At 45.1% G+C, this 72,089-nt stretch overlaps 1 pseudogene; it reads left to right on the top strand.

The window, feature by feature from the left end:
- Window positions 1-25,222: 25,222 nt before the first annotated feature.
- On the top strand, window positions 25,223-66,078 carry LOC144496103 (delta-type opioid receptor-like; annotated as a pseudogene).
- Window positions 66,079-72,089: the final 6,011 nt, after the last annotated feature.

Genomic DNA, 72,089 nt, shown 5'->3' with positions numbered 1-72,089 from the left:
AGGGAGAATGTGCAAACTCCACACAGACAGTGACCCAAGCCGGGAATCGAACCCAGATCCCTGGAGCTGTGAAGCAGCAGTGCTAACCACTGTGCTACCGTGCCGCCCCAAATAAATAGGAGCTGACCATGGAAAGGCATGTGACCTGATCCACCAGTGCTGTACCACCAACTTCATTTTTCATTCTGAACTTCCCATTATGATTTCAACATTCTTTCGGTCCTGCCGATGGTGACCCTTGTGGCGGGTTCCCCAGTCGTAGAGGGTGTAAACAGCAGGAAACCCTATTCACAGTGGCAGGACCAGAAGGTCCCACTGCCAGCCAATGTCGGGTTGCCTGCACAGCCACAAAACACATTGCAGAGATGGCTGGTGGCGGGGGGGGGGGGGGGGGGGGTGCGGAATCCTGTTGTATGGTTCCCACCTGATGAACTTACTCCAACCATTACATTGCTGCTCCCAGAATCTTTGTTAAGTTCCACCCTATGACTCTATAAATGAATTACTGATTACTACTGTCTGATAAAGCTAATGTTTATAAATGGTGATGAGACTTCGGTCGGGCTCACTCAGTGGAGCCTTTGGCCTAATCTCTCCTCCATTTCCTTGCTGTCACCCTGCCTCAAGCCCTCTCTGTTCCAGATTTTGACTTTTGTTCCAGATCCTAAGCACTAAGATAGAAATGAAACTGGAACATTCAGTGCTGATTTAAGCCAGCAGAGCAGAGCAGAGCAAAGCTGTGGTTCCTCACTCTGCCCAGCAACCTTTCTTATTTCTAAATTCCAGCTCCTGCAAATTCCAACTTTGTCTTGGCCCTTTAAATATGGAACTTGAAATCCTGCGGTGCAAGTTTTCATCTTGGAATCAAAAACAATATGGAAGTAAAATAGAGAGGCTGATCTTGGATTAATGTGGTATAGAGAGCATCTATAGGTTGAGGAGCTGGACAGTACAGTGTTAAAGCAGAAATGATGTGGAGATGCCGGTGTTGGACTGGGGTGAACACAGTAAGAGTTTTAACAACACCAGGTTAAAGTCCAACAGGTTTATTTGGTAGCAAATGCCATTAGCTTTCGGAGCGCTGCTCCTTCATCAGATGGAGTGGATATCTGCCCTCAAACAGGGCACAGAGACACAAAATCAAGTTACAGAATACTGATTAGAATGCGAATCTCTACAGCCAACCAGGTCTTAAAGGTACAGACAATGTGAGTGGAGGGAGCATTAAGCACAGGTTAAAGAGATGTGTATTGTCTCCAGACAGGACAGCCAGTGAGATTCTGCAAGTCCAGGAGACAAGCTGTGGGCGTTACTGATAGTGTGACATAAACCCAAGATCCCGGTTTAGGCCGTCCTCATGTGTGCGGAACTTGGCTATCAGTTTCTGCTCAGCGACTCTGCGCTGTCGTGTGTCGTGAAGGCCGCCTTGGAGAACGCTTATCCGAAGATCAGAGGCTGAATCAGCTTGAAACGAGTTTTCACTCCCATTCTTATGCACCCAGCCCTTGAAAATATGGGCTAGACCATTTCTAGCCACTAGAGGCAGTGGGCGGGACAGCACCTGCAAGCGCTGACTTGGCTTCCCCTCCATGGTAACAGGGTAAACTGCATTAAACTCACTGCAATGCTCTAATGGGCGTGTGACTCACCCAAACTTCCTGCAGCTGATCTGCCCTAAGAAGGGAGAGCTCCATAAAAATCCCAAGGATGGACAGACAGGCAGGCAGTGTAGAAAGAAATGACCTCGAGTAAGACAGCGCCCAGATTTCCTGATGCTCATCTGGCCAGGTTGCTGGAGACAGTGGAGGCAAGGCGGGACACCTTCTATCCCCCAGCAGAACACCGCCCCCGGGGAAGGGATGGAAATGGAGCCTGGGAGGCAGTGGCAGCATGTGTCAGTGCCAGGGTACTGGCCAGGAGGACCGGAAAGTCATGCCGCAAGAAACTAAATAACCTAATCCAGTCAGCAAGGATGAGTGTTAAACCTGATCTTGTATCTTTCCCCTAAATCACACCCAGATTCTCCCACCCCCAGCACCCTGCATGCTTCCAACCTCTGATGCCCAAGCACCTCCCTCCTCCCCACAAGAATATCACAACCCTTGCCCTCTGAGTGCCACCTCCTGATATCCCCCAGGACTCGTGCCTTCAGATTTTACATGGCTGCTTCTGCCCCAAAGGTGAAGAATAGCCATAATCACCAGGAGAGGGCGAAGACATGGGATGGTGTGCCTGAGATCCGAGTCCTCACCCTCTTTGAGAAGCGGGCACTGAAGCTTGCAGGAGTGGGGGGCATCTGCACCATCAGTGACAGCAGGGTTGGGCTGGAGCATAGAAGTGAGTGTGGAAGTTGGAACCAGCCGTTAGCAGGCGAAGGGTCTGTTTTGCAGCATGAGTGGGTCATTGAAAGACCACGGAATGTTCCGAGTGCTGATTGTGGTTAAAGAAAATAAGGGTGTTTACTGAACATTATCTGCTAGAAATGTCAATGATTCTGTACAGCTGTGTGTAGAAGTGATAATGATTCAAATAAAGGATTGAAATGACGCTGAGTCCTATTGGTTGAAAGTACACACCAAACTCTAAGGCTATTGGTGCTTTAACTGGTGTGTTCTCTCCCATTGGCCACAAAGTGCTACAAATGACACTGTTTTGCAGAACTTTGTTGGAACATCATAGTGAGATTCACTGTTTGTTCCCCTTGTGCACAAACAATAAAGACGTAGTTTTTGAATACTCACCATGCATCGTCTGGTTAATTCTCAACACCTGCCAGTACTCCACTCTTTGGCAATAGCTGAAGCAAGTTGCATGCAGCCCAGATTCCTCTCCCTCCCTTAAGGGACCCCAATGCGTCGGGGCCATCTGGCATCATAGCCCCCACTGCTGCTCCCACCCATCTTGCTCCTGACAGCTCAGAAGACTCCTCAGTGGAAGCTGATGAAGGGATCTCCGAGGCCAGCACCAGTTTTGCGTCAGCTCCCATGTCACAACTCACCATAGTAAGAAGTTTAACAACACCAGGTTAAAGTCCAACAGATTCATTTGGTAGCAAAAGCCACAAGCTTTCGGAGCCTTAAGCCCCTTCTTCAGGTGAGTGGCTCACTCACCTGAAGAAGGGGCTTAAGGCTCCGAAAGCTTGTGGCTTTTGCTACCAAATAAACCTGTTGGACTTTAACCTGGTGTTGTTAAACTTCTTACTGTGTTTACCCCAGTCCAACGCCGGCATCTCCACATCACAACTCACCATCCCAGAGACTCTCACATCGGTGGGTCAAGTTAGTGGCGAGGCTTCTGGGTCACTCTCTGGTGAGCACGATACATCTGCTGATGTACATTGGGTGGAGGAGGGAACGTCCAAGGCCTTTGGCACATGGGGGCCAGCCGGTGGCAAGGACTCACCAGGCCCCAGGTTACATGCTGGGCCTCTGAGATCACTTCTCCCTCAGCTGCTGGAGATGCAGCAACAGAGCCAGGGAATTCAGGAGGGGCTGATGGCCACACTGGACCAACTGCGAGGCTGTTGGGAGGAGTCCCAAAGCTCTCAGGTGGACCAGCTTTTGCTTGTCCAGCGTGGTTCCCAGGCCAACACTGCAAGGGTGACATCTGTGGTGGAAAGCCTAGGATAGGAAATCATCGCCATGAGTAGCAGGCTCCAAGCAATGAGTGGCTGAGAGGCTCGAGAACTTGCAGGAGACCTAGCGGGACAGTGCTGAGACACAGTGGGCTATGACTACAGCCCTTGAGAATGTGGCCCAGTCACAGAGGGTCATGGCTGAGAGGCTGCACAGCTTGCAGGAGACCCAGCAGGACAGTGCTGAGACACAGCAGGCTATGGCAGCAGCCTTTGAGAACAAGGCCCAGTCACAGAGGGTCATGACTGAGAAGCTGCAGAATGTGGCCCAGTCTCAAAGGGCACTTGCTGCTGCCATTGACAGGTGGCCTCTGACTCAGAGAGCCATCACTGAGGGCTCGCCAACCATGGTGGTCCTCCAGGACTGGCATGGCCAGGTGACGCTGGAGCTTCTGGAGTTCACTGCAGAAGCACCGCTGCCCCATGGAGTGACTGAGGGGCCCACAGGAACCCCAAGGGAGGAGGAAAGGTTCGAGCCCATGCCGGGGCCTTCCACCCAGAAGACTGCAGCTGTGACTACACCTTCTGACTCTCCCCTTCCTGACACTGGGGCATCTCAGGGGCAGCGGGATGAAGAGGGTGTCATGGATACATCTCTGACACATAGAAACCGGCCAGGGTCCTCAAGGTCCAGGCCCTCCAGAGGACGATTGCCAAGGGCATTCCAGGCCACTGGGCGCGGTAGGCAGCTGGCCACCTCCACCTCCGATGTACATCTTGGGGAGACACCAAGTCATAGTGGTAGGCTATATAAAGTTAAGAAGTTGTGGCAGCACTAAGCTCGCACAGGTGAAGGACAACACTAGGTAGATAGAATTTTTAGGCACTTTAAAATCTCACTTTTTCATGTTTTTATATTACCACTTATTTTGAAGGCACTATTATTGGCATCAATAAATGTTATTTCAACCCACACCTATGACTAATTTGTCTCCGATTAGCCTCCAACAAGAATGTACTTACCCCGACGGTCACCAGAGGGAACCTGCACATTGATGTCAGTGGGGGAGGCCGTTCAACACACTGTGCAAATCAAGGTGCTCAAATAATTCACTGGCTACAGTGGGTGGCATGCATTGGCAGCGACTTACAACACCTGCCATGGCATCCCCAGAACCTAGGAGAGATTCCCTCCTCCCCCCACCCCACCCGCCCGAGGGCCCTGACTGGATGTTTAGTGCTCCCTTACCCACAACCCAGATGAGGGCCCAGGTGCCAGTGTGCATGCGGAGCTCAGGTAGGAGTCAGATTAGTTTGCACCAGGGCATCATCACAATGGCACATAGCGCGTCGTCATCACCCTCCTGCCTGCCACAGAAGCTCAGAAGAATCCTGGCGAATCGTATAACTAGGGCTGTTGCTTTAAACTAAATAGTGAGGGTGAGGGTTCAGTTGTATGGAGAGTTAGAAAATCAAAGTTAAAGGAGAGGGTAGAAGTGCAGGTTAATAGAGCTGAGAGCTCAGATGAGGTTAGTAAAGTTTCCGGACCACGTAATAGAACAAGAGTATAGAAGGTGGCAGGAATCTAATCTCAGGCAGAGCAAAAGAGGTGACAAGTATGAGAAGGGAGGTGGTCAATGCAGGATTGAGGGTGTTATACCTAAATGCGCGCAGTATAGGGAACAACGTAAATGAGCTTGTTGTGCACATTGAAATTGGCCGGTATGATGTTGTGGGCATCACAGAGATGTGGCTGTAAGGGGATCAGGGCTGGGATCTAAATATCCAAGGATATGTGTCCTATCAGAAGGACAGGCAGATAGGCAAAGGGGGCGGGGTTGCATTGTTAGTAAGGAATGAAGTTAAATCGATAACAAGAAGCGATATAGGATCAGAATGCATAGAATCTCTGTGGGTAGAGTTGAGGAACCGCAAAGGTAAAAAGACTCTGATGGGAGTTGTATACAGGCCCCCTAGCAGTAGTCAGGATGTGGGGCACAAAATAAATAAGGAGATAGAAAAGGCATATAAAAAAGGCAATATTACAATAATCATGGGGGATTTCAATATGCAGGTGGACTGGGACAGGTAGGTAGTGGATCCCAAGAAAATAAATTTGTGGAATGTCTAAGAGATGGCTTTTTTGGAGCAGCTTGTGACAGAGCCTACTAGGGAACAGGCAATTCTGGATTTGGTGATATGTAATGAGGCAGACTTGATTAGGGAACTTAAGGTGAAGGAACCCTTAGGGAGCAGTGACCACAACATGATAGAATTTACCCTGCAGTTTGAGAGGGAGAAGCTGGAATCAGATATAACGGTATTACAATTAAATAAAGGTAACTACAAAGACATGAGGGAGGAGCTGGTCAGAGTTGATTGGAAAGGGAGCCTAGCAGGGAAGACAGTGGAACAGCAATGGCAGGAGTTTTTGGGAGTTATTCGGGAGGCACAACAGAAATTCATCCCAAGGCGGAGGAAACATGTTAAGGGGAGGACGAGACGAGGGAAGTCAAGGACAGCATAAAAGCAAAAGAAAAAGCATACAAAGTGGCAAGGATTAGTGGGACGCCAGAGGATTGGGAAGCCTTTAAAAGCGAGCAGAGGACAACTAAAAAAGCAATAAGGGGGGGAGAAGATGGAATATGAGTTTAAGCTAGCTAGTAATATAAAAGAAGACAGGAAGAGTTCTTTTCAATATATAAAAGGTAAGAGAGGCAAAAAAAAGCCATTGGACCACTGGAAAATGAGTCTGGAGAAGTAATAATAGGAAACAAAGCAACGGCAGAGGAACTGAATAGTTACTTTGCATCAGTCTTTACAGTGGAAGACACCAGTGGGATGCCAGAGCTCCAGGAGAGTCAGGGAGCGTAGGTGAGTGTAGTGGCCATCACTAAGGAGAAGGTTCTGGGGAAACTAAAAAGTCTGAAGGTGGATAGATCACTTGGACCAGATGGACTAAACCCCAGGGTTCTAAACGAGATAGCTGAGGAAATTGTGGAGGCATTGGTGGTGATCTTTCAAGAATCACTGGAGGCAGGGAGGGTACCAGAGGACTGGAAAATAGCTAATGTAACACCACTGTTTAAGAAGGGAGGGAGGGAGGCAGCAGATGGGAAATTACAGGCCGATTAGCCTGACTTCAGTCATTGGCAAGATTTTAGAGTCCATTATTAAAGATGAGATCGCAGAGTACTTGGAAGTGCATGATAAAGTAGGACTAAGTCAGCATGGCTTTGTCAAGGGGAGGTCATGTCTGACAAATCTGTTAGAGTTCTTTGAGGAGGTAACAAGGAAGTTAGATAAAGGAGAACCAGTGGACGTGATTTATTTAGATTTCCAGAAGGCCTTTGACAAGTGCCGCATAGGAGACTGTTAAATAAGTTAAGTGCCCATGGTGTTAAGGGTAAGATCCTGGCATGGATAGAGGATTGACTGACTGGCAGAAGGCAGAGAGTGGGGATAAAAGGGTCTTTTTCAGGGTGGCAGCCGGTGACTAGTGGCGTGCCACAGGGGTCAGTGATGGGGCCACAACTTTTCGCAATATACATTAGCGATTTGGAGGACTGACGGCACTGTTGCTAAGTTTGCAGATGATACAAAGATATGTAGAGGGACAGGTAGTATTGAGGAAGCCGGGGGGCTGCAGAGGACTTGGACAAGTTAGGAGAGTGGGCAAAGAAGTGGAAGATGGAATACAATGTGGAAACGTGTGAGGTTTTGCACTTTGGAAGGAGGAATGGAGGCATAGACTATTTTCTAAATGGGAAAATGCTTAGGAAATCAGAAACACAAAGGGACTTGAGAGTCATTGTTCAAGATTCTCTTAAGGTTAAAGTGCAGGTTCAGTTGGCAGTGAGGAAGGCAAATGCAATGTTAGCATTCATGTCGAGATGGCTAGAATACAAGAGCAGGGATGTACTTCTGAGGCTGGAAAAGGCTCTGGTCAGACCGCATTTGGAGTATTGTGAGCAGTTTTGGGCCCCATATTTAAAGAAGGATGTGCTGGCCTTGGAAAGGATCCAGAGGAGGTTCACCGGGATGATCCCTGGAATTTAGAAGGCTGAGGGGGGATCTTATAGAGACCTATAAGATAATGAAGGGGCTGGATAGGGTAGAGATGGAGAGATTCTTTCCACTTAGAAAGGAAACTAGAACTAGAGGGCACAGCCTCAAAATAAAGGGGGGTCAGTTTAGGACAGAGTTGAGGAGGAACTTCTTCTCTCAGAGGGTGGTGAATCTCTGGAATTCTCTGCCCACTGAAGTGGTGGAGGCTACCCCGTTGAATATGTTTAAATCACGGATAGGTGGATTCCTGATCGGCAAGGGAATTAGGGGTTATGGGGATCAGGCGGGTAAATGGAACTGATCCACTTCAGATCAGCCATGATCTTATTGAATGGCGGGGCAGGCTCGAGGGGCTAGATGGCCTACTCCTGCTCCTATTTCTTATGTTCTTATGTTCTTATGAAGAGCTTGCCCTATGAGCAATGGTTGAGGACTCTGGGTCTGTACTCATTGGAGTTTAGAACGATGAGGGGGGATCTTATTGAAACTTACAGGATACTGCAAGGCCTGGACAGATGGGTCATGTTTCCTCTAGTAGGAAAAACTAGAACCAAAGGGCACAACCTCAGGCTAAAGGGACGATCCTTTAAAACAGAGATGAGGAGGAATTTCTTCAGCCAGAGAGTGGTGAATCTGTGGAACTCTTTGCCGCAGAAGGCTGTGGAGGCCAGGTCATTGAGTGTCTTCAAGACAGAGATAGATATATTCTTGATTAATAAGGGGATCAGGAGTTATAGGGAAAAGGCAGGAGAATGGGGATGAGAAAAATATCAGCCATGATTGAATGGTGGAGCAGACACGATGGGCCGAGTGGCCTAATTCTGCTCCTATGTCTTGTGGTCTTATGGTCTCACTAACACAGTGTACCCAGGCCCACCAGTCTGGTGTTACAATGTTGCAGGAGATTGTAGGACTGCACAGAGGAGGGAATGGAACCCTCTTGTGACAACACAGGCCCCGAGTGTCCAAAGCTTGTGGTGAAAAGGGCCTCCCCCACTGCCCTTCCATGCCTGATCCTTGCTGCCACCAGCCCTCCAGGTGAAATTGATCGTTGTTGCCGTTCCCCCCCTCCTCTTCCTCCTCCTGCTGAGTGGCCTCCTCCCCAGCGACACACAGCTGCTCGGCCTCCATATCCTCCTCCTCCAAAAGGTCACCTCTCTGCTGCGCCAGGTTGTGTAGGGCACAGCACACTACCACAATGCGGGACAATATCAGGGGGCTATATTGGAGGGTCTCTCCAGAGGGTCCAGGCACCTGAACCACATTTTGAGGAGCCCTATGCACCGCTCCACTATTGAATGTGTGGCAACGTGGGCCTCATTATATCGGGTCTCTGCTTCAGTCTCAGGCCACCGCACAGGCTCCATCAGCCAAGTCCGAAATGGGTACCCCATGTCCTCCACAAACCATCCCTACATCCTGAGCTCCTCCGCAAAGACCTCCGGGACATCGGAGCTCCTCAATATGAAGCTGTCATGCACATTGCCGGGATGTCTGGTGCAGACGTGCATCATGTGTAGCTGATGGTTACACACCAACTGCACATTGATGGAATGGAAGTCCTTTCTGTTCATGAATCTTCCTGAATTCTTCCCCGGGGCCTTGAGGGCGACATGGGTGCAGTCTATAGCCCTGCACAATTGCTATCCCCGCGATGGCTGTGAATCCTGCAGCCCGGGCTTCCTGCTTGCCTGATCCAGATCAAATTTAATATACTGGCCAGTCCAGGCATACGGGGCATCAGTGACCTCCTTGGCACACTTGAGGAAAGATGATTGGGAAATGCCACAAAGGTCTCCACAGGTGGTCTGGAGGAACCCGATGGCGTAAAGGTTTAAGGCGGTTGTTACACTCACAGCCAGTGGGAGTGGGTACCCCCTGTGCCTCGTGTTGCCAAGTCCTGCAACAAATGGCACAAGTGTCACACTGTCTCATTTTGGAGCCGGAGCCATCGGTGGCACGTGATGTCCGATAGTTGCTCAAGGGACACTCACGTGTGGAACTGCCAATGTCTCTGCTCCCTCCTTTTCCTTATTCCCCTCTTTCCTCCCCCCCCTCCGTCCCCTTCGGGTGAATGGCAGCCAGTAGTGCCTCCGGCAGCCATCTCCCTCTACTCCTGTGCCTGGGTCTCCTCTGCCACAATTCATCCTCCTGCTCCTCCTCCTCAGTTCCAGCAGCAACCAAAAGAACAGCAAGATTAATAGGTTCCATTGCAAAAGCCATCTCTCAATGTGTTGGGGAAGGGCACAGACTGATGGAGAGGTTAAATAACTCTGCTCACCCCCAGCCCAGCAACACACACTCCCCACATTCCCCTCCACAGCCCCCAGAATGGCAACAGAGCCTCCCCCATTCCCCCCACAACTCACAAACACACACCGGGACTCATGCAGTACTGGCCGCAGACATTGCTGCTTGACAAGTCCTGAGGCTGCAGCACTGCCACTTCAGTGAGTTTCCAGCCCCCCCCCCCCCCCCCCCCCCCCCACCTACAACAGTGCTTGCTGCTGCCAGCACTAGGATCCAGAGTCAGCGTGAAGACCCGAGGTCAACGCTCAGACCCGGGTCTGTGCTAAGAATCCGAGGTCGGACCCCGTGAGCAACAACAGCCCCCTACCCCCCCACACACACTCGCAGCCCACCCCCCCGACCCAAAACGCAACATAGCCACCACGAAACAACACCCTCCTCCTCCGAGCAGCATGGAGCAGTTTGAAAGCAGAGACTTACCTCTTCGCTCACTCTCATTGCTCCAGCACCTGAAACTGACTTTAATACTTGAGGTGTTTTCCTCACCGATTCCAGTGCAGCGAATGAGCTTGTTAAGGCAGGTGAGCTGGGACGATTGGGCGTGAAGGTCACTAATTGCATTGTGATGAATGCAAAAAAATGCAAATTGATGTTTTGGGTGGGATCCCGATCGTGCCGATTCTTTTTGTGGTAAAATGGGAATGGGTGCGAAAGCGGGCACCATTCCCACTAGTTGCATCATGCCCGATTTTATGACTTTTTCCCGCCGAAAAACAGGCACAATGAGGTTGTAAAATTCCACCCATATTTTCCTAATTTTCCATGAGCTTCTTATTATTTTTCCCAGCATTCAGAGCAGTATTGATTTCTTGTATGTTGGCACTTTCCCTTGGTAGTCACAATTCTTCACCCATGTCTACTTTTTCATTAAAGTTACTGAATACTTGTTTATTGGCCTTTATGTTTTATTGGATATGTACGGTTTGCTGAAATCTTCTCACTGAAGCGTCTAACTTCACCTTCAGAATTTGAAGTCACACTATTTTGTTTTTGAAAGTGTTTGTCCATGCACCTGTGCCACATTACCCTAAGCACTTCCCATTGCTGGTGCCAGATTACCCAGTTATAGTGCCTTAGATGCAACACATGGATATCTCACAAACTGAAGCACTTCACACAATGTACAAATTTCAAATGTATTTCCTGCAATGATAAATGCAGCAACCAGAAAGAAAAGGTCAGCTTGACTTAATATTGACAACAGTATGATTCCGCTGTTGATCTTCATTTCAATGTTGGTCTTCATTGTTCAGCGTAGATTGTCCTGGAATTTAGTCAATGTAAACTGAATCCAAGTGCAGTGTACTTCCTTCTTGCAATGATTGGATTGCTATGGCTATGATCAACAACCAACACTTGTGTACACATTATTTGAGAAGCTGTGCTCTGTTAATGTGGAAAATGATTTTCATCTGTTGTTTACTGTTTACCTTGCAGCAGCTAGAACAATAAATGTGGTGTGTTTGTTTGATGTGAATAGAATCTATGCATGATGCAGCCCACTGGCTCTCTCATACTTCTCCACTGTATCTCAGATAACCTAATTTGATTCAAGGACATACTTTGATTTGATTTGATTTGATTTATTATTGTCACATGTATTGGTATACAATGAGAAATATTGTTTCTTGCACGCTATACAGACAAAACATACCCTTCATAGAGTACATAAGGGAGAAAGAAAGGAGAGGGTGCACAATACAATGTAACAGTCATAGCTAGGGTGTAGAGAAAGATCAACTTCATATAAGGTGTGTCCATTCAAAAATCTGATGGCAGCAGGAAAGAAGCTGTTCTTGAGACGGTTGATACATTATCTCAGACTCTTGTATCTTTTTCCCGACGAAAGAAAGTGGAAGAGAGTAACATTTTTCTAAGCCATTCCTAATTCCATGTTTTCTTGACCATATGTGTTATAAATTTGGTCACAGTTTTGTGGAAAAGGTGATAGCCATAAAAATATATAGTAATTGCAAAGACAACCAGAAACCATTTTGAAATGCTAACTCTTTATATTTTAAAATTGGAAAATGAAAGGGAGGAACAAGCAACAATAACCACATGAAAATGTGGTTACACTACAATCATGTGTGCTGTGAATTTGAAAAATCTGTCTTAAAAATGCATTTTCTTGAGCGATCTTGGACAGAGCAGGAGCCATACCAAGCTGTGATACAATTGGAAAGAATGCTTTCTATGGTGCATTTGTAGAAGTTGGTGAAAGTTGTAGCTGACATGCCAAATTTCCTTAGTCTCCTGAGAAAATAGAGGTATTGGTGAGCGAATGCATGGAGGGATCAGGACAGGTTCTAAGTGATCTGGACTCCTAGACAGGGTTACATTGCAATATACTTGCTGATTGATTCAAGTACCTGAAATGAACTCATTGTAATGGGTGTTCAGCTGTTGTTCTAGAAAACTATACAAGTGTCATCAACCTCTGCTACAAAGATATTGTTCGGGATCTAATCCATACACTTGTCTTAAGGCAGCAAGAGAGCTGTTAAAGTGGACCATCTTAAAATGAATCAATTATGGTAGGTTACAGAAACAAAGACATTTCAATGCACTATTTAATAGTTGTGGTCCACATCTGCTGGCACATTTAACGAATGGAACCCAAGGAGTTGATGGCATTTGGGACTGGTGGCGAATTCTGCCACACAGTAAAATTGCAGGACCATGTTACATTGATGATGATTGTGCAGAGGATATTATTACTGAGCAGCTCCTGCAAACAAGGGACTTGCCACTTGCCCTGTGTGCAGCTAAATGGTTAATATTGTAATTGATTCTGGAGGTAGCTGTAATGACCCTGTTGGGTGGAACTTGAAAGTAATGATGACCTTTCCATTCACTGACAGTGGTGAGGGCAATCTCTTGATCTGAAATGAGCATGTGGCATAATTTCTGTATTAGTATAAAGTGAAGTGCCGCTTCAGGAAATCATTACACTAAACTCTAAATGCTGGAAATCTGAAACAAAAACAGAAAAATACTGGGAATGTTCTGCAGTTCTGATGAAAGGTCACAGACCTGAAACGTTAACTATGTTTATCTCTCACCACAGATACTGCCAGCACTACTGCAATTTTCTGGCATTTTCTGTTTTTGTTTTAGGAAATGATTGTTCAGGTGGAGATAGAACCTTAGTTTCTATATGTGATGAAGGTGCATGCTGGCCATACCCAATGAGTCTTATTTCCCTGTATTCCTGATCATTGTTCTCAAAACAGCAATAATAAAAGGGCACACTTAATTGCGAGACTTTTGTTTAATAGCAACATGAAAACAGAAAATCTGAGTGCATAAGGCAGAGTAGTGAATATACATTAAGCTTCTTGATATACAAAAGTACAAATTTGCAATTGTTCTAAAGCAAATTTACAGCAATTTACATTATCATAAAATATCCCTTTAAATCAACTTCTGTCCATCTAGCAGTAATGAATGCTTCTGAGAAAGTAGCATTCATTGCCATGGGTGCACTGGAAGCACAAATAGCAGGAAATATGATATTTGCCATTAGTCAGTATTTAAATATATACTACATATTGGGTCCAGTATTTGGATGGGCAATTCTAATCATGGATCTCACTTGCTGTAGAAAGTTTCCAGTGCCGTTATTAGGTTGGGAAAGTAGTATTCTGCATCATTGTCCAATTTTCCAATCCCACCTACCACAGAGTTGCCTGAAATTAAGCACTAAAATAGATGAATATCTACCTCTGGGAGTCCAGTATTCTGCAGACGAGGGAATCAGAAGCTATACCTTGAGGATTATAATAGATAGATACAAGGTCCATTTAGAAGAGGTTTGGTAAGGCCATTTTATTTTTGGTAAGAGGGAGTGATTGATTTAAATATCCTAAAGTTGCATCATACTAGGAGGCAATGAGATGTGAGACATAATACACTTCTGTCATCAATATTGTAATTTGAAGGACTACATACACTAACAGACATGGGTCCAACATACAGCTAGCTCATCCTGGGTATTACTAGGTCACATAACTGATAATGGAAGAGTTGTGTGGCCATTCCTTGAGAGAATTTATGAATCTAATATGTTTCCGCACCTATGGGTATGAAGTGCAATGGATATAAAGTGTTGACATGATGACCATGTCCTGCTGCTATCCTAAGTGGAGGACGCAAAGCAGTGTGACATCTTCCCTAAACCTGTCTAATGCAATGGCACCTCCACTTTTCCAGCCTTTGAGAATGGAGATTCAGTGCTTTACAACTTAAATTAATATTACAGATTATAGGGCTGAAGAACAGATAGGCTTTAAGGAGTATATTAAAGGTGAAAAGAGTTAAAGAGAGGTGAAGAAGCATAGGAAAGGAATTTCAGAGCTGAGAACCTTGTCAGTTGAAGATGTGGTTGCAAATGACGTGTGATCAAAATTGGGGATGGTCAGCTGGTCAGAATTGGAGGAATGCAAATATCTCAGAGGATTATGGAGCTGGGAAAATTAGAGCGATAGGGAGGAACGAGGCTTCCAATCGTTACTACATTCACTAAGTTTTTTGGACATACAGACATAAATTATTGACTTCTGTATTTGCCAATTACTTTTATCTATTGTGATGAGCAATATGATTTGTGAGACTATGTGGAAATTTGTGTGATCCGTTGACTGCACAGACTTTGTTTTCAAAGATTGCATTTTTTGAGACAGACCCTAATTGATGATGTGTGTGTGGGGGTAGAGCCTGGGTGGGATTGTGGTCGGTGCAGACTCGATGGGCCGAATGGCCTCCTTCTGCACTGTAGGGTTTCTATGATTTCTATGATTTCTATGAGAAACAAAAACACCCATTTCAGAGAAAGAGGAGGGGGGCTAAATTTTGATTTCCTGGCTGTGACATCAGATTTCTGGAAACCAGACTGGGACCTCAGGTTTCTAAGGAAATAGAGACGGCTTCAATCCAAAAATAAACACACAGAGCTTTCAAAAATTGTTTTCAACAAGAAGGCTGAGGAAAGAAAATGTGAAGTTCAGCATGGGTGAGGTCGGAGAGTTCAGCCATTATCTTCGGTCCCCATCACAAACTGCATTCCCTTACCACCAACTCCATCCCTCTCCCTGTCAACTATCGAAGGCTGAACCAGGTTATTATCAATCTTGGTAGAATATTTAACACCAGGACAAGCTTTCTACCACATATTATGATAGCCTATTCTCACTTCCACAACATCGTCTGACTCTGCCCACCTTCATTCATTTGCTGCTGAAATTCTCTGATTGAGTGTTCCAAAGCACTCAGTGACAGCCTCCCACATTCTACCCTTTGTAAACCTGAGGTCTTCTAAAACTCTACTGTTCATGTCCTAACTCACACCAAGTCCCTTTCACTCATCACCCCGTGCTCATTGACCAATATCGTCTCCCAGTTAAGCAATACTTAAGAACATAAGAACATAAGAAATAGGAGCAGGAGTAGGCCATCTAGCCCCTCGAGCCTGCCCCGCCATTCAATAAGATCATGGCTGATCTGAAGTGGATCAGTTCCACTTACCCGCCTGATCCCTATAACCCCTAATTCCTTTACCGATCAGGAATCCATCTATCCGTGATTTAAACATATTCAACGAGGTAGCCTCCACCACTTCAGTGGGCAGAGAATTCCAGAGATTCACCACCCTCTGAGAGAAGAAGTTCCTCCTCAACTCTGTCCTAAACTGACCCCCCTTTATTTTGAGGCTGTGCCCTCTAGTTCTAGCTTCCTTTCTAAGTGGAAAGAATCTCTCCACCTCTACCCTATCCAGCCCCTTCATTATCTTATAGGTCTCTATAAGATCCCCCCTCAGCCTTCTAAATTCCAACGAGTACAAACCCAATCTGCTCAGTCTCTCCTCATAATCAACACCCCTCATCTCTGGTATCAACCTGGTGAACCTTCCTGGTGAATATTTCCTTCCGCAAATAAGGGGACCAACACTGCACACAGTATTCCAGCTGCGGCCTCACCAATGCCCTGTACAGATGCAGCAAGACATCTCTGCTTTTATATTCTATCCCCCTTGCGATATAGGCCAACATCCCATTTGCCTTCTTGATCACCTGTTGCACCTGCAGACTGGGTTTTTGCGTCTCATGCACAAGGACCTCCAGGTCCCTTTGCACAGTAGCATGTTGTAATTTTTTTCCATTTAGATAATAATCCAATTTGCTTTTATTTCCTCCAAAGTGAATAACCTCGCATTTGTCAATGTTATACTCCATCTGCCAGATCCTCGCCCACTCACTCAGCCTGTCCAAATCTCTCTGCAGACCTTCTACACCCTCCACACGATTCACTTTTCCACTTATCTTTGTGTCGTCTGCAAAGATAAGTGGACTTTGATTTTAAAATTCCTACTCCTGGTTTCAAATTCTTCCATACCCTTGTTCCTGCCTATTTCTGGAATCTTCCCCAGCTCTATAATCCACCATGATATTTGGGTGGCAGGGTGGCATCGTTGCCTCACAGCGCCAGGGACTCGGGTTCGATTCCTGGCTTGGGTCACTGTCTGTGTGAAGTTTGCACATTCTCTCTATGGCTGCATGGGTTTCCACCAGGTGCTCCGGTTTCTGCCCACAGTCTGAAGGACGTGCTGGTTAGGTGCATTGACCCAAACAGGCGCCAGAGTGTGGCAGCTAGGGAAATTCCACAGTAACTTAATTGTAGTATTATTATAAGCCTTACTTGCGACTAATAAATAAACTTTACTTTACTGTCTGCATTCCTCCAATTTTGACCTCCTGAGCTTTCTCAATTTTAACTCCTTCATTTGTGGCCGTTCCTTCAGCTGACAAGGTCCTCAGCTCTGGAATTTCCTCCCTAAGCCTCCTTTTCTCTCTTTCTCTCTTTCCGCCTTTAATATACTCCTTAAAACTTACTTTTCTGATAATTTTTTTGGTCACCAGCCCTATGTAGTTCAGTGTCAAATTTGATTTAAGCATGTTCCTCTAAAGTACCTTGCAGCATTTTGTTACATTAAAGGTACTCTATAAATACAAGTTGTTGTTTTTATAACACATATAAGTTTACACACTGGACAACCTGAAAATCCAACAGAAATTAGAGCATCACTTGCAGTTGTCAAGTAACCTTCCTGACAACTCTCGAAATGGTTGACTGAGAGTTGTTCTTCACGTTAATTAATGTAACATCATGCACACATATTCCATGCAGTAGAGTGGGTGGATTCAATGAACAATTTCCTTTGGAAAAGAAAATTAGAGGGGAAAAATGTAACAACATTTTAGATGTGGGAACTGAAACAAATGAAGAGAATCAGATACACTCATTTTGCACACAATTCTTTCTGTGATACTCAATCAAACTGCAAACTAGAATTTTCTTTTTGAAACATGTTTTTTCACCTTTGGAAATAAATAGGATAATGTAATAAATTGTTATGTGCAGCCACATGACCTTCCATGTTCGTGGAAAGATCACCAAAGTGGTGAAGGGCAAATGGATGTGTTGGATAAAACAAAAGCATCATGTCTCATCAAGAAATAAGTATTTTAAGAGCATAAGTTATAAGAATCATGGTAGCACATTCGTTGTAGTCCACATAGATTTTAGCAAGGCTTTTAGAAGATCACACATGGCAGACTTGTCAGAAAAGTAAATGCCCAAGGAGTCTAAGGAAAGGTAGCAAGTTGGATCCAAAATTAACTCAGTAACGGGAAGCAAGGGGTTCTAGTCGATTGGCATTTGTGTGACCTGAAGGCTGTTTCTAGTGGTACTTCGCAAAACACAATACAAAGTTATTTGTTTTTCATTGTATATATCAATTATTGAGACTTAAGTGTAGGAGTCATGGTTAAGAAGTTTGCAGATTACCACCAACCAAGTTACCACCAACACGTCTCCTGTTCCACCAGAGGCCCAAACATCCTAGACCCCACTGCTACACAAATATCAAACATGCCTCCCACTCTATCACCCGCCCACACTTTGGCAAATCAGACCACAAGGCTGTGCTCCTGCTCCCAGCTTACAAGCAAAAACTGAAGCAGGAGAATCCATCAAAGAAAGTTGAGCAATGTTGGTCTGAGGAATCGGATGATCTCCTATGGGGCTGCTTGGAGTCAGTGGGCTGGTCAGTATTTAAAAACTCTGCAACCAACCTGAATGAGTACGCCACTACAGTAACTTACTTCAATAGTAAGTGTGTAGAAGACTGTGTGCCAAAGAAGAAAATCCGTGTGTTCCCCAACGTGAAACCATGGATGAACAGGGATATCCACTGCTTGCTGAAATCCAGGTCTGAGGCGTTCAAGTCAGGTGACGCCGACCTATACAAGTAAGCCAGATATGATCTAAGGAGATCCATCAAAGATGCCAAAAGACAATACCGGACCAGGGCTAGAGTCCCAGGCTAGCCACACCGGCCCCCACCGACTATGGCAAGGTCTACAAGACATAACAGGCTACAAGTTGAAGGCATGTAAAATCGCTGGCTCCAACGCACCTCTTCCTGATGAGCACAATACATTCTATGTCCGTTTTGAGCAAGAGATCAGCGAGAGCATGCCCTCCATCTTGGAAGCCCTGGATGAATCTGTATCTGGGGTCACCATTGCAGATATCAGAGCAGCTTTCTTGAAGGTCAACCCACGGAAAGCGACTGGCCTGGGTGGGGTACCCGGACGTGCACTCAGATCCTGTGTGGATCAGCTGGCGGGTGTATTCGCAGACATCTTCAACCTCTCTTTACAACAATCTGAGGTCCCTATCTGCTTCAAGAAGATGACCATCATCCCGGTACCTAAGAAAAACCAAGCAGCGTGCCTTAATGACTATCAGCCAGTGGCTCTGACATCCATCATTATGAAGTGCTTCGAAAGGCTAGTCATGGCACGAATCAATTCCAGTCTCCCGGACTATCTGGATCCACTACAGTTTGCCTACCACTGCAACAGTTCCACAGCAGATGCCATCTCCCAAACCCTGCACTCAACCTTGGAACACCTAGATAACAAAGACACCTATGTCAGACTCCTATTTATTGATTACAGCTCAGTCTTCAACACCATTATTCCCACAAAACTCATCTCCAAACTCCGTGGCCTGGGTCTCGGCACCTCCCTCTGTGACTGGATCCTGAACTTTCTAACTCACAGACCACAGTTAGGATAGGCAACAACACCTCCTCCACGATCATCCTCAACACCGGTGCCCCACAAGGCTGTGTTCTCAGTCCCCTACTATACTCCTTATACACCTATGACTGTGTGGCCAAATTCCCCTCCAATTTTATTTTCAAGTTTGCTGACGACACCACCATAGTGGATCGGATCTCAAGCAATGACGAGACAGAGTACAGGAATGAGATAGAGAATCTGGTGAACCGGTGCGGCAACAATAATCTCCTTCAATGTCAACAAAACTAAGGAGATTGTCATCGACTTCAGGAAGCATAAAGGACAACATGCCCCTGTCTACATCAACGGGGATGAAGTAAAAAGCATCGAGAGCTTCAAGGTTTTAGGTGTCCAGATCACCAACAACCTGTCCTGGTCCCCCCATGCCGACACTATAGTTAAGAAAGCCCACCAACGCCTCTACTTTCTCAGAAGAATAAGGAAATTTGGCACGTCAGCTATGATGCTCACCAACTTTTACAGATGCACCATAGAAAGCATTCTTTCTGGTTGTATCACAGCTTGGTATGGCTCCTGCCCTGCCTAAGACCGCAAGGAACTACAAAAGGTCGTGAATGTAGCCCAATCCATCACGCAAACCAGCCTCCCATTCATTGACTCAGTTTACACTTCCCGCAGCCTCGTCAAGGCAGCCAGCATCATTAAGGACCCCATGCACCCCGGACATTCTCTCTGCCACCTTCTTCTGTCGGGAAAAAGATACAAAATTCTGAAGCCACGTACCAACTGACTCAAGAACAGCTTCTTCCCTACTGCCATCAGACTTTTGTATGGGCTTACCTTGCATTAAGTTGATCTTTCTCTGCACCCTAGCTGTGACTGTAACACTACATTCTGCACTCTCTCGTTTCCTTGTCTATGAATGGTATGTTTTGTCTGTATAGCGCGCAAGAAACAATACTTTTCACTGTATGCTAATACATGTGACAATAATAAATCAAATCAAAGATATTACAAGCATTGGCCATGTGATTCACGATTAGGATGGAAGCTGTAGACGTCAGGATAATATCAATGCATTGGACAGATGTACAGAAAAGTGGAATTCAATCCAGAAAGGTAACAGATAACATATTTGGGGTGGGCACTGGTCCCTGAAGATAAAGGATAGGCAGATAAGGTGGTTAAGAAGGCTTACATGCTACTTTCCATTGTTAGTCAAGGCATGGAAAAAAGGAGTAGGGAGTTTAGGCTAAAACTATATAAAACATTAGTTAGGCCACAAGGACAGTACTGTGCACAATTCTGGGCATTACATTACAGAAAGATTGTGAATCCCATTGGGTAAGATGCAAAGGAAATTTAGGAGAATGTTACTAAGACTGAAAAATTTTCGTTATGAGGACAGATTGGTTAGGCTGGGTATTATGGACAGGGTGAGAGGGAACTCCTGAAATCAATGTTCACTTCCCAACTGTCTGTAATCAGTAAGTTTTTCAGAGGAAGATCTGTGAACCTCTTGAGTGGTTTGATGGAATTAAATATAGAGGATTGTTTATTTACCTGTTCGCCCCAAAATCTAATATTATTGCACTCACTCACACAGTCTCACATAGACACAAACACACTCAAGGGAAGGACAGTTGAAGAGAATAGTCATAGAATCATAGAGTGATAGAGGTTTACAGCATGGAAACAGGCCCTTCGGCTCAACATGTCCATGCCGCCCTTTTTTTTTAAACCACTTAGCTCGTTCCCATTGCCCGTGCTTGGCCCATATCCCTCTATATCCATCTTACCCATGTAACTGTCTAAATGCTTTTTAAAAGACAAAATTGTACCCGCCTCTACTACTAGCTCTGGCAGCTTGTTCCAGACACTCACCACCCTCTATGTGAAAAAATTATCCCTCTAGACCCTTTTGTATCTCTCCCCTCTCACCTTAAACCTATGTCCTCTAGTTTAAGACTCCCCTACCTTTGGGAAAAGATATTGACTACCTAGCTTACCTATGCCCCTCATTATTTTATAGACCTCTATAAGATCACCCCTCAGCCTCCTACGCTCCAGAGAAAAAGGTTCCAGTCTATTCAACCTCTCCTTATAACTCAAACCATCAAGTCCCGGTAGCATCCTAGTAAATCTTTTCTGCACTCTTTCTAGTTTAATAATATCCTTTCTATAATAGGGTGACCAGAAATTTACACAATATTCCAAGTGTGGCCTTACTAATGTCTCGTACATCTTCAAGAAGACATCCCAAATCCTGTATTCAATGTTCTGACCAATGAAACCAAGCATGCCGAATGCCTTCTTCACCAGTCTGTCCACCTGTGACTCCACTTTCAAGGAGCTATGAACCTGTACCCCTAGATCTATTTGTTCTATAACTCTCCCCAATGCTCTACTATTAACTGAGTATGTCCTGCCCTGGTTTGATTTACCAAAATGCATCACCTCGCACTTATCTAAATTAAACTCTATCTGCCATTTATCAGCCCACTGGCCCAATTGATCAAGATCCCATCATAATCCTAGATAACCTTCTTCTCTGTCCACTATGTCACCAATCTTGGTGTCATCTGCAAACTTACTAACCATGCCTCCTAAATTCTCACCCAAATCGTTAATATAAATGAAAAATAACAATGGACCCAGCACCGATCCCTGGGGCACACCACTGGTCACAGGCCTCCAGTTTGAAAACCAACCACCTCCAACCACCCTCTGTCTTCTGTGATCAAGCCAATGTTGTATACCATTTGGCGAATAGTGTACATTTACAGAAAAAAAGTTCATAACTCACATGATTGTCTGGCTCTGGAAAATACATGTTGCAGGCCTAATGAAACAGACATCTTTAATCCTGCAGGGTAGCCAAAGTCATATACCAAAATCATTTCTGGATTCTCTCGAAGGGATGGGCTTTCTGCAGGTCACGAAGTTAGTGACTAGTAGTCTGTTTATCTGGAAGTGAGTTTACTGTGTTGGTGAATTTGCAAAGGCACAGTCTTGGAAACTTTGCGATGTTAAATCCTCTGGTTCCTTTAAGATAAGGTGTTTCTGCCTTTTCTGCTGCTGGTCTTACATACTGTAGACAGCACTTAAAGATTAAAAGGGACAAATGTGGCTGTATCTGTATGTGACTCTTCACAAAGTATTCTCTTTCTAAAATATAGTGGTGATCTTAGATTGATCAACTGCATCCTGGTATATTGTTTGAAGACGCCATGAGTGGGGGTGGCGGGGGGGGGGGCGGGGGGGGGGGGGGTGGGGGTGGGGGGGTTGGGTAGGAGAATCACCTTCTTTGTTTCAGGAAAGACCTATTCAATTTGGGAATGTCACATGATGGTCTCGGGATGTGTTTTTTTTACTCATTTAAGGAATGTGGGCATCACTGGCTAGACCAGCATTTATTATTCATCCCTAATTGCCCTTGAGAAGATGATGTGAGTTGTCCTCTTGAACTGTTACAGTCCATGTGATGTAGGTATACCCACAATGCTGTTAGGGAGGTAGTTCCAGGATTTTGATCCAGCGATAGTGAAGGAACGGTGATATAATTTCAAGTCAGGATGGTGAATGACTTGGAGGGGAACTTGCAGGTGCTGGTGTTCTCATGTATCTACTGCCCTCATCCTTCCCGATGCTAGTCGTTGTGGGTTTGGAAGGTGCTGTCTAAGGAGCTTTGGTGAGTTCCTGCAGTGCATCTTGTAGATGGTGCACACTGTAACTAAAATGTGTCGGTGACAGAGACAGTGAATGTTTGTGGAAGGAATGCCAATCAAATGGACTGCTTTGTCCTGGATGGTGTCAAGCTTCTTGAATGTTGTTGGAGCTGCACCCATCCAGGCAAGTGCGGTGTATTCCATCACACTCCTGACTTGTACTTTGTAGATGGTGGGCAGGCTTTGGGGAGTCAGCAGGTGAGTCAATTGCTGCAGAATTTCTAGCCTCTAATGTGCTCTTGTAGCCATAATATTTATATGCCTAGTCCATGGTAATGGTAATTACCAGGATGTTAATCGTGGGGGTCCAGTAATGGTAATGCCATTGAATGTCAAGGGGCGATGGTTAGATTCATGCTTGTTGGAGATGGTAATTGCTTGGCACTTGTGTGGCACGAATGTTACTTACCACTTGTCAGCCCCAACCTGGATATTATGCATGTCTTCCTGCGTTTGGGCACAGACTGCTTCAATATCTAAGGAGTCATGAATGATGCTGAACGTTATGCAATCATTAGTGAACATCCCCACTTCTGACTTTATGATGGAAGGATGGTCATTGATGAAGCAGCTGAAGATGGTTGGGCCTAGGACGCTACCCTGAGGGACTCCTGCAGTGATGTCCTGGAGCTGAGATGATTGACTTCCAACAACCACAACCATCTTCCTTTGCACCAGGTATGCCTCCAACCAGTGGAGAATTTTCCCCCTGATTCCCATTAACTCCAGTTTTGCTAGGGCTCCTTGATGCCACAATCAGTCAATTGCAGTCAAGGGCATTCACTCTCACCTCACCTCTGGAGTTCAGCTCTTTTGTCCATGTTTGAACCAAGGCTGTAAGGAGGTCAGGAGCTGAGTGACCTTGACGGAACCCAAATTGTTTGTCAGTGAGTCGGTTATTGCTGAGCAGGTGCTGCTTGATTGTGCTGTTGATGACCTCTTCCATCACTTTACTGATGATTGAGAGTAGACTGATGCGGCAGTAATTGGCTGGGTTGGATTTGTCCTGCACTTTGTGTACAGGACATCCTGGGCAATTTTGCACATTGCCGGGTAGATGCCAGTGTTGTAGCTGTACTGGAACAGCTTGGCTAGGGGCACGGCAAGTTCTGAAGCACAAGTCTTCAGAACTATTGCTGAAGGTGTAGTTAACAGCTTTTTGTCTGTCTCTGACAGTAAGGCAATTTTTGAATATACAAGACAAGGCTGCTGACCTTTGGTGGCCATTTTTGCTGTACATTGTCTACTTTTTAAAAGGAAAAGTCAACTTCAAAGAATGCACATGGAATAAAGTTTGTATTTCAAAAGTTTGGAACATGACATGTCCTTACTGGACATGACACTGAGGCTGTTTTAGTTGGAACAGAGGAAGCTGGGCGGAGGTTGATTAGTAAAATGATGAACAGTCTGGATAGAACGGTTGGAAAAGACCTATTTCCCTCATCAGAGATTTCACCACAACCAGGGACCCTAGATTTAATAAAGTATTTGAGTTAAAGGGAAGGTGAGGGAACATTCTTCACGCAGAGGGAGCTGGGGGTCTGGAACCCACTGGCTGAAGAGGTGGCAGAGGTAGAAAGATGATATTAAAACCAATAATAATTGGGTGTGAAATGCAATCTACAAGGTTATGAAGCAGGAGCTGGAATATGAGATGAGGATGGATTGTTGGAATTCGGCTCCGTAACATAGTGTAAACTGGCCTTGGGGAACTCTGAAGAAGCCGATACGGTTTGGCAGAAGGTGTACCAAACCCCTCCCGACCGCCAAGAAGCCGCCTCCAGCGAGCTGCGTCCATTCCTTAGCGTCATCCAGTTTGTGTCACGTTTCATCTCCACTGCTGCATGCCAGTAGCAGCGGGGAGACTGAGACTAAGAGAGTGAGACAAGTACCGGCAACACACTGCCTGCTCTCACATCCTGCAGCAAACATCTCTCTCTCTCTCTCTGCTCTTCACACAGCATACAGCAAAAATCCCAAAAGTTGAACAGTGAGAAAAAGGTGGGGCTTCCTCTGCAACGGCCATCCGGAATCTCTCAATCTCATCCCTTCAGTTAACCTGGGTAAGAGTTAGTTCATGGACATGGCTTTGTTTAAATGTTTCTCCCATTCTTTGCCCCGTATTGTAAGTTTGCTAAATTGCAGATTTCTACTATCCTGTACTTTCAGTTGCTTTATTCCGATTGCCTTACGTGTTCTGTCCTACAATAATTTCGTTCGCCTTTGCTTCTCTCCTTGTAGATGCCACTATGGGCACTCCAGTAGTGATTACTGGGGAAAACATGGGTTCCAAGTGCATGCTGCACTCCTCCGACGAATGTAGTAGCCCCGGCCAGATCCCCAACAGCACTTTCCCACCTATTTCTTACTATTGGGAAAACAGCACCGACTTTCTGGACTTCCACAGGAACGGCTCCGTGGGCACCCTCCTCCCCATCAGTATCACCGCTGTCTACTCGCTCATCTTTGTGGTGGGCTCAGTGGGTAACTGTCTGGTTATGTATGTGATCATCAGGTAAGAGGCTTCAGTCGGTGTTTGCTCCTTTGATGTGGCATTTGACACCCATTCCCCCAGCAGGATGTTGGAAGTTAAAAGTTTCGGGACGAGGAGCAGAGCACTGGACGTAGGAAATAAAACTAGCCGTGCGACAGATTGAAGTGAAATAGTGGCAGGAAAGTAATGGGGTGGAGAAGTCTCAGTGTGGATTGTAGACAATTACAGAGGTATACACGTTGTGAAGCGGCATTTAAATGGTTCATAACAGGATGCAGATTAATAGCCATGAGAGGCACTGCTGTCATGCTGCATTCTGGCTCAGTGCAACTTGTAGATTTATCTCATTACTTTTCAAAATGACTGAAGATTCTTCAAAGTCCCCTCCTTGAATTAATATGTACATTAAAATATTTCTCATTCAACACAATTACACGACTAAGGGGTGCAATGCCAATGATAATGAAATCCTGAACTCCTGTTGAAATTGGACAGGACTTGTGTTAGCATTGGAACGCCCCCACATGGGAGCAATCGGTAGTCATTCAGGACAGGGAAAGATTAATCCATGTAGTTCTCACACAAACAGTGAATGCAACTGCAAAAAAAATACACACGTACCTTCGAGACTAATGCCGACACCATGGTAACAGAGTGAGATTCAGGTGTATTGCCACAAAGTACCGCATACTGCTGCCAGTCTGAAATGGGAGCAGAATGGATTGGAAACTCTGCGGGTCAGGCAGCGTCTGAGGAAAGGTCATGGTCCTGAACTATTAACCCGGCCTTCGTTTCATCACCAATGCTGCCTGACTTGTTCAAGGCTTTCCAGAATGTTCTGCTTTAATTTAAAGTGTGTTAGTTTGTGTAGGTGTGTGTATGTGGCAAGGTTTTATGTTACGTGCACGTAAAATTGATCGTACAAAAGTTGGTGACATAATAATAATGTGATGCATACAGATACCTTAACCTGCAATGAAATTCCCCATTATATAAAAACAGGGTGACCAATTCTGGTCACAAACACCCAGACATCCTGCTGGAGAATGGGTGCAAATACAACAATGGGCACTTGGGTTGTGGGACTGGTGGGATTGGTGAATGGGGGAGGGGAGAAAGAGGATTTTGATTATAAAAGCAGGGTTTGCCTGCTGACCATGGCTTTCCTCTTGGTGACCCACAGTGAGCATGCTGACATAGAAAAAACAAAGGTGTTCAGTCTCCCTCACGCTGTCTTAAAATTAGCAGACAACAGGTATCCCATAAGTGGGCACTGGACAGTCAAAATAAGCGACAATCCATTAAAATACAGGGCAGTTGGTCACCTTGTATAGAAGACATAGAATCATAGAATCTACAGTGCAGAAGGAGGCCATTTGGCCCATCGAGCCTGCACCAACAACAATCCCTCCCAGGCCCTATCCCCACAACCCCATATAATTACCCTCCTAATCCCCTGACATTAAGGGGCAATTTAGCATGGCCAATCAACCTAACCCGCACATCTTTGGAGTGTGGGAGGAAACCGGAGCACCTGGAGGAAACCTACGCAGACACGAGGAGAATGTGCAGACTCTGTATAGACAGTCACCTGAGGCCAGAATTGAACTCGGGTCCTTGGCACTGTGAGGCAGCAGTGCTAACCATCAGTCACCAGTTTTTTGCAGTGTGCAGTACCCCATTTCTCCTAACACTCTAAGTACCTGTTGAAGTACATCTCAAACTTACTTTAGCTCCAAAATTAATAATGGTGGGTTGAGGAGGGATGTTCAACCACCCTATACTTACCTGAAAAACAGGATCTCAGTGGTTGGAAATGGAAGGGGGCAATACCATATCCATCCTAATGATGCCCAAGAACCTGTTAATGCAATATTCAGGTTAGACTGTAGATGCCAAGCTTAAACAGTTTGCCTGTTTAAGGTGAGAAGATACTTAGATATGCAATTCAAAGTTCAAGTTTGCAATTTGTAAGCTTGCCAGCACATTCTCAAAGACAGCTAGGATGGATAGTAATTGCTGGTGATACCCACATCGCATGAATGGAGGACAAAAAAATTGTTATGTTCTGTCTGCACAGCAGAACTGCTGTTGGCTCTGCAAAACACACTGCACCCCTCTACTGACCAATGTTCACCATCTCTCCTGCTGCCCCAACCTGATCCCTGATCCCTCCTGGGGAGGGATCCTCCCTCCTTCTCAGACTCACTTCCACAACAAGTTCCAGCACCTGCTCCAGTCAGAATATGCTTCCTCTTTAAGAGGTGAAAGCAAGCCTGAGGTTCTCCAAGCTCGCTTTAAGTGGTGCCAGCCTCACACAAGCTTGGATGCCATGCAGCCACTCAACAGTACGTGCAACGCATTGATCATGCATCATGTCCCTGCACCTGTTTTCAGGAGCTTTTGAGCCTTGCCCCCTAAGTGTTAACTATTACCTGTTGGACAAACAGCCGTGACTGTTGCCACCCATTCTGAGGTGGGCCAGTTCAAAGCTGGGCCTTCTGGACCCAGAACTGCTTGAAGTTGTGCTCTAAGGCTGTCTGCAGTCTCTGTCAGTCATGCTGCAGTCACTGGAGTTGCACTGCATAGGAGCATCGGGACAAGTGAAGGCATACAGAAGGACTGTCCAAGTCTTGAACAGTCAGTTTTTACATTCAATATGGCAATGTTCGATTTATAAACTTGGTTTGGAAAGGTTGTTGTGTGGTGGTTTTTATTTCAGCACCACTGTCAAGCACATACTGTGATGGTCAATACCAGAGGGAAATTAAGGTCTGCAACTATTATTGAGTGAGGAATTCACTGGTATCGTAGTCAAACTGCACACCAGAATTATGAGTCATGTGTTCAGCAGAGAGCCCTGGTCCACCACTAGCCACACTCTTGTTTCTTGTGGTGGCCTAAATACACATGGTATAATAGATGGCTGCAGAATTCAAACATATTGACTGCTGCCGGGATACTCATCATTGACTAGTATGATATACCAAGTTGGGCCGCACACCAGCTAGATGTAGACGGAGTCAAATGCTGTGGTCCATCTCAGAACTGACACACGGCACCTGCAAAGCAAAGTGTGTGCCATCAATGACACCTTATACCATGGGGAAGCCTGCAATCCTCATAAAGCCGGGTTCTCACTCTGCCTGCTTCTCCCTGACAAGAGAGAATGAAATATATTCAGCACTCCTTGCATATAGAGCCAAAGTGACCTCCCCTATGCAACGATGGACACCAAGCTGGGAGATGTTGCAAATACTGCCTGCTGCAGCCTAGGAGTCAGACACATAAAAGGTCAAGGCTTCGCCACCTGCACAGCCACTGGCAACGCCGTTTGCAGTCTTATAGCAGATTTCTGTGAGATGGTGAAATGGTGACATCTGACACACTGTTCCCTACTGAGGTCCAGGTAGGAGAATTGGTCCCTGAACAAGCCAGGTAAATATGACTGCGACCAAGTGCCCTTCTACTTCTTTTCCAGAAGCTTACCCTGCTTTTTAGTTTAGCTCATTCTCCAAGTCACATTGCACTCCAAGGGGAATGCATACCACTGCTCTCATGTCTGGGAGTAAGTAGTTTGTGCAGAATCCCTTAAATTTAACAATATTTTGAAGTGCCACAGCACGCCCTGTATACTTCAACAAATTTAAAGAACTCCAGAAACCACTTGTACAATTGCTAAACAAGTTAGTAGAGATCAGTCAGCAACTAACCTGAAAGTAATTGATAATCCCTTTAAACAGTGCTGATAGGAGCGTTGTCTGGTTACTGAATATATGTTCAGTTGTGAGAGGTTAAGCTGGTTACTTTAGCTGAAGTCATGAGCTCCAGAATGACTGTGCCTGTATCATGTCAGTGTTACGTGCTGATCGATGTCATGAACTGTCTTTTCTGCATACTTACTGATGGATGTTGCCTGCATGCATGCTAATGCCCTCAATATGGTATTTGGAATATCGCGCATTATGTCAGCACTAGATGTGTGTATGCATATGCTGCAGACACAATCTCAGAGCTAAAATGGCATCCCTGGCACAGAAGAATTGGGTGCTACCCATGTGGATTTTGCAGCCCATGTGTATTGCATACTCCACCTCTTACACATACCCTGTCACACATTCCAATATACATTTGATCAATTCCACTTGGTTAAAGGCCTTTGACAAGGTGCCTCACGGGAGACTGCTGAGTAAAATAAGGGCCCATGGTATTCGAGGCAAGGTACTAACATGGATTGACGATTGGCTGTCAGACAGAAGGCAGAGAGTTGGGATAAAAGGTTCTTTCTCAGAATGGCAACCGGTGACAAGTGGTGTCCCGCAGGGTTCAGTGTTGGGGCCACAGCTGTTCTCTTTATATATTAACGATCTAGATGACGGGACTGGGAGCATTCTGGCCAAGTTTGCCGATGATACAAAGATAGGTGGAGGGGCAGGTAGTATTGAGGAGGTGGGGAGGCTGCAGAAAGATTTAGACAGTTTAGGAGAGTGGTCCAAGAAGTGGCTGATGAAATTCAACGTGGGCAAGTGCGAGGTCGTACACTTTGGAAAAAAGAATAGAGGCATGGACTATTTTCTAAACGGTGACAAAATTCATAATGCTAAAGTGCAAAGGGACTTGGGAGTCCTAGTCCAGGATTCTCTAAAGGTAAACTTGCAGGTTGAGTCCGTAATTAAGAAAGCAAATGTAATGTTGTCATTTATCTCAAGAGGCTTGGAATACAAAAGCAGGGATGTACTTCTGAGGCTTTATAAAGCACTGGTTAGGCCCCATTTGGAGTACTGTGAGCAATTTTGGGCCCCACACCTCAGGAAGGACATACTGGCACTGGAGCGGGTCCAGCGGAGATTCACACGGATGATCCCAGGAATGGTAGGCCTGACATACGATGAACGTCTGAGGATCGTGGGATTATATTCATTGGAGTTTAGGAGGTTGAGGGGAGATCTGATAGAAACTTACAAGATAATGAACGGCTTAGATAGGATGGACGTAGGGAAGTTGTTTCCATTAACAGGGGAGACTAGGACGCGGGGGCACAGCCTTAGAATAAAAGGGAGTCACTTTAGAACAGAGATGAGGAGAAATTTCTTCAGCCAGAGAGTGGTGGGTCTGTGGAATTCATTGCCACAGAGGGCTGTGGAGGCCGAGACGTTGAGCGTCTTCAAGACAGAAATTGATAAATTCTTGATTTCTCGAGGAATTAAGGGCTATGGGGAGAGAGCGGGTAAATGGAGTTGAAATCAACCATGATTGAATGGTGGAGTGGACTCGATGGGCCGAATGGCCTTACTTCCGCTCCTATGTCTTATGGTCTTATGGTCTTAATTGGCTCCAAGTAAAACAGATGCAAATCAGAGCTGATGATGTTGGAATATATGAACCAATAACCAGGAAAGCAGCTGGAACACTTCTGAAGAAAATTAACTTCGGACTTATGAAAACAACCAATTATGAAACCTGCAAATAGAGGAATAAGGATGAACAATGAGATCATTGAAATTTTGAGAACATTGTGGTTTTTTTTCTTGATGGTTGAAATTTTGGATGTCTAAAGCAATATTTGCAACATTAAAAATGGGAAAAATACACCTTTCACAAAAATGATTCAACTCAATGATAAGGTTATCTTTGAACACATTCATCATTGTTTTTATTTGAGATGACGAAGTCAAAGAGAGATCCTGCTGGTGTTTGTAATGTACACAATTTATCAAAGTACTTCAAAGTCATTATATCAGCTCAACTGAGAAAATGTTTCCCTTCAACACTAAAGATTCTACTCAAATGCTATTGCCAAATAATTTGAAGAAAAGCTGGAAGAAAAACATTCAGAAATTCATTCCCGTGACAGTTATATGAACGGATAGATTGCCTGAATCTTCAGGAGCCTGCGGGGCACTTGCTTGGCTTCAAACACAGGTTTAAAGTTGTGTATGTGCTACCCAGAATGTTCTGATTCACACTTGTGATTTTTAAAAAAAGAACGTGTGCATGTATGTGTCAGAGAAAAAGCAGAGAAGCAATTTAAACACAGCAGTCAGCACAGATCTTATACCATTTGTCTACCATTGAATTCCAAACAATCCACTGCAAACTGGGGGTAATTTTCACTGCCACCTCCCCTGTATATGTTGGAAATTGGGAATTGTTGGCAATTGGAAAAAAAAACAATGCCCATCAAAATTGGCTAACTGACAGAGCATCATAGAATCTCTGCAGTACAGAAAGAGGCCATTTGGCCCATCAGGCCTGCACCGACAACAATCCCACCTAGGCCTTATCCCTGTAACCCCGCTCATTTACCCTGCTAATCCCCCTGACACTAAGGGACGAATTAACATGGCCAGTCAACCTAACCCGCACATCTTTGGACTGTGGGAGGAAACCCAAATGCCCTGAGGAAATCCACGCAGACACAGGGAGAATGTGCAAACATGGTGACCCGAGGCCGGAATTGAACCTGGGTCCCTGGCGCTGTGAGGCAGCAGTGCTAACTACTATGCCACCGTGCCGCATGATGAGCATTGCCCAATTGCATCTTCATGTGGATTGCACTTTAGTTGGTATGTTTTTGAAAATGATTGAAATACAAATTCAACTTATTTTAGGTAGGTTTTCAATTAATTTAAAAACTAAAAACCATTGAAACCATTTTGTATCTTAAGAAGTATGTTAAGCTGACAGAGGCAGAGATAGAGATGGACGTACTGATTTTGAGTATCTGCTTGTGCACTGCCTGTCTTCATCCCAAAGGGTGCGCTGCCACTCTCGCCCCATTACAGCAGTAGGCTTTCTCCTGACAGGCCTGCCAACTCCTGTGACCTCCCTGACAAGATCCAGCAATACTTCCTTGTAAATGTAAAAAGTTAGCAACACTCCTGCAGTTACAGTGAGCATAGTACTGCAGCAACTAAGGAAAATCAAAAGCCCTTCACCTGGAGAAACAATGGGGGCGATTCTCCCAAAAAAATTCTAAGTTCTGAATTGGCAGGAAAACTGGTGTAAATCACGATTGTTTGCTTCAGTGGGAGCTCAAACTCGAATCCCCCACACTCTGTCCACTGCAGAGATCACAATCACGAATATCATTAAAAGCTCGGGGGGCGGCGGAGGCGGGGGGGGGGGGGGGGGGGGGGTGGGGGGCAGGGGGCGGGGGGGGGTGGGGGGCAGGGGGCGGGCGGGACCTATTCACACCAGAGTCTGACAGTTCCGAGCCTCTGTGCATGCGCAGTGGCCCCAATCTGTCAGCCTCTCATTTGCTGGTTAGCTCAATCGCTGGTTAGACCAGGACCCCCGAAGTGCTGCCCCTCCAACCCTCCTTCAATGGCCCGAGCGCAGCCCCACAAGCATTCCTGGGCCAGCCCCGATCCCATACCACCCCGTCCTGGAGCACCTCAATCTCCAGCACCCCCCCCCCTGCAGTGATGGTCACCTCCCCATGCCCCCCCACCCCGGCAGAACCCCCCCATGGGAGACAGACCCCTCTTCATGGGAGGCAGACCCCCCCCCCCCCCCAGGAGGCAGACTTCCCCGGCAGACCTGCCCCCCCCCCCCCTACCCCCAGCCTGCCCCAATCGCTGGCCGACCTCCAGCCCGACCGATCCACATGCAGAGTGGCAGTGGGGCCCCCCACCTCACCAATTGCCCGTTAGGCCCACCCACAATAGGCCCCACCCCCTTAGCACTGCTCCATTCCTGATGGGCAGTGCCAAAGTGCCCCCAGGCATGGACACTTTGCCTCTTGGGCAGTGCTGGGGGCATAGGCTGGCACTGCCAAGGTGCCCATGCCCAGGGGCACCATCCCCATCACCCGACCCCTGGGGGGGGGGGGGAGCCCGGGCTCCCCCTTCACTCTAGTGGGGTCTCCCGCTAGTTCCCCGAACGTGGGGAGCTACTCTAAACCCCGCCGGAGTGAAATACTCCTGGCGGGATGGGGGATCCTATCAGGCCCGGTGCAGAACTTGCTGGGCCCGATAATGACATTTAAATTACATTCCAAATAGATTAAAATCACTTACCTGGTCTTCCCGCTGGTTTCCAGCGTGGTCTCGACCGTGCCTGCTCTCTGGTGGTGGGAGATGCACATGCGTTGGAAACGCATGCGTGAATCCTGCAAAATGGCCAACAAGCGCATTTCCCAGCCTGCGCGCCAAACAATTAGCACGCCGCGATGGGAGAATCGGGCCCAATACCTCTAGCCCTTTAAGAGCATGAGAGAGGGTTCCATGTACAGCTAGGGGTGATTTAAAGAGGACATTATCTAGACCTGTGAAGTCCAAAAATGCAGATTGTGTATCACATCAGTGTGAAAAGCTACCTGATGTTGATCCACCCACTCTGCAATCTTTCGGTGCATGTAGCAGACCAGTGCTAATACCATTGGTCAGGGTGAATTATATAGCCATGTCAGTCGTTGCTGGTCGGGCCATGGAGAGAAATCATGGACCCTGGTGCTTCTCCTGTTTCCGACCCTCAGGTGTGTCTGCAATGTAACCTCTAAGAGACCAGAGAGCAAAGACTGGATTATTTACCAATGTACCTGTTTCTTGATCAGCAAGTCTGAAGGCTCAGCTGGTTGCTGCTTCTCACTGTGATATATTTTCGATATCTACTATGCAACACAACATTTTCACAATGTTTCAATACCTTCAAAACTCACCAAAAGCACCAGGATAGAGTGGAATAATAGGTAAGTATACAAAGGGACATACTGAAGTCAATGGAATAGATTCTTGAAAATTATGTGCAGTATAAAACAGGTTATTGATTTACTATGAGCCCATTATGCACTTTTGCCCTGGCAATCTCACCTCAAAAATCCCACTCACATTAAACTTTCATTAGCAACAAAAAATACAGAATTACAACCATGATTCCACCCTCTATTCACAAGATAATTATGAATTACAAAGGCCATCTTGCCCAGTTCATGTCATCCATCCCGGAATGACATACAAACATACATATTTGGAGAGGGAGTAGGCCATTTGGCCCCTCAAGCCTGCTCTGCAATTTAATAACTGTGCCTCCATTATATCAGTGACGACAACTCAAAAGTAATTAACTGGCTGTAAAACAATGTGAGAAATGGTGAAAGGTGTTCTTTAAATGTAGACTTTGTCTTTCTTTGATTACATCGGCATGCAATAGGCAGCATGATTGCAGCAATGAGGCCAAGTGTTGATTCTCTAAGGATAATTAATCACAAAGCAATCAACTGATGTTAGGAAAGTGGCTACATTTACAGATGCAATTCAAATCTGTAGCTAATCTCCCCCAAACACCCCTTATAACCTTCCCCCAACCCTCTCTCCAACCCCCCCAACCCTCTCTCCAACCTACTCACAATCTATCCCCCCAACCTCATATCCAACATTTCCCAATATCTTCTCCAATGCCCCCTCCAACTACCTCCAACCCTCCCCTCCAGTTTTTCTCCAAGCATTCCACAAACTGCACCCCCTTCCAACCTTCACCCAATGTGCCCTCCATGCCCCCACCACACACAACATCTGGTAGGTAGTAAAATTACAGGGATTTGACTGACTATTTCTCAAGCCAGAGCAGTGTTCGGTTTTGCTGCTGCTTCACATGTTTGGGCAGCTTTGTGGTCTGGCAAGTTTTCCAAAAATGAAATCGGAATCGTGAAGCTGCCCAAAGGTCGGAAGCAGCAGCGAGTAGTGAAATTGAGCTGTCACTGAGAAACCAGCTTAAAAAATACTGAAATCCCCAGTCTGACAGATCCGTTTTTTTTAAAGCCAGTCTTTCAGGTCAGTAGTTGTGGCTGCACAGTACGGACGATGAGAAACTGTTTGAAACACCAAGCCTGGGCTCACCCAGGCCCCAGTTCCCGATGTTTGGCACTATCTGCACTCCCCCTTCTTCTGTGCCCTGATGACAGGTTATGAGTTTTGGGTTTCCGTAGCTCTGTCACCAGCAGAACTATGGAACCCAATTTCAAGGCCCAGATGCCTGTCTTTCACATGGTATTCTTGCCTCCTGTTTTTCAGGCATAATGGAGAAAGCCACATTTTAATTCCCAAGACACTGGTAAAAATGACAATATAAAGTATTAAAAATAGAATTTAATTTATTCCATCACTATAATTTGCTGGCAATGATAACATGTAGGTTTATTCCATGACAGATTTAAAACAACCATCTCCTAATTCATTTTGAGTAATGCTAAGGATCAAACTGCTGGTTCTTATATATTAATATTCCTCATATCAGGGAGACAGCAATCTAATTTTGCAATGCAATTTGATTACCTGGAGATCCAGGGATAGAAACAAGCTGCTGTTGCCCCCATTTTATCACTGCTGCCTTACAGCGCCAGGGACCCGGGTTCAATTCCCGGCTTGGGTCACTGTCTGTGCGGAATCTGCACGTTCTTCCCATGTCTGTGTGTATTTCCTCCGGGTGCTCTGGTTTCCTCCCACGGTTTGAAAGACGTGCTGGTTAGGTGCATTGGCCATGCTAAATTCTCCCTCAGTGTACCCGAACAGGCGCCGGAGTGTGGCAACTAGGGGATTTTCTCAGTAACTTCATTGCAGTGTTAACGTAAGCCTACTTGTGACTCTAATAAATAAACTTTGAACGGCAAACATTTCCAGGCGGAAGACACGAGTAAGAAAAGTACCAATTCTATGGAGCAACTTTCTCCCAGTGTTGGGTGTTCTCTGAGGCTACTGCTGATGAGCCAAGTGACTTAAAATTAGTGCCTAATTAACTTGTCCTGCAATTGGATGGCTGGGATATGTCCAATCCTATATTTTGTCAGGTGATATTCCATTTTATTGAGGGATCTCATTTTTGCACTGGGACTCATCAGTCTGATTGGGCCATCTTGAGCTCTACTTAGGTATTTTTTGTCATGGACATGCCTTGAGAATGAAAGGGTATGTAAATATCATTTTACAACTTGACATGGGGTCATGAGTACTCAGATCTACAGCGTTTCCAAGAGATGCTGCTGGGCCATACTTGGTTCATTTCCATGTCCCTACCCTCCCACACCATGCCCCACCCCCAACCCACCTCTGAGACTTATCTGTGGGCTGTTGCTGGTGACCCAAAGAGCCAGAAATTGATCATTTGGAAATTGATCAGTTACCTCTGGAGGCACAACTGGCACTGACAGCTTGCCCACACTCGTCACCTGAAGCCCAATTTAGGACAATTCTGGGACCCCCTGGTTCTTGCACGTAATGTCTGTGGACCATTGGCTATGCACCCAAAAACAGATTATAACCAATTTCTACCCATTAATTACATTACCAGCCTTTAGTTATTCCCAGACATCCACTTCAATTGCTTTTTAAAAAATAAGCACCAGAATATTAAAAACGATGAGTGCTCTCAAAGTTATAATGATATTGCATCAAATTTAAATATAATCAAATGCATGCAAGATGGTGTTAGATTCTCAGGCAAAAAATCACGCTATTGTGAATCCATAAACGTTACAAGTGAGCAAGGGAAATTATTCAAAATTTGGGTCAGCGACAATGAGTTGGACAATAAATAAATAAATAAAATGGACACTGAACGAAAAAGCTTAGTATATAAGTCCCATACCAACTTACCATAATTCCTCTTCAAGAGCTAGAAGCGTAAATGATGAAAGAGTCATTGGGTAGAAGGAACAAAGGTGAGTGGAAGGAAGGCTGTACGGATTTAATAGTATTCATCAAGTGCAGCCAAGCAAGGTTACAATTGCTCTCCCAGAACTGATCCAAAATGCATTGACAAAACTAAGACCCAGGAGGCAGTGGACACTGCATAATACAGATAAAACTGTTGCTGAGCAGAGCAGGCACTGCGTATCATCCTGCTGACTGCACACATAGAACTTGTTCAGTACCTACCCTGAGATTGGGCACTTATTGCACAATGTTAATGAGTGGAATTTGTCACCTTCAGAATTGAGCAAAAATAATGGAGCAATGTCCCTCTCCCCAACTGAACAATATTTTGGCTCACCAGCCCTCCGTGCACAACTGAGCAAGATCTCAACTTTCTCCCCAAACAAGATTGCAACCTTTTCCCCAACTACCATGTTGAGCAAGATTGTGATCTATTTTCTCACTCCCCAACCTGTGAAGTATATATCAGGGAAAAAAAGACACTGCACTCCAAAAGAAGAAAGACAAACACAGCATCCTCAAAACTGATTTTAGGATAATGGTTGTAGGACATTTAAGTCTGAATAGCCAGTGAATATTGAGAGACTCTCAAAAACCGATGCAAGTCCCAGAACCTAAGCAAAACATTTGTCAAAGTCAAATGGGAATCACCTTCATGCCAATCTCTCTATAGTTAAATGCTTGCTTCTTCACCTTGCACCTAGACCACCTTTGCCTCTGCCACCAGCTCAGCAGTAAGTCATGGTTTCCATTCATTTCCCCAACATGTATTCTTCTCCGGGCCCAAACATTTGTTTTTGTTTATTGCTGGCAGCAACTCTGCCTCCAACAAGCCCCTCTTTACTGGCTTAGTTTGTTGCATTTCACTGATAAAACAAATTATATTCTGCAGCATAGATGAAACACATTATTAAAATGCAACTATTGTCAACTATTGTCTGCAAATCCCTTTCCAGCTCCTTCCTCCCATTGGCATCTGTTTTCTCCTTTACAATTTACTTGTACATTTTCTTCATTTCCTCTTTGACAACAATCCCCCTTATGGCCTCGTATGTCAATTTTAACTTCCCCTGGTCATCCTTCTGTCTCAATGCTGCCTGTCACTTGCTTACATTTCCCTCTTCATTCTGGCCTGAATGTCCCTTTCTCAGTATCCTCTACCTTCATCCCTCCTCTCCTGTACCCACTCATGCCCCCTTTTCCCCTCCTCTTCAATTGTCTTCCTCATTTTCTTCCCAATAACCTCTTACTCCCTCCTTCTCTCCCGTCCCTTCTCCCCGCTTCCTCTCCTTGGTTGTACCACTTCTATTTGCCCATTACTCCTCCTATAACCATTTTCACCCTGCAAGACTAAAAATTAATTTAACTTAATCGGCGTGCAATGCCATAGGAGATTGACCAGTTCTCTTAAATAAAATGTTCCTTTTTGATGTGCTTTTCTCTTGTTTGTTCCCTTAATCCTTCCTTAAAGCTTAATTCTTTTCGATGATATGCTTAACTTACCATTAGGAAACAAAATCATATTCTCACATTATTATTTGCATCAATCTGTCTGCAAATTTGGAAGGTTCTGCATACACTGGTTAGCACTCATATTGATTTAAGTGCACAAAGTGCATGCCCAAATAATGCTTTAAATAATTGCATGGTCAATTTTTAATGCATTTTAATAATGTGTTTCATCTATGCTGCAGAATATAATTTGTTTTATCAGTGAAATGCAACAAACTAAGCCTTTTATTTTTTTATTGAATATTAGGTTAGAATCATAGAAACCCTACAGTGCAGAAGGAGGCCATTCGGCCCATCGAGTCTGCACCGACCACAATCCCACCCAGGCCCGTCCCCCACATATTTTACCCGCTAATCCCTCTAACCTACACATCCCAGGACTCTAAGGGGCAATTTTTTAACCTGGCCAATCAACCTAACCCGCACATCTTTGGACTGTGGGAGGAAACCGGAGCACCCGGAGGAAACCCATGCAGACATGAGGAGAATGTGCAAACTCCACACAGACAGTGACCCGAGCTGGGAATCGAACCCGGGACCCTGGAGCTGTGAAGCAGCAGTGCTAACCACTGTGCTACCGTGCCACCCCTAGATATTGCAGGATTTATTATTAATGCATAGCTTTAAACAAAGAAGAATTAAAGTACCTATATCCCATATATTGAGAATGTGCAATGATAAATATTTTGTCAAATATCTATTTTTTTCGCTTTGGTTTACTAAAATATGCTTCTAAGGTTCAGGCCACTGAATCAATTTGATATCGAGTCAATAACTCACTTGCACAAGAGCATTGATAACTGATGAATACTTTTCTAGAAGTGAACCAAAGAATTGAGAGCATAGAGTTCTGTTCAACATATAATGGGAATAAATCACAACAGCAATATGTTTCGCTTAAAGCTTAATATGCCCATTATGAGTAGGGCCATATTCAACATTATTAATAAGTGTTTTCTCCTAAAGTCTGCTTTAGATACAGCGCTCATGAAGAGCAGGTGCAAGCAGCTTGTTATTTTTGTTGTATCATGTAGATTTTCTATTTTACATAGGAGGTTCTAACCCTGTTCATTGTGCTTATTAGCAGCAAATTGTCAAAATTACTATAATAGTTTGACATTTCTAAGGTCTTCAACCCCCAGTTAATGAGTACAGAAGTAAAACTGAGGATCATTTAATATTTAATTATACAGATTACAGAATAGCCTTATTTAAATCCAATGCTGTTTTAAGAAGCGTGTCACAGAATCCATACAGTGTAGAAGGAGGCCATTCGACCCATCAAATGTGCACCGACTCTCCGAAAGGGCAACTTACCCAGGCTCACCTCCCCCAATCCTTGTTACCCAACATATCACCATGGCTAATCCACCTAACCTACCCATCTTTTGACACTATGGGGCAATTTAGCGTGGCCAATCCACTTAACATGCACATCTTTGGAGTGTGGGAGGAAACCGGAGCATCTGGAGGAAACCCACACAGACACAGGGAGAATGCGCAAACTCCACACAGTTACCCAAGGCTGGAGTTGAACCAAGGTCCCTGGTGCTGTGAGGCACATTAGGGTTATTAATTAGGCACATTAACCACTGTGCCACCCACATTTTCCACACAATGGCAAGTATTAGAAATGTTTTAACACCAATGACTGGGCTGATCCAGTATCTCTAAGATTAATAGTTTGCTTTCCTGGCTCACTGGACAAGAATGAAACATATTTCACCTTTAAACAGATAACTTCCATAGTATCCTGCACCCTGTCCCACTCCAGTAGTGAATACAGGATAACTGATTGGTTTGTCATCAGCTTTACCCACTGGGACTGTATTGTCTGAGGGAGCATCATGCAATCTTACAAATGCTACAGTTGTGCTTTTCAATTTCCGACACCCTGCCTTTACATGCCATTTTTTTGACCAAGGTAACCTTTGAATTAATCTTAGCCTCAGGACAATCTTTCTCACTACTCCAAGGAGGCTACGTTTCTTCCCCTAGGCCATTCTTACTTTGATCTGGGCCGGGATTCTCCCAAAAAAATTATAAGTACCGAATTTGACCACAAACTGGGGTAACTCCCGCTGTTCTTTTTAGCAGGGTTTTCAAAATGAATCTCACACACTCTGCACTGCAGGGTGCACTAGTGAGATTCACAATGAAAATCTGGGGGCATGACCTATTCCCGCTGGAGAGACCAGCAGCATAGTGCTGAGTGGGCCATTGCGCATGCACCGATCTATCAGAGTGGAGATTGGCACATGGGCAGTAGCCCCACGCTCCCTGTGACCCACATCGCAGGTCTTCTGAGACCCCCAGTCCCCGAATACTGGCCTCCCGGACATCTCCAGGTCAGACACGCTACCCCCGCCAGATCCGCCTCGATCTCCCTAACCCCCACCCTCCAGCAGTCCCGATCTCCCGATAACCCCCACCCTCCTCTATAACCCGACACCTGCCCCTCCAGCAGTCTCGACCCCACTCCCAACAGTGCCAACCCCCCCACACCCCACAGCTCCATGCCCCACCCTGATGGCCAGCCCCAATCAGCCCCTTCCCTCCACAGATCCCAAATACAGGGTGGCAGCGGGACTCCCCACCCCACCAATCGTTCCCCACATAGCCACCCCCCATCAGGCCCACGTCTCTGAACCCATCCCCTTGACACTGCCTGATGCCCGGTGAGTAGTGCCAAGGTGCCCCTTGGGCTTTGCCAGGGTGCCAGGCTGGCACTGCCAGGCTGGCAATGCCCAGGGGGTACCCCTTTTCCACTCGACCTCTTGGGGGGCCTCCATGGCCTCCCTTCACTCCAGCAGGGTCGGCCACCAGTTCCCTGTTAGCGGGGAGCTGTTGTAAACCCCGTTGGAGTGAACCACTCCTGGCAGGGCGAGAGAGGCTAGTGGGCCTGGAAACCTCAGTCCCAGGCCAGCTAATAAGATTTAAATGAAGATTTTAATATTCAAATCAGCTCCGCGCCGATTTCTGGCATGGAGCTGGCGACACTGGAAATTTGGGACCCGGAGACGCATGGAGGCCATGGCACCAAGCGTGGAGCCTGCTGAACGGCCTCTGCTGATGTCTCCCAGTCTGCTGCAATGGGCTGGGAGAATCGCCCCCCCCCCCGATCTCTTATCTCTGCAGTTTCTGCGTGAGTTCACAAACAATGGGCTATTACTAATATTCTTGTGATATGACTTGTAGTTGTCGGCCCTTGCTGTAGTTTATCTTATATTACAAGCTTTATGGTCTTCAGGGTGGGACCTCACTTCCAAAGTGATGTTTTTAAAAAAGTCTTCCATTGGTTTCACTTCACTTAGGGTTGTCAACGTCTAGTTCATCCTTCATAGAGCTATACCACCTATCAAATATAATTTTCTTTTCTGTAGCAAATTCTACAAATGTCTGACTCTGTTTCTTCCTTAAATTTCAACATTTCTCTCTCTAAGCCTCCAGCACTAACTCATAAGCATTGAGAATAGCAGTTTTCACTCTATTATTGGCACCAGATTGTATGTATGAAAGAGATGAGAACATTGCCAACACACTCTGCAATTATATCATCCAACTTCCTTTTGACCCTTGCAGTTCAGTAGCAATTTTCTCAAATGATAGAAGATACATTTCAACTACTTCCTCATTGAATTTAGGCACGAAACATTCTCTTGCCAATTTCAATGGCATTGCTATCACTGAATCCTCCGCTATCACCATCTAATGGCAATCTGCGAGCTCTCCTACAAGCCTCACACCGTCCTGATTTGGAATTACATTGCTATTTCTTTATTGTCGCTGGATCAAAATCCTGGACCTCATTCCCTAACAGCACAGGGTGTATCAATACCACATGGACTGCAGCAGTTCAAGGTGGTGGTGATGTTCACATCCCATGAAATAATTTTTAAAAATTAAAACCCATAAATAAATCTGCATCACATTCATGTTTCCTTACTACCACTGATCACAGAATAAAAACCTTTCCCTGTCAAGATCAAATCTGTTTGGTTTTGTTTCTCTTAGAAACTGTCTTTTTCTTTGATTCTTTCCTCTCATTCTAATTTTTCTTGTTCTCTCTCCCTGTGGAATTCAAGTTTTCATTTTCTCTTGCTCTTTCGAAGTTTAATTCAAGTTTTCGCATTGCGCTTTCTTTCTCGTTTTTGTCTTTCTTTTTACAATTCCAGTTAGAAACATAGAACCATAGAACCATAGAAAATTACAGCTCAGAAAAAGGCCTTTTGGCCCTTCTTGTCTGTGCCGAATCATTTTTTGCCTACTCCCACTGACCTGCACTTGGACCATATCCCTCCACACCCCTCTCATCCATGAACCCGTCCAAGTTTTTCTTAAATGTTAAAAGTGACCTCGCATTTACCACTTTATCCGGCAGCTCATTCCACACTCCCACCACTCTCTGCGTGAAGAAGCCCCCCCTAATATTCCCTTTAAACTTTTCTCCTTTCACCCTTAACCCATGCCCTCTGGTTTTTTTCTCCCCTAGCCTCAGCGGAAAAAGCCTGCTTGCATTCACTCTATCTATACCCATCAAAATCTTATACACCTCTATCAAATCTCCCCTCAATCTTCTACGCTCCAGGGAATAAAGTCCCAACCTATTCAATCTCTCTCTGTAACTCAGCTTCTCAAGTCCCGGCAACATCCTTGTGAACCTTCTCTGCACTCTTTCAATCTTATTTACATCCTTCCTGTAACTAGGTGACCAAAACTGTACACAATACTCCAAATTCGGCCTCACCAATGCCTTATATATCCTTACCATAACACTCCAACTTTTATACTCGATACTCCGATTTATAAAGGCCAATGTACCAAAGGCACTCTTTACGACCCTATCCACCTGTGACGTCACTTTTAGGGAATTCTGTACCTGTATTCCCAGATCCCTCTGTTCAACTGCACTCTTCAGAGTCCTACCATTTACCCTGTATGTTCTACTTTGGTTTGTCCTTCCAAAGTGCAATATCTCACACTTGTCTGCGTTAAATTCCATTTGCCATTTTTCAGCCCATTTTTCTAGTTGGTCCAAATCCCTCTGCAAGCTTTGAAAACCTTCCTCACTGTCCACTACACCTCCAATCTTTGTATCATCAGCAAATTTGCTGATCCAATTTACCACATTATCATCCAGATCATTGATATAGATGACAAACAACAATGGACCCAACACCGATCCCTGCGGCACACCACTAGTCACAGGCCTCCACTCAGAGAAGCAATCCTCCACAACCACTCTCTGGCTTCTTGCATTGAGCCAGTGTCTAATCCAATTTACTACCTCCCCATGTATACCTAGCGACTGAACCTTCCTGACTAACCTCCCATGAGGGACTTTGTCAAAGGCCTTGCTGAAATCCAGGTAGACAACATCCACCGCCTTCCCTTCATCCACTTTCCTGGTAACCTCCTCGAAAAACTCTAATAGATTGGTCAAACATGACCTACCACGCACAAAGCCATGTTGACTCTCCCTAATAAGTCCCTGTCTATCCAAATATTTGCAGATCCTATCCCTTATCACACCTTCCAATAACTTGCCCACCACCGACGTCAAACTTACTGGCCTATAATTTCCCGGATTTCTTTTGGAACCTTTTTTAAACAACGGAACAACATGAGCCACCCTCCAATCATCCGGCACCTCCCCTGTGAATACTGACATTTTAAATATGTCTGCCAGGGCCCCTGCAAGTTCAACACTAGCTTCCCTCAAGGTCCGTGGGAATACCCTGTCTGGTCCTGGGGATTTATCCACTCTGATTTGCCTCAAGACAGCGAGCACCTCCTCCCCTTTGATCTGTACAGGTTCCATGACCTCCCTACCTGTTTGCCCTATTTCCGTAGACTATGCCCATTTCCTCAGTAAATACGGATGCAAAAAAACCATTTAGTATCTCCCCCATCTCTTTTGGTTCCATACACAGTCTACCACTCTGGTCTTCAAGAGGACCAATTTTATCCCTCACTATCCTTTTGTTCCTAACATACCTATAGAAGCTCTTTGGATTTTCCTTCACTCTGTCTGCCAAAGCAACCTCATGTCTTCTTTTAGCCCTCCTGATTTCCCTCGAGTAGCTTCTTGCACTTTTTATACTCCTCGAGCATCTGATCTGTTCCTTGCTGCCTGTACATTTCATACAACTCTCTCTTCCTCTTAATCAGTGTTACAATCTCCCTCGAGAACCAAGGTTCCTTATTCCTATTTACTTTGCCTTTAATCCTGACAGGAACATACAAACTCTGCACTCTCAAAATTTCTCCTTTGAAGGCCTCCCACTTTCCATTTACATCTTTACCAGAGAACAGCCTGTGCCACTTCCCAGGTCCCTTCTCATTTCATCAAATTTGGCCTTTTTCCAGTTCAGAACTTCAACCCGAGGACCAGATCTATCCTTATCCATGATCAGGTTGCAACTAATGGCATTATGATCACTGGATTCAAAGTGTTCCCTCACACTCACATCCATCACCTGCCCTAACTCATTGCCCAATAGGAGATCCAATATCGCATCCTCTCTAGTTGGCACCTCTATATACTGATGTAGAAAATTCTCCTGAACACATTTTACAAACTCTACCCCATCTAAACCTTTAACAGTATGCGAGTCCCAATCTATATGTGGAAAATTAAAATCCCCTACTATCACAACTTTGTGTTTTTTCCAGTTGTCAGCTATCTCTCCGCTGATTTGCTCCTCCAATTCTTGCTGACTATTGGGTGGTCTATAATACAACCCCATTAATGTGGTCATACCTTTCCTGTTTCTCAGCTCCACCCATAGGGCCTCTGTAGACAAGCTCCCTAATCTATCCTGCCTGAGTACCGCTGTAACATTTTCCCTGACCAACAATGCTACCCCCCCCCCACCTTTTATCCCTCTGCCTCTATCCCGCCTGAAACATTGGAACCCTGGAACATTGAGCTGCCAGTCCTGCCCCTCCTGTAGCCAAGTTTCACTAATGGCTATAATGTCATATTTCCATGTGTCTATCCACGCCTTCAGCTCACCTGCCTTCCCCACAATACTCCTGGCATTGAAATAGACACACCTCAAAAGATTATTTCCACCACACTGTACCCTTCCATTTGTGATTTTGCTTGAACTAACCTGTCTTTTTACCCCTGCTCCACTATCTGCTGTGGCACTCTGGTTCCCATCCCCCTGCAAATCTAGTTTAAACGCTCCCCAATAACACTAGCAAATCTCCCTGCAAGTATATTGGTCCCCTTGTAGTTTAGGTGTAACCCGTCTCTCTTGTACAGGTCCCACCTGCCCCAGAGGAGGTCCCAATGATCCAAGAATTGGAAACCCTGCCCCCTGCACCAGTTCCTCAGCCACATGTTCATCCGCCCAAGCATCCTACTCCTGCCCTCACTGGCATGTGGCAATTGTAATTGAATTCTAGTTAACTCAACTTGACTGCTACTGGGACGACCTGTTTCCTCCTCAAGGTTCAAGTGCTGAGCCCATTCTTCACCATTTCTCACCCTTACTTTCAAGTCAGCTCCAACTTTCTTTGCCACAACCTTCAGATTAACCTTTGTTAACTGCTACATGACATCCACAGACAGATCATCCCTTTCCAGAAATGCCTAACCATTGAATGTAGCCACGGTAACTTATCACTGAATACAGCAAAAGTAAATCATAGAATCCTACAGTGCAGAAGGAGGCCATTCGGCCCATTGAGTCTGCACCAACCACAATCCCACCCAGGCCCTATCCCCATAATCCCATGCATTTACCCTAGCTAGTCTTCCTGACACCAAGGGCAATTTGGCGTGGCCAATCCGCCTAACCCACACATCTTTGGACCGTGGGAAGAAACCGGAGCACCCGGATGAAACCCATGCAGACACGGGGGGGAATGTGCAAACTCCACACAGACAGTGACCCAAGCCTGGAATTGAACCCGGGTCCCTGGCGCTGTGAGGCAACAGTGCGTGCCATTGTGCTGGCCCAACCACTGTGCCACCATGCCACCCAAATGTGAAATCCTGGCGGGAGTCTTCCCTTCCCGCCTGCCATGGGAATCATAGCGGGTGGGTTGCAGAGGTCAGACAATGCAAAGGTCCATTGACCTTGAACAGGATTTGGTTTTGGAGCATGGCTGGAAAATCCAGCCCCTTGTCTGTTTAAACTCTGGTAAATTCCATTGTACCAATTTTTCAGCCTCTGGATTTGGATCCACAAGAGCCCTCCACTTGTTACAATCCCTGTAGTAAGCAATAATTTTAAAAGAAAGAGATGAATTTCCCAGCAACGTATTGAAAGAATCACAAAATTTCACTTTTCAAAACTTTTACTACAACAAACAAATTAAAATCAACATGAACTCAACCTTACTTAATAGAACATAGAATATCGAACAGTACAGCACAGAACAGGCCCTTCAGCCCACGATGTTGTGCCGAGCTTTATCTGAAACCAAGATCAAGCTATCCCACTCCCTATCATCCTGGTGTGCTCCATGTGCCTATCCAATAACCGCTTAAATGTTCCTAAAGTGTCTGACTCCACTATCACTGCAGGCAGTGCATTCCACACCCCAACCACTCTCTGCGTAAAGAACCTACCTCTGATATCCTTCCTGTATCTCCCACCATGAACCCTATTGTTATGCCCCCTTGTAATAGCTCCATCCACCCGAGGAAATAGTCTTTGAACGTTCACTCTATCTATCCCCTTCATCATTTTATAAACCTCTATTAAGTCTCCCCTCAGCCTCCTCCGCTCCAGAGAGAACAGCCCTAGCTCCCTCAACCTTTCCTCATAAGACCTACCCTCCAAACCAGGCAGCATCCTGGTAAATCTCCTCTGCACTCTTTCCAGCGCTTCCACATCCTTCTTATAGTGAGGTGACCAGAACTGCACACAATCTTAGAAATCTTAGAAATCTTAGAATCTTAGAAACCCTACAGCACAGAAAGAGGCCATTCGGCCCATCGAGTCTGCACCGACCACAATCCCACCCAGGCCCTACCCCCATATCCACCCACTAATCCCTCTAACCTACGCATCCCAGGACACTAAGGGCAATTTTAGCATGGCCAATCAACCTAACCTGCACATCTTTGGACTGTGGGAGGAAACCGGAGCACCCGGAGGAAACCCACGCAGACACAAGGAGAATGTGCAAACTCCACACAGACAGTGACCCAAGCCGGGAATCGAACCCAGGTCCCTGGAGCTGTGAAGCAGCAGTGCTAACCACTGTGCTACCGTGCCGCCCTTGAAGCACTATTCCAAATGTGGTCTCACCAAGGTCCTGTACAGTTGCAGCATAACCCCACGGCTCTTAAACTCCAACCCCCTGTTAATAAAAGCTAACACACTATAGGCTGCCTTCACAGCTCTATCCACTTGAGTGGCAACCTTTAGAAATCTGTGGATATGAACCCCAAGATCTCTCTGTTCCTCCACAGTCTTCAGAACCCTACCTTTGACCCTGTAATCCACATTTAAATTAGTCCTACCAAAATGAATCACCTCACATTTATCAGGGTTAAACTCCTTTTGCCATTTTTCAGCCCAGCTTTGCATCCTATCTATGTCTCTTTGCAGCCTACAACAGCCCTCCACCTCATCCACTACTCCACCAATCTTGGTGTCATCAGCAAATTTACTGATCCACCCTTCAGCCCCCTCCTCTAAGTCATTAATAAAAATCACAAAGAGCAGAGGACCAAGCACTGAGCCCTGTGGCAACCAATACACCAAATTGCAGGAAATGTACTTCCCCACTAACTTTATAACATAACCAAAATACTTTGTGTCACACTCCCAGCTGATATGTAGTTGTGAAGATTGAATACAAACTCTTTCTGCCTTTTCAAAAGGCTCTCTTCTCCCTGCCACAGCAAGATGAGTCTTCCAATGTCCTTTCAATGTTGTTCCACCCAATATTCTGAGTAATTGCAAGCAGCTCCCCTTTTTTGTGTCAAGGTGTGAATACTTGTTGCTTGATTTTTCCATTTTTTTTACAGATCACATGGGTCTGTTTCCAGGAAGAATTAGTCTGATCACAGCATCCCCCATTCAAAACATTTTGTTTTACCTTAAATTTAAAGAAGACAGTTTAAAACATAACCGTCATATAAAGTCCCACATTCATAACAAAAGTAATTTTGTAATAAATTATTTATTATACAGGATAGAAACTTTGGCGGTATGGTGGCATGATGGTTAGCACTGCTACCTCACAGTGCCAGGTTCGATTCCTGGCTCGGGTCACTGTCTGGGTGGAGTTTGCACGTTCTCCCCATGTCTGCATGGGTTTCCTCCGGGTGCTCTGATTTCTTTCACAGTTCGAAAAACGTGCTGGTTAAGTGCATTGGCCATTCTAAATTGTCCCTCAATGTATCTGAACCTGCGCCGGAGTGTGGCGACTAGGGGATTTTCACAGTAACTAGATTGCAATGTTAATGTAAGCCTACTTGTGACTAATAAATAAACTTTAACTTTAACTTTAGGTGCCTTTTGATCCTGACAACAAAGCTCACACAAGTACTATGTACCTGAGAACTTCTAATATCAATCTGTATGATGATTTCTCTGCCCACTAACCTGCCAATCACAGAACATTTCAAAAATTAATGGTCTTGGCCTTTTACCAAAGAATTTAGAAATAGTTGTCATCCACAGTCACAACCCCAAGGTTAAGATGTTTCATTTGTTGTGTAATGAGGGACCTTACAGTTTGATCTGATTGTGTAAATTAAAATAAAATGACACTTTAAATAGCAAGATGCTGCAATGCTTTTTCTGTAGCACAGTACGGCTACCTCGAACAAAGCCAGAGGCATTTGGGATTGAACTCACATCCCTTGAATTAATTAATTAATATTTTAGACCTCCGCTGTGTGGGCCAACATACATTCACAACATAAATTAAATCTGCTTGACGAATTGAGGCTGGTATTATTTTGTTGAAAAAATATGTTGTAATCTACGGATTTAATCCTTCATGTGATTGAAAAGTGAATGCTCTTTTGAAGGTCTAATATTATGTTAAAGGCGCTAAGTAAATGCAAGTTGTTGTTGATGATTGGTCCAGCATTACAGAAATGCAAGGAAATGAATCAATAAATGCAAAAATTCATTTTTCCCGTCCCTTTCTCTTTAAAGTTCTCAAATGTGTTCTCCATATCTATGTTTTCTATCACTCTTTGATTTCCTTCAATCTGGCTTCTGTGCTCCTCAAAACTCTCAGACTATCCTTTCTAAAGTCACCAAAAACATTCTTTATAACCATCAGCACAACTGTTAACCTTACTTGTCCTCTTGCCCTTTCTATCATTAATTCCACCTTTGTGCTCAGCGTTCCTGTCACTCCTCTTGCCTCCACTCTAACATGTGCCAGTAAGGCCAGCACATCTCCTGTAATGGGTGTGTGTCCAACCACCACCCCACCCTGTCCAAGCAGTCATATCTACTGTGCCTGCAGGCTCCAGCCTTTCTCCCCTTCCTTTCCCTATTGTACATGCTCCTCTTTGATGATGTGACTATAACCAATAGGCCACCTTTCACTGGCGATACCCAACTCTCATTCTGCCACCATTCTTTATTCCTCAACAACCTGTGGGCTGTTCAGATGATGATATATCTCAGACAATCAACAATTTCCTTCAAATCAACACCAACAAGATAGGAGCCATCCAGGTTTTTAGTCTGACAAAAGTTAATAATGCTGCAAGTATCATTAAGTGAAACATTAAAATCTGTAGTCATTATCTATTACTGGCAACTTTGATATTAGAAACTTCTTATAAGAAATGTTCCCATTAATATTAATACAGCAGATTGCCTGCTAAGTATTTTATTATTCATGTGTTTGCTTCTATTAACGACAGAAAATAATAGCTAACTGATGGAACCATCACTAATTGACTGCACCATACACTGAATAAAAGTTGCCAATCTTTATTTTTTGTTGGAATGGCTTGTAATTTCCAGTGTTGACTGCTTCTTCAATGCGATGAATTGCACATATATTACATCCACCAGAGCAAGTGAATTAGTATTTGGGAACAGGTCACTATGACCAGATCTTTCCCAGGCCCATGGAGGTGCCTTTGGAGGTTGGTGGGGAAAGTGGAGGGGAGAGGATGGGGGGGGGGGGGGGGTGCTGCCCGTAGAATTTTAGAAGTGAAAGCGTTTAGCTGGATCCCCAAAGCATTTCCTGCCTCCCCACGCTTCTTATGGAGACAGGAGAGAACAGGCAGAGGAAAGGTGCCTAGTAGTGGGCAGGTGGTTGAGCTACATAATGGGCATTTCACAAGGAGGCTGCAATCTTGCTGGTATCACGTGGGATCCCAAACCAATGCCCACCCCACCCTACATCCCCACCCACTACTCACTGAGTAAGAGGAGGTGGCTGCAGAGTGGGAGGTGGAGGCTGCATTACATATAATTGAGATTTAACTGTTGCCAGCACAAAATTGCATAGCTGCTGTCTCCCCATCTGACAACGTTACCACTGAGTGTGGAATACCTGCAGACGGATCCACGTGAGGATCTTGATGTCTCAGCCTCTCCCCTGATTCTGATGGCTGTTGCAATGCTTCCCTGCCACTCCTGCTGCTTAGGCCTCAGCTGCATTCCTTTGGCATGCGGCTGGGACTGTCAGCCTCCCCTGTAGTGGGGCTTACTGGCCCCTGCAACCCCTTTTGTCACCCACCTGCTGTCTTGAGTAGAACATGAAGGGTGCGGCGGGGGGGGGGGGGGGGGGGGGGGGGGAGGTGAGGGGAAGTTGGTGGTGGTGTGGACAGCCTGTTGATTAGCCAAATGAGGCTGGTAGGCATGCTACTGAAACATGTACGATCAGGCTCCAGAAATGATCCCTTCATCATCAGATTCCTGACATCCGCAGCAGAATTCAGCACAATATGTTGCTTTTAAAGATTTAATATTTAATTGCCTGGTACCCAAGGTAGGCATCGCAACTGTATAAATGAGTAGACCTTTTGCACAAATGGTACCAATATCTTTGCAGGGATATTTGCCAGGGCAGTTGTGGAGGATTTAAACTAGAGTGGCAGGGGGATGGGAACCTGAGTGGGGAGACACAAGAGAGTGAAACAAAGATAGAAATGAAAGTCAAAAAAGCAGAAAGCAAAACGGGAAGGCAGTGGAAACATGAGCGAGCAGCAATAGGACCATAATACAAAAAAATGGATGTGTAAAAATGTTAAAGGACAAGTTTAAAGGCAACATATCTGAATGCACAGAGCATTCACAATGAGTTAGAATAATTAATAGTTCAGATAGATCTGAATGGGTCAGACATGATTTCTATTATGGAGACATTGCTGCAGGGTGACCAAGCTTGGGAATGGAATATCCAAGGGTACTTGATATGTAGGAAGGACAAAAGGGAAAAGGAGTTGTCTCAGAAAGAAGGGGTGGAAAATATTAGTGGGAGTTGCCTCTTAGTCTCCAAACAATAGTGGTAAGATAGGGGATGGCATTAAACAATAAATTGGAGATGAATGTAACAAGTGTGCTACCGTAATCAAGGGTGACTTTAATCTACATCGTGAGTTGGCTAAGATTGATTTGGTAGCTTCATTAAAAGGCATGATGGTGGATAGGCAATGACTAATAATTAAAGAAAGAACGTGTGCATTATACCAGTTATACATTCCTTTCTGGTATTAAAAATACAACAAGAAAAGTGGTCCAATCATGGCTAACAAAGGAAGTTAAAGCTAGTGTTAGATCTAAAATGGAGATATATAAAGTTGCTAGAAAAAGTAGCAAGTTTGAGGATTGGGAGCAGTTTAGAATTCAGCAAAGGAGGATCAAGAGATTGATTAGGAGGGTAAAAATGGAGTATGAGAGTAAACTTGTAGGTAACATAAAAGAGGACTGTATAAGCTTCTATAAGTTTTTACAAATGAAAGATTAGCAAAGACAAATGTCGCTTACACTCCAAAATGGGAGAATTTGTAACAGGAAACGAAGAAATGGCAGAGCAATTAAAGAGCTATTTTAGTTCTGTCTTCACAGAGGACGACACAAAAGGAGGAATTGAAGGAAATTTGTATTAAAATTAATGCTGGAGAAATTAATGGGACTGAAAGCTGATCAATCCCCAGGGCCTTATAACCTACATCACAGGATACTAATGGAGGTGGCCTTGGAGATAGTTGTCATCTTCCCAAATTCAAAGGAACAGTCCTTACAGAATTGAGGGTGGCAAAGGTAACCCCACTATTTAAAAAAGAGGGAGGGAGAAATCAGGGGATTACAGACTAGTTAGCCTAATATCAGTGGTAGGGAAAATACTCAAGTCTATTATAAAGGATATGGTAACAGGACACTTAGCATATACATAGCTTAGAGAGAGTGCACACTGATTCCTGGGGAAGCTGGATTGCTGTTTGAGCAGATATTGACTTGGCTTGTTTTCAGTGGCATTTAGAAGAATGAGAGGGGATCTCATTAAACCCTATAAAACTCTGACAGGGTTGAGCAGGTTGGATGCAGGGATGATATCTCCTCTGGTTGGGGGCTGAGTGTTTGGAACAAGTTGTTACAGTTTCAGGGTAAGGGTAGACCATTTAGGACTGAGATGAGAAGAAACTTCTTCACTCAGTCGGTGGTGAACCTGCAGAATTCTCTACCACAGAAGGCTGTGGAGGTCAAATATATTTAAGAAGGAAATAGATAGATTTCAAGACTCTAAAGTCAAGGGTATGGGAAGAGAGCCAGACTATAGTGTTGAGATAATGGATCAGCCATAATCACATTGAATGGTGGAGCAGGCTTGAAGGGTCGTATGGCTACTCCTGTTCCTATTTTCTACAATTCTGTTTCTAGCACATCAATTGTGAATTATACATGTATATCAGTGCCAGATTTAATTTTGCTTGTATTTTCCATTTTGTATGGCTATGAATTATCATGCTAACTAAAACAGTTTTATACATTTCTTTTTAGACACACCAAGATGAAGACAGCTACCAATATATATATTTTCAATCTAGCCGCAGCAGATGCTCTAGCAACAAGCACAATGCCTTTCCAGAGTGCTGATTATTTAATGGGGTCTTGGCCATTTGGAGACATGTTGTGTAAAATAGTGGTCTCCATTGATTATTACAACATGTTTACCAGCATCTTCACACTGACAATGATGAGCGTTGATCGATATATTGCTGTGTGCCATCCAGTGAAGGCATTGGATTTCCGTACCCCTTCAAACGCAAAAGTAATAAATGTTTGCATCTGGCTCCTTGCCTCAGTTATTGGCATACCTGTTATTGTGCTTGGGGGCACTGGAACAAGAGATGGTGAGTTGTGAAGCTTCATCAAAATTAACTTCATTTAGCTGGTTACAGAGTATTCAAAAAGCCTGATTCTTATTTTAATGTATTTCATTTTTGCATATGTTAGCTTATTTTGCCATCGTTTGTTCAGCTCTTGCTCACACTGATGGGTTTTAATGAAGGGTAGAACACTGAATATGCAAAAAAAAAGCTTCCAGAGCAAATTAAAAGTGAATAAAGTAGCCGATGGGCAGGATTTTCTGCCTCTGCCCCGGTGGCGGGTTTTCCAGCAGCGGAGGCAGTTCGCCATTGACTGGTGGCGAGCACCTCTGGTCTCTCCAATGTCATGATGTGGAAATGCCGGCGTTGGACTGGGGTAAACACGGTAAGGAGTCTAACAACACCTGGTGTTGTTAGACTCCTTACTCTCCAATGTCTGCAGCACTTTGCGCAACTCAGCCACCCAGCCACAGGAATCCCGCGAGTGGAAAACCCACCACAGGGGCTCACGTTCAGTGGGACTGGAAGATCCCGCTAGTGGAAAGGGCCGGAAAACTCTGCCTTGGATGATGTTCCTCTGTAATGTAAAGAAAGACCTTTTAAGGTATTGGAGCTGTCCCAAGCTGCTTTATTGAAATGTTATCAGTCAAGATTTAACACCAAGCCATTTAAGGAAAAATAATATTAGGACATATGCGTTAGAGAGGTAGATGTTTAGGAGATCCTTAACTGAGGAGAGAGAAGTAGAATAGCAGAAATTTTCATGGCATTTCAAAATTTAGTTCAGGATTTTCTGCTCCTGTTTTCGGGCAACAGAGCAGAAAATCATTCAAGAAGTTGAAATCGCATTTCACGCCAACCTAAACACGTGACGTAATTGTCCCCCCACCAATGATATATCGCGTTTCTCAACATTCAATGTCGGGAACATCATTTCCATCCATTTCCATAGAATTATCAGGCCTTCAAAACTGATTCATCCCTTCCACCCTCTCCGTAAGAAAGTCCATTCAGATCAGCGTAAGAGCAGACCAGCATGAAATCTGACTGGTCTTCCAAGGCGCACACCGGCTGAGCAAACTTCCCAGAGGGGCTCAGGTGAGAACATTGTTCAGGGCAGGGACAGAGGGTCCAAGCCATGCTCCCAGGAGCTCGGGCATTGCTGGGACGTTGTCAGGAGCAGTTCTGGGGACAGTACTGGAGGAAGGGTGTGTTGGGTTGGGTGGTGCTGGGATTCCTTGTGAAAACTTGTGCGTTGGGGCAGAAAATAGTGCCCTGATTTTTGCGAAACAAAGGGCCCGATTTTACCATCGAGCTGCACCCGTTTTTGGGAGCGAAAACTTGGTAAAGTTGGGCGTGAGGCAAGTAGCGCGATCCGCGCCTGTCTCCACGCCAGTTCCCCCTTTACCAAGGCCCGAAAATGGCTGCGATCGGGACCACGCCCGAAACGGGCGTGACGGCCATTTAAATGCATTTTCATGTATTTAAGTGGAGTTACTGGGCTGCACGCCCAACCTTACCAGCACATCCCCCTTTACTACTGCGTTTGCCCATCCAGAATCAGCGTGAATAAGTCCGATTCGGACATTCCAATTAGTAAGGAGGTGAATGTCAAGTTGTCTGATGGCTCTCTGCTTGAGATCAGTGGTGGGTGGGGTCCTCTGCCACTCTGTTTGAGATCGGTAGGTGGGGGGGTGGGGAAGGGGGGTCCGCTGCTATTCTGCCTGAGATCAGGGGGGGGGGGGGGGGGAGGGGAGGGGGGTCCTCTGCCACTCTGCCTGAGATCGGTGGGGGCGAAGGGGGGAGAGGCCCGCGATCGGTCTGGGTAGTGGGGGTGGGGGGGGTGGGATAAGGGGGTCAGTAATGTAGTGCGGGTGGGGCAATGTCTGTGGGGGCCAGGGAGAGGCATTATCTGACCTGGAGCGATGTGACAAGGGAGCGTTTACCATTTTATTTCTGCGCATATGCAGTTGGAGGCTCCGATTGGAGCTGCAGTGTTTCGGGCACGTTAAGCCCCGCCCACAGGCTTGTGCAGCGCGATTTGGAATCACTGATATTTTTTCAGGCAGAGTGCGGATGAGGGTGCCTGAGAACGGGTCTAAAAGTCGGATCTGACACACTCCCAGTTTCAAGTCCACCCAGCGCTTAGAATCAAAATGGTAAAATAGGGCCCGAAGTTGTCGGTGGGACAGATTCAATCCATGTAATGTTGTGGGACCTGCCTCTTGATGTTTTTGAGACTAAGTCCCAAACTATGGCTGCAATGTTGCCTTTCCTGCCGGCTATTGGCCTTGGCCTGTTTCCAGCAAAATTTCACCCTTAGAGCTTAGACAACCGAAGGCACAGTCCTAATAGCGGAACAATTAAAATGGGAGTTGCACAAGAAGAACTCAAAATTCATAAAACCATAGAGTGATATATATAGCACAGAAGGAGGTCCATCATGTTTACCTTGGCCCTTTGGTTCCATCCGCTCCCATAGCCCTGAAAATGATTTTCCTTCAAGTATTTATACAATTTTAAATGCATTATTTAATCTGTTACCATCACCCCTCATTACCATCATGTTCCTAACAGCTTTTTATGTTGAAAAAAGGTTTCCTCATATTACCTCTGATTCTTTTATCGATCACCCTTTTTACATTTACGAAGTTTATAAGTTTATTATGTTTTAGGACAGTTTTAAATTTAGGGCAAATGAAAGGCTTCATGTGATCAGAGTTGCAGTTTGCCTGAAGGTAAGCCTGGGCGGTTTGATATTTAGACATAAAAGGAAAGCTTAAATTCGTTCAACTAGGAAACTATTTATGCTTTGCTCTGGGCCTCTCAAAGTTCCGCAAAGTCTCATACAGTGGCTAGGATTAGAGATGGGACTGGTGTCGAGTGAACAGATTTTGGTGTGGTGGAAGAAGACAAGGTTTTCCCAGAAATTAGCAAAGGCCGATGGTAGGCGGGAAAAGTGGCATTCAGCCAGCCGAGGGCAACGGCGGCCTTTCCTGCTGTACAGTGCGGCTTTTAGTACCAAAACTTTCATCTCTGGGTTCCACAACGTATCACTGGCCTCTAGTTCACCCGCCCCACTATCACCTCAGTGCTGCAACCATCGGGGTGCCACATTTAAAGGCTGCCTCAGCGCACACCAACTACATTTCATAGGTTGCCGGGAAGTGATGGCTGCCAGGAAATCCAGCTGGTTTCAAACACCTCCCCGGAAAGATTCCTGGATATGGGAGGGGCCCGACGTGATGACCTCTACTCACGCACAGGAGGAAAACCAGCCAGCAAGTTCAACAACCAGCATGGGAGGCGATGGCAGCTATGGCCTGTGCTAAGGCCCTGCAGAAGAGAACAGCCATCCAGTGCAGGAAGAGGATGAATGATCTCTTCCGTTCTGCCAGGGTAAGTCAATCTTCTCACACAAAAACAGAAAATGCTGGAAAATCTCAGCATGTCTGATAGCATCTGTGGGGAGAGAATAGAGCCAACGTTTTGAGTCTAGATGACCCTTCATCAGAGCTGCTCTGGACAAAAGGTCACCCAGACCCGAAACCTTGGCTCTATTCTCTCCCGCAGATGCTGTCAGACCTGCTGAGATTTTCCAGCATTTTCTGTTTTTGTTTCAGATTCCAGCATTCACAGTATCTTGCTTTTATTAAGTCAATCTTCTCATTACTCTCAACTCACACACACACACCCATCACATATCCACAGGGATTTCACTCACTGCCAGCTCTCCCACACAGATCTTCATCTCCCCTGGGTAGAGTCCTCATCGCCTCACTGGTCAATCTCAGCATCTACACATGCCAGAAATCCTGATCAGGCGTCCTGTTTACACGCTCTCCATCTGTATTCCCGCAGGGAAGTTTGGCTCACAACTAGAAGGAGAGATCCCAGTCAGACAGATGGATTCCAGAACACAAGGCCCTCATGGACTTTGAGGACAGAGCTATCTAGGGGGGATGTCGACCTCTCCTGAGCTGATGGTGATAAACCAAGTGAGGATCCAGCACTGCACCATCCATCAGACAGCAATGCTGTGAGTCATGACTAAAGGCCTCTGCCATGCACTAGGGAACTCTTCTTTCTATTGCAGGCACATCTGGGAAGCAGCCCAGGGAGTTCCCCAACCAGGTCCTCAACTCCAGCCCTGACAGCAGCACAGAGGGGGGATTCACAGACCCTGATGTCGAAGAACTGTCATGGCACTCACCCACAGCCTCCACCAGCGCAGACACACAGCTTGGTGTGACCTAATTCTAGAGTAGGCTCGGGGTCACAACCTGGTTAGCACATTACACTTTCAGATCCATAGCAAGCGGTGGCCTGGACATCGGAGGACTGCTGATGGGCAGGAATGTGCTGATCCCGGTCAGGTGACGTGTCTCTGTACTCGGTCATGCCTCAGTAGCTGGAGTGCCACATGAGTGCAGTCGATGGCACCCTGCACCTGTGGAAAGCCAAAGATTTGTGCAAAGTCCATTGCTCTTGCATTCTGGTTGGCCTAATCCCAATGGAAATGGATGAAGTTGTAAGCCCTCGCAAAGATTGTGTCATCATATCCTGGATGCACTTATGTGCAGAGGCTAGTGAAATTCTGCACCAGTCACCTATGCAGTCCTGGAAGGAGTCACTGCTGTAAATATTGAGCACCACTGTAACTTTCAGCAACACTAGCAGGGGATGTCCTCCAAGTCCCTGTGGCACCAAATCCTGAAGATGGTGGCAGTTGTGACCAAGCAGTTCCCTGGGCATGTGTCGTTTTTGGCATTAATGGTTCTTGGACATCTGCAGGTATGTTCAGCATTGCTTGTATACCCTGTTAATAGTGAGGCACCTCTGAGCAACAGATGTCTGGGGTTTTTCCTTTGTGTGCACAGCAGGTCCTGCCATGCCTTTCTTTTCACGATTCTGCTTCTGTCTTTGGCGAGCTGAGTGCCGACTTTGACATATTCTTCTTCTCTCCAGTCTTTCATTGAGAAGAATGACAGTGAGTTCACCAGGCTCCATGTTTCACATGTTTTGCACTGCAATATCAGAGAGACTTGACAGTCAGCTTCTGCCTCCTATGGGCCACTCTTTGCACATGTCTCATCTGAAGCTACCCTTCAAAGCCCAGTGGTTCATGTCCTGGCCACAACATTGATGCCCAGTCCCTCATTCACCTGCTGGTTGGGCAACACTCCTCACCATCCTTGCCACGCACCACATGACCAAGTGGCCACAGCTTTGGCCATTATGCTGCATCCTGAGTTCTCATTTCAGGCACAGCCATTGTCCAAAGCTTCACTCTAAGGCCTTGCACTCAACCTGGTCTATGGGGGGGTTCTTATCAATACTCATTGCAGCACACAGCCAAGCATTAGGAACATTTACCTTGGGCAGTGTGCCATTGCCAATTCTCTAAGGAAATATACTTGCATTCCCAGTCAGCCAATGGTGTGAGCACACAACTGCAGTTAATGATTTTGGAAGTCAGTGCTCCAAGGGTTAACTGCTGAGCAGCAATTAGCGACACTCACACACACAAGTGGCGCTTAAGCAGGCATAATTGCGTGAGTAATTAGACTCCAGGCATGTCAATGGAATTACAGCTGAACGGTCTCATTGCAATGGGGCAATAATCACTTACATCCTGCCTCCAGAAGCCACCCCCCCCTTCCTCCAGATTTGAAAAGAACTGTTGGTCCATGATGACTGCCCACACACCCACTGAGCAGTGCTTGCCTTCCTTGCCCTCTGTGAGGCCCTTCCAGGATGCCCATAGCCCAGGAACAGAAGGCAACCTTAGGAATGGTGCTTTTTACACTTGACCCTCTTTCCCCCAGTTTCCCCTGAGTCAAACCCCGACTCAATGCTCCCGATCACCCCTGAATCAACCCCCCAGTCTGCCCTGAGTTAACCACTTTTCCCGCGAGTCAACCCTGTCTCCCCTCCTCAAACCCCAGCCGGTATTTTACGACCTCGCTCCGGTGAGGCTCGTAAAATCTCGCCCGAGGCCAACGTGGAATTCCGTTCTGCGAGCCGACCCGACCCAATTCCAGGGTGGGCGTGGCAGTAAAATTCCATCTCCCGTCTCCACTGACTCAACTCCATCTCCTCTGAGTCAACCGCCGGTCTTACCAACTAGTATTCTCCCCAGTACCCTGGGGTCTACCTCCAGTTTCCCCAACTAGGCCCCCAGCACCTTGAGGTTTTCCTCCTGGCACCCTGGAGCTTCCCCCTGATCTCTCCCAAGTCTTCCCCATGGTCTCCCTGACTAGGCCCCTAATACCTTTGCAGTGTTACCCCACCTGCCCCGCTACCCTCTGACTAGGCCCCCGGTGCTCTTCCAGTCTCACTCCAGTGTTATATGAGTTTCTCTCGAATCAAAGGCTGGTTGCTCTGAGTCAAAGGTCCATCACCCCTGGGTCAGGGCCTTAATACGTGGAGCTCCTCCACATTCACTGAACTTTCCTTGGAGAGTTGGTCACCAGGTTTACGCATTTTGAAGCTAGTTATAAGTTGCACTGTTCTGAAATCACACTGCTGTAGATGGATTATTTGATGCACAATTCTGGCATATGAACCCGATAATGAGATGCTAATGTATTATTAAGAGATTCCTGACATGAAACCGTGGGAAACACTTCCCATCACTGAGCAGGGGAGGGGAAGATCATGGAACCTTTCATACCAACATAAACCGCCACTTTGGCCTTCTCGCAATATTTTCCGTTCCCATCACCGGACCTGTCCAACACTAACGGGAGCGGAAAATCCTGGCCAATGGTTTCAGTCTTTCCAATATTTGATTGGAAGAAATTTCTACTCATCCAGTTCTGGATGCCAGAGAAACAGTGAGAAGAAATTCGAGGCACTGGTAGGTGATGTGGTGGTGAGTCTGTGTGCCTTCAGTGTACGTGTGAGATCGATCATTGTTTTTCGATGATGCTATCGAGGGATAGATAGGAAATGGGGCTTCCCTTGGAATGCTCACTCGCTTAGTAATAGATTCAGTTAACATCTCAGAATATCCGATGTCAGAAATTCCACTTGGCATTATCCAGCACTTAACTAAATCAAAAATAAAATTAGAACTTGCCTAATTGTTTGACAATCTGTTACAAGCAGGGCACTTGCTCAATTTGGATATGATTAACAGGCGCCCGCTTGCTGCAGTTTTATGTCTTTATTCCCATAAAACCACGCAGCGCTGATGGTTATTCTACAAAATCCTTTTTGTCTTATGGTGTTCAGCATTGGTTTTGTTTTGTCCATTAAGACTTAATTCACTAAGAAATTGCAGCGCAAAATGCAGAATCATTAATTTCCAATCTAAGCTATAACAATCCTAAACTCAACTCACAGGAGAGAGTGTAAAATATGTAGGTACAATTGACTTAAACATGAGTGTTAAATCTAGCTTTGGCTAATTTGGTTAAAAGTGTTGGAGCCTTCGTACCCATGTTAATCTATAGCACTGTAAGCGGTAGATTAGATAAGTAGCACGAGTTTAGAAATTCTGCTGTCTAATGCTGCTGTATGAATACTAAAAGGATTAATTTTACAAAGTTGCATTCCCTTCCCCTTGCCCACCAGCATTGCATCTTGCTGCACGGTGGCACAGTAGTTAGCACTGCTGCTTCACAACGCCAGGGACTCGGGTTCAATTCTGGCCTCGTGTCACTGTCTGTGTGGAGTTTGCACATTCTCCCCGTGTCTGCGTGAGTTTCCTCCGGGTGCTCCGGTTTCCTCTCACAGTCCAAAGATGTGCGGGTTAGGTGAATTGGCCATGCTAAATTGCCCCTTAGTGTCATGGGCCTGGTAGGGTAAATATGTGGGTTACGGGGATAGGGTTTGTTGTCAGGGCAGATTCAATGGGTCAAATGGCCTCTTTCTGCACTGTAGGAATTCTATAGTTCTATGATCGTGAGAATTTGGTCACCTTTAATTGATGCTCCAAAATTACTTACTAAAGGATATATTTTCCTCGCCTTGCTAATTTTGATGAAAATGAAGAGTATGGATCCAAAGTTGAAACAGTGCTTTATGCTCAACTTATTTTTTGATTCGTGAACAGAGGAAGACAAATTCAGTTGCTGGCAGATGTAAACAGGAAAATGAGAACTGATTTAATTACTTGGAGAGATACACAGGAAAACAAAAACTATTTTTACTCCTTTGTGAAAATATAAAACCAGCGAGTCACTCTTGAAGTGAGGCTAACAACGAGATTATAAACAGTTAGAATTGGGCACTTGTGACTTTACAGGCACTAACCTTTATGGATAAGAGTATTCTAGCGTTCTCATGGCAACAGGAACTGAAACACAATGTTTTGAAATTGACTTGTTGATAAACCATTGAGAAGTCGCACAATTTCCATATATGCAATTTTTATTTATCAATGTCAATCATACTTTTGAAAGAAATGAAGTCGGAAAAAGACACCAAACCAGCTTTCACATTGTCCATATTTTATAATGTGTGATCCATTGTTTCTTGAGGTAATCTTCTAAATGCATCCTCTTTACATCTGTTTACCAAGATGTGCTAAAGCTGATCTCCTGCTAAATAACCTACATGCTAATTGGTGCCTAAATCATTTTCATTTGGTTCCAAATTGCGACAAATGAATCTTGTCATGAAGAGCTGAAGGCCAAGCAGAAATTCTCTATTAATTATTTGCATATAGGCAATTATCAAGCCTGACTTATGGAACCAGGCCTTCGTACCCATTAAGCACGCTTTGGTACATTTCATTTAATTGAAGTTTTCCAATATAATTCACAATAATATGTGAAGATGCTGTTGAAATTTATTTACAGTCCTCTTACAAAATCTGTTTTCCTATTAATATTCAGGTTTGTTAATTAGGACAAAGTTAGTTGGGCATTCAGTTACACACATACAGCTTGTAACCTTGGAATTCCCAGTTTAAGTAGTTATATTTTACTCGAAATATTCTTAAACAAGTGCTGTGATGAGATTTGACTCGGAAGCAGTACAGTAAGGAAAATGCATAATTTTGTTGAAAGGTCTTTGGATTTCTATACTTTTAAGAGTGTTTAAAAAGCACGTTTGAGAGTTTGCATCTATTGTAGAAGGAACAATTGTAATTTTCTTGAATAATAAGAAATAAGGTTTTCATAGAGGAGAAGGACCTGGGTGGATGTACTGCGGGCTTGCGGTGGACTGAAAAGTTTGAGTATGTGGAATTTAACAAAGAGGTTGTGCTGGAATCTTTGAATGGCATCAAGATAGATAAGTCGCCGGGTCCGGATGGGATGTACCCCATGTTACTGTGGGAGGCGAGGGAAGAGATTGCAGAGCCTCTGGCGATGATCTTTGCGTCGTCGATGGAGATGGGGGGGTGCCGGAGGATTGGAGGATTGCGGATGTGGTTCCTATTTTCAAGAAGGGGAATAGGGATAGCCCAGGAAATTACCGACCGGTGAGTCTAACCTCAGTGGTTGGTAAGCTCATGGAGAAGATCCTGAGGGACAGGATTTATGAGCATTTAGAGAGGTTTAGTATGCTCAAGAATACTCAGCATGGCTTTGTCAAAGGCAGATCGTGCCTTACAAGCCTGGTGGAGTTCTTCGAAAATTTGACTAAACACATTGATGAAGGGAAAGCGGTAGATGTGGTTGATATGGATTTTAGCAAGGCGTTCGATAAGGTCCCCCATACGAGGCTTCTAGAAGAAGTGAGAGGGCATGGGATCCAAGGGGCTGCTGCCCTGTGAATCCAGAACTGGCTTGCCCAAAGGAGGCAGAGAGTGGGTATAGATGGGTCTTTTTCTAAATGGAGGTCGGTCACCAGTGGTGTGCCCCAGGGATCTGTTCTGGGACCCTTGCTGTTTGTCATTTTCATAAATGACCTGGATGAGGAAGTGGAGGGATGGGTTGGTAAGTTTGCCGACGACACAAAGATTGTTGGGGTTGTGGATAGTCTGGAGGGATGTCAGAAGTTACAGAGGGACATAGATAGGATGCGAGACTGGGCGGAGAAGTGGCAGATGGATTTCAACCCAGATAAATGCGTAGTGGTCCATTTTGGCAGGTCAAATGGGATGAAGGAGTACAATATTAAGGGAAAGACTCTTAGTACGGTAGAGGATCAGAAGGACCTTGGGGTCCGGGTCCGTAGGACTCTAAAATTGGCCCCGCAGGTGGAGGAGGTGGTTAAGAAGGCATATGGTGTGCTGGCCTTTATCAATCGAGGGATTGAGTTTAGGAGTCCGGGGATAATGATGCAGCTATATAAGACCCTCGTCAGACCCCACTTGGAGTACTGTGCTCAGTTCTGGTCGCCTCATTACAGGAAGGATGTGGAAAAGATTGAAAGGGTGCAGAGGAGATTTACAAGGATGTTGCCTGGATTGAGTGGCATGCCTTATGAGGATAGGCTGAGGGAGCTCGGTCTTTTCTCCTTGGAGAGACGTAGGATGAGAGGAGACTGAATAGAAGTATATAAGATGTTGAGAGGCATAGATCGGGTGGACTCTGAGGCTTTTTCCCAGGGTGGAAATGGCTGCTACGAGAGGACACAGATTTAAGGTGCTGGGGGGTAGGTACAGGGGAAATGTTCGGGGGAAGTTTTTCACACAGAGGATGGTGGGCGAGTGGAATCGGCTGCCGTCAGTGGTGGTGGAGGCAAACTCAATCGGGTCTTTTAAGAGACTCCTGGATGAGTACATGGGACTTAATAGGATGGAGGGTTATAGGTAGGCCTAAAAGGTAAGGATATGTTCGGCACAACTTGTGAGGCCGAAGGGCCTGTTTTGTGCTGTAGGTTTTCTATGTTTCTAAGAGTAAGTAAATCATAAGAAATAGGAAATGGCCATGTGACCTAGTGGCCCTTGACTAAGCTGGAAACAGTACCAGCTGGATGGGAGTTAAGAAAGAAGTCATGTGGTTGACACACACCCTTGAGAGTTATAAGCAGAGGAACTAGAGGGTGAAAATGATCAATACACAGATATATACACAACAAGAAAGCAGACAGAAACAAAAAAAGAACACAGACAATTATTATCGGGGGAAGATGCAAATCATTCTCAGGAAAAGTTTTTATTTTTGTTAGAAAAGGACTACTTGGAGGTACTTTGTGCGCTGGCCAAAGATATCTAAAATCTATAAGGCTGTGTGAATAGTTCAGAGACATTAAAGAGTTGGACGTTTTCCCAGAACTGGCCATATCCTGAACCAGGTGTTGGTCGGCTGAAATAGAACTCTGGAAAGCTACATATTCAGGATGATTGTAAACTGAGGGAGAGAGGGTTTGTAGAAGTGTGCCTTGCTGATGATAAATATACCCGTAAAACCTAAAGATGAAAAATGTTGTCAATTGACCTATCCTTCGTGAATAAAGAACAGCATATTGTAGAACTCTGTAGCTCTACGTAGTGCCACGTTTCTGTGGGGAGTAATGTAGGTGCTTGTATAAGATGTATCCTTGTTCTATCGACTATTTAAAGTGAAATTTATCTTTTTATTTGAAGTATTAATTGGCTGTTAATTCATGTGCAATTTGATTCATGTTAATGTAAATACTACAAAAAGTGAAATCTTGGTTATTTCTTCAATTGGGGGTTATTCAGTAAATGTAATTGTTTTGATTTACGGTTTCCTCCTGGGGATCGTAGCAGCACAGTTAAAATGATACCAACTTTAGTTAACAAAGCTTAGCTGTAATAGTTTTGACTGTATATGTCATCATAATGGCTGCTATTTTTCTTCTTCAACAGGTATCGTCGAGTGCGAGTTGCAGTTCCCACATCCCTACTGGTACTGGGATACCATACTGAAAATCTGTGTTTTTGTCTTTGCCTTTATTGTACCAGTCCTCATCATCTCTGTCTGCTACAGCTTGATGATTTTGCGTTTGAAGAGCGTAAGACTGCTGTCTGGTTCCAGAGAGAAAGACAGAAACCTCCGTCGGATCACACGGATGGTCCTCATTGTTGTAGCAGTTTTCATCATTTGCTGGACTCCCATTCACATTTTTGTATTGGTCAAAACTTTGGTAAATGTGCCGGAAACGGCAGCGGTATCTGCCTGTTATTATTTTTCAGTGGCTCTCGGATATACCAACAGCAGCCTTAACCCCATTCTCTATGCTTTTCTGGATGAAAATTTCAAAAGGTGTTTCAAAGATTTTTGCTGTTCCTCAGGACTGAAGCTGGAATTACAGACCAGCAGCAGAGTAAGGAATACCACACACAATCCCACTTTGTTTTGCAATAATGTAGGGAACGCAAACCGGCAAGTATGACTAGCAGTGGAAATGTCATCTTTCTCACCACAAGCGAGAGATGACTTTCAGGATTCAGGTCTGACTCAAATTACTTCTGCAGTTTAATCTTAGTTTTGCTGATTAAGAAAATGAGGTCTGTTTAGCATTACAATAAATACAATGCTTTTGTCTGCCTGTGCTCATCAATAAGAGATCAAATGATCAGTATGCATGGGAAAAGAGTTTCATATTAATATTCTTATCTTCAGCACAAAATAGCAGATGTTTAGCATCTAAGCTGGATAATTGGCATTGATTCTGAAACAATGCTGCACTTACGTTCCCATTTCATTGGGAAATAGAGCATGTCAAATTAGCTTGGCAAGCATATGACAGAAACATTTTGGAGTCTTTGCTCCCATTGTATATTAGCAACAAGCAACTGACATGTTGTGATGCGAAACAATTTCAAATCTTAAGCGAGAATCTTAATTCGGATTAAAAGAAGCCATCTACAGTCAGTCATGTACAAAAATATATCTGTCATATAATGTATTGTTATATGACGATTTATTCATGTTGAAATGTAAAACACATAGAACATTTCCGGTATCTAAAGCAAACACAAATTGAATATATTATGCCCAAAGGCAATCTGTGGAATGTCATTGTTGAAAAATAGATATCTTTGCAAACCACAAGCAAAAAGCTTTTGATCGTCAGCCACAGTTTGGGTGTAGCAATGCATTAATGAACATATGGCTGGAAGATAGTGTGAATGTAAATGACTGTGTTCCACAGCTGAGATTCAGGTAACAAAGTGAGCTTTGGAAAAAAGCAACCAAGCCTGCATCAACAAATGAAAAGCCCTTATTTTGTAAAATAACATGCAACAGAAATGGTTAAACTTTGTATCGGAGAACTTACGAGGTCCAATTTTACAAATGTGCACTCGTGGCCACGAACTTCACTGATGTGCTAGAAAGGTAATCAGAACTTTCTGTCTGTTATGTAAAATATCTCACTTTGAAACATGGGTCTCCATTAGTTTTTAAACTCCATATGTCTTGAGAGGTGACTGTGAATTTTAAAAAAATCTTCAAACATTTTTAAGCATTTTCTCTTTGCTATTAATATATTGTAATGTGTTCATATGTTAAAATATTTCTCACCTAATTGAAGTAAAATAATCTTCTTGGGGTAAATGTGTGACTGACCGTGTTCTAGCTGTTCCTTGCAGTGCTCAGAATTGTGGATGTGCTTCATTTAGAGCTGTTAGATTACTTTTTCTCTGGTGTTACAAACCATTTGTTATTTTGATGGAAGTAAATATTTGCAGGTACTTTGACATCCATGTAAAAATTTGTGTTGTCCTTATTTAAAGTATATTTGTGAAATCATTATTAAATAAAAATGAGAGTTCTAAGTAATTGTAGCTTTTCCTTGGAATACGTATTTTTGGTTCTTATTTTGGAGTAGCATGAGAGCATAGCGAACTGCGCAGAATGTTAATTTTATCAGACAGGGTAAAAAGCCAGAGGTTTATAAACCATCAGAATCTCAAGCTCTTCAAGGAATCTCATTCTTAAAAACTTTACTTGAGGGTCTGTTAGCTCAGTTGGCTGGACAGCTGGATAATGATGCAGAACGACGCTAATAGCATGGGTTCAATTCCCACATTGGTTGAGGTTATTCATGAAAGCCTGCCTTGTCAACCTTGCTCTTCACCTGAGGTGTGGTGGTCCTCAGGTTAAATTGCCATCAGTCAGCTCTCCCCCTTAAAGGGGGGAGTAGTCTATGGTGACTTTACCTTTTTAAAAATTAAAGTGGAACATTTCTCATACAAATTCTTTGTAGCCAATCACAGTACTGAGGACTCACACTGCTAAAAGGCAAATAGAACGATGAAATCTTAGCAAAAAATGACAGAGTGTTGGTTCTGGCAAGAAAAACCATGGTTCAGAGAAAAAGGTTGGTTTTCTCTCCAGATCTTAAAGTAAAGTTTATTTATTAGTGTCACAAGTAAGCTTACATTAACACTGCAATGAAGTTACTGTGAAAATTCCCCAGTCGCCACACTCTGGTACCTGTTCAGGTACACTGATGGAGAACTTAGCACAGTCAGTGCCACCTATCCAGCAAGTTTTTCAGACTGTGGGAGGAAACCGGAGCACCTGGAGGAAACCCACACAGACACAGGGAGAACATGCAAACTCCGCACAGTGTCCCAAGCCAGGAATCGAACCCGGGTCCCTGTGAGGCAGCAGTGCTAACCACTGTGCCACTGTGCCGCTCATACCTCACTCTGCCACAAAAAACAGTTGGGCAAGTTTCACGTCATCATGCGTGGCCTCAAAATGCTGGCAAAGCCTGACTGCGCTGAGATCATGGTGCCATGTTTAAAGGATCAGGCCAAAAAGTAATCACACCCCCACCCCACCACAGAGGTCTCAGCGGCTCCCATCCACTGCGCCCCCTCCCCCAGATCAGAGACGATATTCACCCGTGGTGATCAGAGCTGGCATTTGCCCCTGACGATCAGAGCCACCATTCACTCACCCGCTCCACACATTCAGTGCTGACAAACACCCCCAACATTGGACCCCTTCTCCTCGACCCCCCCCCCCCACCCCCCCACTCACGCGGTCAATGCTGACACCCACCACCACTACCCACTCCCCCACAAATGGCCATTGCCAACATCCCCAGCACCCACCACTCCCCCTCACCAGTACAAGTTAATGAATTCCCCCTCCCCCACTGAGGTCCACCCAGATTGTCACTGCCAGGTTGGTACTGCCAGGTTGGCACTGCCAAGTTAGCATGGGAATGGTGCCAACCAGTGCCAGGGGCATTGCAGGCCACTGCCTGGCTATAAATCCCTATCTCCAGGCCAAACTCACCTTGCAGCCCCGGGGAAATCCCCACATCAGCATCATGTCTGGGTGAAACTGTTGTAAACCTCAGGCTCAATATGCAGCAAGGGAGGGTGGGTCTTTAATTATATGCTGATGTATGTTTAAGAAGGGTAGCAAAAATAATCCAACTAATTACAGGCTGGTGAGCCTTACATCAGTGGTAGGGAAATTATTGGAGACATGATTTACTCCCACTTGGAAATAAGTGGACATATTAGCGAGAGGCAACATGGCTTTGTGAAGGGAGATCGTGCCTCACTAACTTGATCGAGTTTTTTGAGGAAGTGACGAAGATGATTGATGAGGGTAGGGTAGTGGATGTTGTCTACATGGACTTCAGTAAGGCCTTTGACAAGGTCCCTCATGGCAGACTGGTGCAGAAGGTGAAGTCGCATGGGATCAGAGGTGAGCTGGCAAGGTGGATATTGAACTGACTCGGTCAGAGAAGACAGAGGGTAGCAGTGGAAGGGTGCGTTTCTGAATGGAGGGCTGTGACAAGTGGCGTTCCTCAGGGATTAGTGCTGGGACCTTTGCTGTTTGTAATATATATAAATGATTTGGAGGAAAATGTAACTGGTTTGGTTAGTAAGTTTGCGGACGACACAAAGGTTGGTGGATTTGCGGATAGCGATGAGGACCATCAGAGGATACAGCAGGATATAGATCAGCTGGAGACTTGGGCGGAGAGATAGCAGATGGAGTTTAATCCGGACAAATGTGAGGTAATGCATTTTGGAAGGTCTAATACAGATAGGAAATATACAGTAAATGGCAGAACCCATAAGAGTATTGATAGGCAAAGGGATCTGGACGTACAGGTACACAGGTCACTGAAAGTGGCAACACAGGTGGAGAAGGTAGTCAAGAAGGCATACAGCATGCTTACCTTCATTGGCCGGGCATTTTTAAAAATTAGCAAGTCATGTTGCAGCTTTATAGAATCTTAGTAATGCCGCACTTGGAATATAGTATTCAATTCTGGTCACCACACTACCAGAAGGATGTGGAGGCTTTGGAGAGGGTACAGAAAAGATTTACCAGGATGTTGCCTGGTATGGAGGGCATTAGCTATGAGGAGAGGCTGGAGAAACTTGGTTTGTTCTCACTGGAATGATGGAGATTGAGGGGCGACCTGATAGAAGTCTACAAGATTATGAGGGGTGTCGTAGGTAAAGATACCTCTGAGTCTATTCGTAGGTCAAAATACTTTGGTTTATTTGCACAATTGTGGGAGACCGTCCGATGCCTAACATGGCCTCAGATGTCTCAGCAAATCCAGGCTAAAAACATACATTTATACCCCTCCTTGCACGTACGCAGTTTCCCAGGCCTCACAGGTTCCCAGGCAGTTGCACATCTTCCTGTGTGAACCTTGCTGCCTTGGCGTTTTCTTCACGCTTATCCCAAGGCCGCGAGTGTTGTTGTTCTCTGTGAGCACAGGTGGGATATCTTACTAACATACAAAGTTACAGTCTTCGCACAAACCAGTTAATTGGCATACAACAGCTTATATACATTCGTAGGTACTTGTATAATGTATATCGGTACAGGTTATGATGAAGGTATCATTATACGTCAGAGAAGGCCTACATATAGGCCACCACTGTTACACAGCAATACATAATTAAAGAATACAGAATGGCGGGTTAGCCACATTCTTGAACAGAAAAACATACAACAGCTGTGCTCTTATCTGTTCTGGATACATGAGCATGAAAACACCCTAACGTAAACATGAGTTCTACAGTATTTCTCACACAAGCTCTAAATATCACAGAGGTCACTGTGACACTTCGAGTATTGAAGTTCATTAACCCATTCCCGACTTCAAGGGGCATGGACAGAGTGGATAGTCAGAAGCTTTTTCCCAGGGTGGAAGAGTCAATTACTGGGGAGCATAGGTTTAAGGTGTGAGAGGCAAGGTTTAAAGGAGATTGTATGAGGCAAGTTTTTTACACAGAGGGTGGTGGGTGCCTGGAACTCGCTGCCAGGGGAGGTAGTGGAAGTGATAGTGATTTTTAAGGGGCATCTTGACAAATACATGAATAGGATGGGAATGGAGGGATATGGTCTCCGGAAGGGTAGGGGTTTTTGGTTCAGTCAGGCAGCATGGTCAGTGCAGGCTTGGAGGGCCGAAGGGCCTGTTCCTGTACTGTAATTTTCTTGGTTCTTTGTTTTTTGTATGGAGATGTAGGTGTATTTAAATCAGATTCATGGCCGTTTGTGACGTGAACCTGACTACACTGCTAGTGATGGGAAGCAAAATCAAAGGTCACAATCTCATCGGCAAGATTTGCGACTTCTGGGTTTCGCCGGATCTTGAGCCCCCGCCATTCCTGCTGACGGTGAGCACAGGCTCAAGATCGCCCCCAGAATGTTTCTTTTATCTGCTTAGTGAATTATCAACACCCACTCACGCAAATGGAACAATACAAAGTCCTCTTCTTCATTCTCCATGCTTCCAGTTCTATCACCACGGAACTAATAGGGCGGAACTTTTCATATTTTTTTCAAAGTGACGGCTCCGATAAGAAAATCGGTGAGGATCCTGCCAAGGTGTGCAGGTTTGCCGGATTGGCCATGCCAAATTGTCCAAAAGCATGTAGGTTAGTTGGATTAGCCATGGTAAATGCATGGGCTTACAGGGATAGGGCGGGGGGGGGGAGGGTCTTTCGATGAGTTGGTGCAGACTCGATTGGCCAAAGGGCCTCCTTCTGCACTGTGGAGATTCTATGGTAAAGTTGACAGTGGGAAAATGAACCGAATATTGAGCCTTTTTAACAACATTTTTTTCCCATGTGATTCATGTCACACTTGCCCCAGGAAACCTTACTCTCTGTAATCAGTAGGATGCACCTTTTAAATGCCTCCCCAGGTGATCTTATTGAAACCTACAAAATACTTAAAGGAATGGATGTGGTAGATGCAGGTAAGATGCTTCCCTCGGGGAGCATCAAACCAAGGCGCACAATTTCAAATTAAGGGGGCTACCACTAAGGACTAAGATGAGGAGAAATTTCTTTACAAAGAAGGTTGTGACTCTTTGGAATTCTCTACTGCTGAAGGCCGTGGGAGCTCAGTTGTTGAGTATGTGTCAGCTAAAGATTGATAGATTTCTGCTTAACAGTAATGTAGAGGGTTATGGAGATAGTGAGTGTAAAAGGCATTGAAGTGTCTGATTGACCATGATCGTATTGGATGATAGAGCAGGCTCGATGG

The sequence above is a fragment of the Mustelus asterias genome, chromosome 7 (genome assembly GCF_964213995.1).
Source record: "Mustelus asterias chromosome 7, sMusAst1.hap1.1, whole genome shotgun sequence".
Lineage (NCBI taxonomy): Eukaryota > Metazoa > Chordata > Chondrichthyes > Carcharhiniformes > Triakidae > Mustelus > Mustelus asterias.
Note: the sequence above shows the minus strand (reverse complement) of the source record. Positions and strands in the feature narration are given on the sequence as shown.